The following is a 72,089-nucleotide window of genomic DNA, read 5'->3' as shown; positions in this document are numbered from 1 at the left end:
CTTTAAGGAAGCCATAGCAGGCCCTGAGTCTGCCAAATGGAAAGAGGCCATGGACAGAAAGATTCAGTCCATGTACGACAATCAAGTTTGGAACTTGGTTGACAATGTACCGGGTCATAAGACGGTTGGGTGCAAGTGGATCTTCAAGAAGAAGACCGACATGGATGGAAATGTACACACTTATAAAGCGCAACTGGTTGCGAAGGGCGTTACTCAAACTCTAGGAGTTGACTATGATGAGACCTTCTCATCAGTAGCAAATATTAAGTCTATTAGGGTTATGCTAGCCATTATTGCATTTAATGATTATGAAATATCAAAAATGGATGTCAAAACCGCTTTCTTTAATGGAAAGTTGGCTGAGGATGTTTACATGAATCAACCAGAGGGTTTTGTTGATGCAAAATACCCCAATAGAGTGTGTAAGCTTGAGAAATCCATCTATGGATTGAAACAAGCATCTCGTAGATGGAATCTTTGTTTCGATAAGAAAGTCAAAGAGTTTGGTTTTTCGAGTAGCGAAGATGAGTCTTGTGTATATGTTAAGGCTGGTGGGAGTATGGTTAGCTTTTTGGTACTGTATGTGGATGACATACTACTCATAGGAAATATCATCCCAACCTTGCAGGAGGTTGAATCCTGGCTAGGAAAGTGTTTCGCTATGAAGGAGCTTGGAGAAGCTGTTGTGACATCCCTATTTTCACGGCCAGAAAAGACAGATTTTGTTTATGCTTTATAAAAATTAGAGTACTTCTTTTAATAAAAATGTTGCGGAATTTGTTCCCAAAAAAACATGATAAATACGTTATCAAAGCATTTTCAAAGAAATGTATTTTTATTCATTTAAAACATTTGGGATGTCATCGTCAATATAGAAACATACACATAAAAAGAAATTACATTCATTTACACTAGTGATCTACATCTCTTTTAAATCTCTCAGTGCAAAGTAGCTTCGTATCGACACATGTGATACAAATAAGCTGGAGTGGGTCAGGTTGGGGAACCTGGTGAGTACATAGGGTTTCAACCCACAATAATATAATTATTATATTTAAATATCAAACAATCAACCCGATTACCCATCCCCGTTATCTTCTTTGATATTCCTTAAAGAATTATCTTAAGGGTCATCTCCTATATCATATTTACCTCTCATCTTTTTACCTCACATTTCCTTATATGCTCGTTCCTAAGGCTTGAATACGTAGTTACAACGTCGCCTGAACTCGTAATTTATAGTAAGGGTTAGAGTATCATCACATGAATATACAATCACAACATCACCTGGACTCGTAATTCATCACCTACATGTTATAAGACTGCTGGTGTTTCCACGGGTTGTCTAGAATAGGCTGTGGTCGCCATCTATACTCTAGTAGATGACTACATCTCCAAATTGTCGGACAAGGTTATAGTATCTTTCATCATACATCATCGATTCATCATCACCTATCCATCACCTAATTATCATCACCTTCCTATCATCACCTATCTCTCATCATTTTATTTCATCACACACCACCTATTTCATCTATCCATGTTTTATCCCAACATATTTGTAGATATAAAATAAATATATATTTAAATCATTTAAAACATGTATAAAATCATTCATCCATCGTAGACAGCAAGTATTCAGATAATTGTTGGATTAGTGTCTAAGTCCATAACTATTTTGGTATGTACTTGACCCGATTATGAGCATGGTCCTTTTGGGTTGCCTTCACCATAGCAATATGTAGGATGATTTAAGGAGAGAAAGGTTTAAATATGATTTATTAATATATTATGAGAATAATATATTAAAGGAGAAATCATATTGTTTAATTAATATTGGTCAAGAATTAATTAAGAATTAATTTTGTGGCTAAAAGAGATTAATTAAACTTAGGGGACTGAAGTTGTAATTATAAGATAATTATAATTGGGCTATGGATCACCTAATAATATATAGGTTGGACAAATTCTATGGGAAGCCCATTAGAAATCGTCCAAGGGATATGTTTAAGGAGTCCATGGGCTGCTTAGGGCCTAAGCAGTCAAATTAGGGTTTCCTAGTTGTAAACCCTAATAGCCTACATGTATATAAAGGACCCTTAAGCTCCAAAAACATAAACAACTGATTCTCTAGGGTTTCCAGCCGTTTTTGGTGCCTCCCTTCTCTTCTCCTCTTCATCCAAGTTGTATATGGTGTTTGTGACTCCATTAGAGGTGCAGCACTTGAGGCACTAAGCTTTCTAAGGCCAAATCAAGCAAGGAATTGATTGTTATTGCTATATAACAATCAAAGGTAATTCTATAAACCCTAATTCAGTTTATAATGTGTTAGATCTAAGTTTATTAGTCTTGGATTCAAAGCATGTACAATAGAGAAACCTAGATCCAAGCATTAGGGTTTGTATGAGCACATAGGGTTGTTCTTATGCTTAAAACCCATCAATAATATGCACACATAGCACGTAATTTATATAAAATACTTCATATCTATTTGTAAGATGAACGGGACCATGCACTCACTTGAAAAGGTGGTGATTCCGAACTCAGACAGCGCTTCGCTTCTTAAAAATAATTTCATTCGACGAAACCTAGTATTATTACCACTAGAGTTTAGTCTATTGTTCGCCGAGACTAATTAATAGTCTAGCTATTATTACTATTATATAAGCGTTAAATAATACTTATCTAACCCATAACAATAGCCCAAATACTTATTATAAGTTCCTAATAACGTTACTATAATTAAATAAAAGCTATATTAAAAATAGCGTAGGCGTAGCTCACTTACAACGGATTTTATAGAAAACCAGGCTTTGCTTGTAGCAACGTTCCCAAGCCGAAAAGCTCTTCTTCTCGGAGCTGTCGAGCACTTCGGGGTTTCAGTCTCATGCAAGGGAGGTTCCCTAGGCGTTTTGGGGGGGGGGGGGGGTTTCGGGGCTAGAGAGAGGTTCTAGAGAGAGAGTAAAGAGAAGAAAGAATGAGAAATGTGTGAAGAAAATGAGGGTGGGAGAGGTTCTATTTATAGGGTGAAAAGGGCTGAACTTAGTGCAACATGTCACCATCTAGTGCCAAGACTTGGGGAGAAAGCAATGGCCAAGATTGTGCCACATCACCCATTTTCGTACAGCACACTTCCGACTTCTAAAATTCGTAACTTTCACATACGAGCTCCATTTTTGATGTTCTTTATATCCATGCGTAGGTAAAAATAGGATCTACATCTGTCATTTTGACTCCGTCAGCTAATTCTTGACTGATCTTAAATTTAACAGTACGAGGAGATTATACTGTTAAATGTCCGCGTAAAATTCATAACTTCTACATACATACTTTGTTTTCGTCTGTCTTTTTACCGTTGAGTTCCTATTAATGAGATCTTCAATTCTCATTTAGGCCGCGTAGGCCAAAAACCAATCGAACTAAAATTCGAGTTTCGGGTCGTGCACTGCTATGCCAAATCTTAGAAAATTCATAACTTCCTCATACGAAGTCAGATTTGGGCATTCTTTTTATGTATGTTCTCGATTTAACGTATACTACAACTTTTGTTTAAATTTATAAGGCTAAAAAGTCCTCCATCGCAAATTCAATATTTACCTCTCCCGGTGCCATGCCGGTTTTGACGTAAAACTTCGACGGGCCATAACTTCTTCGTTATAACTCGGATTTCGGCTTTCTTTATATGTACGGAACCCATGAGACATATTCTACAACTTGGTTAAGATTATTTATTCTAAATAATCTTTTGTATTATCTCTAAATTGACTAACCCGGATCTACGGGCGTTGCAGCTGCCTATATCCTAGGGATAAGGATATTGAGAGACAAGAGTAAGAGACTAATTGGACTTAGTAAAAGTACCTACTTGGATAAGGTGCTAAAAAGGTTCAACATGTAGGATTCCAAGAAAGTTGAATTACCAATCTAGAGTAACGCCAAACTGAGTAAGACTCAGAGCCCAAGTACAGAGTCTGAGATAGCTGAGATGAGTCGAATATTGTATGCTTCCGTTGTGGGATCGATCATGTATGTTATCACTTGTACTCGCCCTGATGTGGCTTTCGCTTTGAGCATGGTCAGCAAATATCAAAGGAATCCGGGCAAGGCTCACTGGACTGCGGTGAAGAATATTCTCAAGTACCTACAAAGGACTAGGGACTTGGTCCTTACCCTTGGTGAGAGTGATGACTTGAGAGTAGTGGGGTATAGTGATGCTAGCTTCCAGACTGATATGGATAATTTCTGCTCTCAGTCAGGCTGGGTCTTTACCCTAAATGGAGGAGCAATTACTTGGAAAAGTTCCAAGCAAGAAACAGTAGCCGATTCAACTTGCGAATCAGAGTATATAGCAGCAAGCGAGGCAACAAAGGAGGCAATATGGCTAAAGAACTTCATTGGAGACCTTGGAGTTGTACCATCTATTAAGGAGCCTCTAGAGCTTTTCTGTGATAATGAGGGTGTTGTTGCCTTAGTGAAGGAACCAAGGGATCATGAGAGATCCAGACACGTAGACTTAAAATACCACTTCATTAGACATTGGATAAAAGAAGGACTCCTCGTGGTGAAGAGGGTATCATCGGATGAGAACCCAGCAGATCCCCTCACGAAGGGACTGTGTGGGGTTAAGCATTTGCAGCATGCGAGGCGTATCGGGCTGAAGGATGATATTAGTTTTACAGATTAGATAGTTATTTCTGAAACTTGTAAAATGTAAATTGACATTTGATGATTAAATAAAACTTGTTGTTTATTTATAAGTAAAGTGTTGCTATCTTGTGTCAATTATTTACTATTGTTTCAATTTTGCATGTTTTGACTTCCAGAATAATTACTTTATTCAAACTCTCCATAGCCGGTCATATGTTGGAAGTAAGTATGAATCAAGACTGTCATGAATTGGGTTTGTAGATGTTTAAGATGTTATACGTAGCAAAAGGTTGCTACAACATTCATGAGTGCTCATAAGTTCTGAGTATTGGATTCAACCCATGCTCACTTGTAGCACTTCATGGAATTTATCTCGAGTAATAGTGAGATGGTAATATCATATAAGTCTTCAAACCTAGAGATATGAGTTGTTGATTATGAGTTGGTTGTGCATTGATTGTACGAAAACGCATCGGTAACTCGATGTTATAAAACGTGCTTTTGTGTATGATTCAACAAGTAGTTAGTACAAGCATATGAGTCGAAGTTTATATGTTCCTTCTAGGATTAGAAGTGATATATGGGCCCTTAATTATTTTGTTTTGACCTATGTATCGGGCCCGGTCAGAACCAAATTAATGTGTTCAATTTAGTTCTACGTCAAACAAATCGGAAATCGGGAAACAAACTATTGGACATAAAGTACGACATTGTTCCATGTATTTGTCCGGCTGATATCTAGAACAGATGATTATATGATCACTTATCTTAAATGGCGCATCATTATCTTAGTTCCGCGAGACTTTGAAAGAGCTACGATTGCTGGTTGGTTCCTGAAGTCATACCTGTAACTATAGTTATTAGACTTATCCAAGTGGAAGACTGTTAGATAAGGTGTCTAAGTCCTTAACTATATTTACTATTTACTTGACCCGAGTTGGCATGGTCCGTTTGGGTTGCATCGCATTACAACAATTGGATAGACAAAATGAGAAAAGGACACTTATGGTTTGTTAATATATTATAAGTTCTAATATATTAATAATATTATTTAATTAGTATTGATCAAGAATTAATTTGGAATTAATTTTGTGATAAAAAAGATACTAATTAATTATATGGGGATTGATTATGTTATATAGTGGGCTTATGGTTCATGATTCACTAGATTGGGCTAGGACCCATTGGGTGCTCCATGGAGTTTAAAACCCATGGATCATGGGGGAAATGAAAAGCCATGCACATTAGGGTTTACATGGTGTAACCCTACATGTGGAACACTATATAAAGAGCCCCATGGCTAGCAAAATCAGAACAAAGATAAGACAAGGAGGGCTAGCCAATTTTGTGCTCAAGTGGTCTTCTCTCAAGTTATTCCAAAAGTTATGGTGTCGTGTGAAACATTTGAGGCATAACATTTGGGGTGCTAGGCTCACAAGGTCTTAAGGAATTCACCCTACAAGAAAGGTATGTCATTCTACTTGTTTTATATTACAAGTACCCCATGTCGTGCTAGTTAGGATGTAAACCTTAGAAAAATCAAATTTGCATGAATATTAGAGAAAACATGGATCCAAGGTTTCTAGGGTTGCGTGTACACCATATGAAAGTTAGAATGCTCAAAACCCATCAGAACCTTGGGGTCACGCCTGACGGTTCGAGTAATCTAAAATCATTGGCATAATTGATTATGTTATTTATCAATGTTACCTTTACTCGAACCTCAAGGTCACGCCTGATTGTTCGAGCAATTTAAAATCATCGCCATAATTGTGTACATTATGGCTCGATGTTACCTTTACTCGAACCTCAGGGTACGCCTGACGGTTCGAGCAAGTTAAAATCATCTCAATAATTGATCACATTATGGCTCGATGTTACCTTTACTCGAACCTCAAGGTCACGCCTGACGGTTCGAGTAATTTAAAATCATTGCCATAATTGTTTGCGTTATAGCTCGATGTTATCTTTACTCGAACCTCAGGGTCACGCATGACAGTTCGAGGAATTTAAAATCGTCGCCATAATCGATTGCATTATGGCTTGCTGTTATCTTTTCTCGAACCTCAGGTTCACGCCTGCCGGGTCGATCAATTTAAAATCGTCGCCATAATCGATTGCATTATGGCTCGCTGTTATCTTTACTCGAACCTCAAGGTCATGCTTCCAGATCTAGCAATTTAAAATCATCGCCATATTCGATTACATTATGGCTCGATGTTACCTTTACTCAAACCTCAGGGTCACGCCTTCGAGCAATCTAAAATCATCGCCATAATTGATTACATTATTGCTCGATGTTACCTTTACTCGAACCTTAGGGTCACTCCTGACAGTTCGAGCAATTTAAAATCATCGCCATAATCGATTGCATTATAGCTCGATGTTACCTTTACTCGAACCTCAAGGTGACACTTGACAGTTCGAGCAATTTAAAATCATTGCCATAATCAATTGTATTTTGGCTCGATGTTATCTTTACTCGAACCTCAAGTTCACGCCTGACGGTTCAAGCAATTTAAAATCATCACCATAATCGATTGCATTATGGCTCGATGATATTTTTACTCGAACCTTAGGATTATGCTTGATGGTTCGAGCAGCTTAAGAATCATCGCCATAATCGATTAGGTTATAGCTCGATGTTATTTTTACTCGAACCTCATGGCCATGGTGGAAGGTTAGAGTCATATAAGATCATCGCCATAATCAATTACATTATGGCTTGATGTTGTAGTCGCTTGAGTTTAGGCCTCATACTTGATAATTCAACTAATTACAATATATCCAATCATTCGAGTCTTTGGTCAAAGCTGGATGGATGAGGTTATATGCTAAATATAACATTCAAGACTGGATGTCAGCAACAATCGAAGTTTCAGACAACATTCATAACTTTGCAAACAAAAAAAAGGAGGGGGTTCGAAGGAATAAAGGAAAAACCCATTGTCATTTGGCAAAACACCATTACAGGATAGCAAAACAAGCAAGAAACACCCAAAGGCAAGAGCTAAAAAAAGTAACGATTACATCTTCAACCTACTATTAAAACTAGCATGACCCAACCTCATCCTCCTTGGAACAATCCACAACCTCCAACAACTTTTTCAAACCAACCACATCCATTCCTTTATCGCCTAAAGTAGACAAAAGGGAATACTTGTACGACGTCATCTCAGAGAAACGATCAATGATTTGACATTGTGCATCTGGGTAAGAATACAAGACGCCCTTATCCTTCAATTTGTCAGGGTACTTCGCTTTCATGTCGACACATGCTTGATTGAGACCATGTTGAATAACACATGTCTGCAAGGTAGCGTTAACGGCGCCAAAAGCACTTGAGTTTAATAAAGCACGCACAAAGATAGGAATACCTTCTTTCACAATCCATTGCAGCTCCTCAACCCCCTGTTCCGATTTTTCTTGGAAAGTAGCTACCTTATGTGCCGACAAGAGTTGTGCATCATTCAATGTGGCAACGTGAGCATCTTTCTCCAACATCAGGAGTTTATGTCAACTCCTCCTCTATCAACTTAATGCTAACATCCTTGCTTGAACAGGAAATCTCCAATTAAGAAACTTTATCCATGTACTGAGACTTCAACGGATGGTACTGTTGAGAAATACTATCGAACTCTTTAGCGATTGCATTGCGGCGGCTCAAAGCATCGTCTATCTTTATTTGCAAATATTGATTCAATTTCTTCAATTCCTCTTGCTGACAAACAAAGTGACTCAAATCTGCTACCAAACTCCGGTTCCTCTCTAATAAACCAACCACCTCCTCTTTCTACTCTTTGGCTTCTTTCTCCGTCTGCTCATGAAGCACCCATAACTGTTTCAACCCCTCTAAAGCTTCATCAAAAACAACTTGGCATTTAGAAAGCTCATCCGAGTGTGCTTTCGTACAGAGAGATACTTCATTAAGCAAATACATCCCTTCCATCAAGCAGGATCGAGCCTTATCCAACACTTCCTCATCAGTGGCAACCCCCGTTTGAAAAGGGTGAGGAGGAACACTGGTTACAATAAAGGGACACTGAAATTGGGGATGTGAAGTAGCAAGGGAAACTAATGCTGGCATGGTGGCTTGCTTTCCTGTTATGGTGATCGCTACACAAACAACGAAGCAAACACAATGCATTGGGAACACACAAAATAAAAAACGGAAAGAAGAAGAGCAAGAAGAAAGCAGATATTGATAAAGGAAGAAAACTTATGATCTGACGGGGATGGGGGGATAGAGGTAATCACTTTTGTGCCCACAGGGCTAGTGCTTACGGGATCTTCATTCTCAATCATGGTATCGGAAAGGATAGGAGTGGGCGTAACAGCTGAAGAATCAGTATGTGATGCCACAAAGCAGCCAAACCCAGATCCAAAGAGCTTTTGTTGAAATACAGCGGAAGCAGACAAACTTTTGGGGTTCCCTTTCTCAAAAGAAGGATTTTCGAAGGAATCTTTGGCCACATCCTCATCCCCTGGCTCAGCCAAATGAGACACCTCTGCCTCACTTTCCACGCATCTCATTTCGCTTTCCGGTTCAATAGGACAGTCATGGAAGATGGTGGTTGTAGGACCTTCCGAAAAACACTCAGAACTTGTAACATTAAGATCAGGAGGATCAACAAGATCGTTCAAGTTCCAGCTTCTTGTTTCGTGACCAGAACGTTTCCGCTTGGGATAGGATATTTGAAGGAGTTTGTCATCTTGTACGTTTTCAGAACGCCTCTTCAAGATAAACTCTTTTGAAGAGGCCCTTGTAGGAGGCCTGCCATAGTCAGAATCCAGTTTTGCACCTTTGGATCGAAGAGTAGGAAGAATGGGTTTAGAACTATTTGGTTGAGAAACCTCTAGAGCGGAGTCCATGTTGGATTCGGACCGTGTCGGGGAATCTGGAACACCACTTCCTCTGTGACTAGGGCGGGGTTCACATCACGCTTCCAGTGAAGGTGATCAAGAAGGGTCACATTTTTTCCCTCAAAAATTTCCACAGGTTTCCTACCCATACGACTCCAATGAGGAATCATACCTGTTGGTAATTTATTATCATCAATGTTATTTAAGTGTACTGAGATTACTTTGTTGACTAAAAATGATCTTGATAAATATTAAACAAGTAAGGAAGGTGTGGAGTACACACTTGTTTAAGTTTGATCAAGTATCAAAGTACACTGTCATTTAAGGGCGAAACCCCTGAACGAACGGGGGTCCGGGGGCAGCGCCCCTGGGAGCGGGGTCCAAGGGGCGACAGTTTTGACTGTTGAGAAAAACTGTTATATGACAGTTTTGACAGTTTTCAGACAAGGAATGTATATAACCAATTTTTAGTCAGTTTTCTGGTACTCATGAAAATTACACCATCTCATTCTCTCTTTCTTTCTCTTTGATTTTATCTGAGTCTTATCCAATTGAGGATTTGGGAGTACCACCCAAATACTTCGATTTGAAAGTGATTATCATGATTCTCAAATTTCCAAGTGCCACTAAACCATATTTCTAACAATACCCGCCATACCTAGCATCGCTTCATCAGGATCTGCCCATCGCACAAAGTTGCTTGCCAACCTCTCTGTTATCAACATTTCATCAGGCGGAAAGTTCAGGGGTAGGATCAGCCACCCTGTCAGCGGTTACACCATACACCATAGACCCAGAAAAGGCAGAGGCGTGAACGAAGAAGAATTCTTCCTTCTAGTATTTGATGGAATTGGGAAGACCATCACATAACTCCACTAGGCCATGGTGAAGAGAAAAAGAAACCCAATCTCCATTGGACATAGGAAGATAGAAATAGCGAAATAGGGTAATGGATGGTAACACATCTAGGGCAACATACAACAGCGTAAAGCAAAGAACTTTGCGAAAACCGTTCGGGATTATTTGGGTGATGTGCAAACCATAATAATCCAAAACAGTTTCGACGAAATCAAAATAGGGGAGACGCAACCCAGACTTGAAAAATACCTTATAAACCCCGACGAAGCCTTCAGGAGCATCAATAATGGCGTCGCTGGCCTCCGGCAAGCGATGGTGAAATTTGGTATCAATATGATACTTCTGGACAAGCATACCTATAGTTAGTTCGAACAGTTAGTTTTGATTTCACCGTTCCTATGTGAGAGATCCTGATAGAAGCCATGTTTACAAGAGAAGGAGAAAACGAGAAGAAAGGTTGACAAGAGGAGAAAACCGACTATAACTGAAAAGGCGAATGGTAAAATGGATGGATTAAAGCCAAATATTTATAGCGAGCCCAAAGCATATGAGGAGTAAAAGGCAGACAAAGTGGTTGGTAAATATTGTATCCTTATTCAAGTTTTAGCAGGTGAAGGAACGGTTACAGTCCTCATCATTAGGACTAGTATAACCGTCAGCACGTCACGTCAGAATTAATTCAAGTGTGAGACGCTTTTATCGAACTATAGCGGCTATAGCTCCGCTCCTACTAAAGTTTGCACCCTACTCTGTCTAATACGTAGAGTTGCAAACTGGGGGGACTTAATAGGGTATGGTATGGAAATACCTTTACCCTTTCCTAAACATGCCAAGCCAGCATGATCAAAGAGGCCTGAACCGCTAAGTATCGAACTGGCATAATGGCCTTGGAGGAGAAGGAGGAATAGAGCTAAGGTACGAGGTGACGTCAAGAACAGTAAATGCAGTACCTCGAACCATATAGATACAGCCTGTACGAGGATATGTGGTCAAAAGATCCTAGACACAGTCACACAATAGCTGTGTAACGGTATGCATAGTACTAATGGTTGTACCTTTGGGTATCTTACCATAAATGCGATAAGATGGCTCGAAAAGGTCGATATGGGAAGAGCTTGCCTCTTCCTATACTACTATAAATAGGTATCCCGACACGTCAAGAAGGTATGTACAAAAGAATCTACCCCAAATTCTCGTGTGTAAACTAATCAAGCTTAGCCTCTCTCTAACTTAACCGTCGGAGAATTGACCGGGATCCCCACCCGGCCAGTTGCTTACGGTTTGTTTGTTGTCTTCAGCCCTGAGGAGTTCGGTTCCTTGAGTGAGAGATGGAAGGATGACCTGAGGGTGCATCAGTTCGGTACTTATCGATTGGTATCTATAGACCGACATGTATGGTTCAACAGGCTTCGATTATCTGGATTTAGTGTTTACTGACCGATACCTGTGGTTCGGTATTTTCTATTGATCGATATTTGTGGTCTTGTATATGTTGATCTGCATCCATACTTCAGTCATACACGGACCGACATGCTTCGACCATTATAGTTGAGTACACATGGATCGTTTTCTCTACTTCAACAAAATCAATATTCATGGTTCGGTATGCGTGGGTCGGTACATACAGTTCGGTGCCTGTGGCTCGGTATATAGCCAACATTGGTTCAGTACCTGTGGTTCGACACCTGTGGATTCTCGTCATAACAAGAAGTTGACATTACAGGGATACTACTTGTTCTATTGATATTAATGGAGTCTTCTGCAACAGGTCGGTCACTTTCTTCTTTCTCTACAATGTTTTTATCAGCTTTCCACTTATGATCTTCACTTATTTCAAACTTTTGATGGTATAATTCTCAAAGGCCCCATGTATCATTTATTGAAAATTGTGCTCGTTATACTTGAAGCTTGGTTGTAATTAGCACATGAATTAAACTTCTTTTGTGATTATGAAGAAATAGCAGACATGATGGAGTCTTCTATTTGTTCTATTGATATTAATGGAGTCTTCTGCAACAGATCGGTCATTTTCTTCTTTCTCTACAATGTTTTTATCAGCTTTCCACTTATGATCTTCACCTAATTCAAACTTTCGAATCTTTCAAATAAACGCCATAGCAAAATCCCTATGGGGTCCTCGATTTCTTTTTTAGACGCATGTTTGCTTACCTATTATTCCAACCGACATCATCCCTCACGTTATACTTAACTCCATACAGGGCAGTGTGGGTCAAAGTTTTATTTCAACCAAAAGCATCTTTCTTTTGAGGAATTTGCATATTCTTCCCGAAAATATCCCACTTTATTCATACTAATCACGAATTCACAACCTAAAGCTTCACTGTCTTTCCCTGAGATGGTAGAAGCGAAGTAAACAACTATCAGTCGACCCATATATATGGTCGACTTTCATTTAAGTGCCACATCTTTGTACATCTTTGGCTGCTTCAATTGAAGATGATATCACTAGCAAAGCGTTTATTCTCTTTAGTAAGCTTACGAAGAAATGGAGCAAAGACGGATCTAGTTCATATCCCATGGTTCGAGCATCTTCACCTTGGTCATCTATGGTTCGAGCATCTTCGCTTCGGTAATCCATGGTCCGCTTATCTTCACTTCGGTCATGAACGCTTCGGGTATGTACAGTTCGGTCACATATGGTTGGCGAATCAATGGTTTCATCTACGGTTCACTATGATCACCAAATAACCATCCTAACCCCTTGCTAAGCCACGCTAGACGCAATCAGATGCCCACGATCGATGTAGATGACTCCACCTGCCCAGAAGCGACTTCAAACTCCCAAAAACCATCTGGTTCCTTAAGCTACAACACCTGCAAATGTTAAGCTACTTCTTCCTTCTTCCTTCTATTGTTCGCGTGTCTATGGTTCGGGCATAAACGATTCATGCCCGTTTCGGTTATTTTCAGATCGGGTATCTGTACTTTGGTGATGGTTCCGGTATCTACACTTCGGTCTATTTCGGATCGGCATGCTTCGGTCATTTGTAGTTCGGTATACGTTGATCGGTACTTGTAGCTCGGTATTCGATGATTTGCATCTATGGTTCAGTACACATGGATTTTCTTACCTCGTTACAATTACAAAACCACAGTCAACTCTTGATCCCTTGCCTCTATTTGACAATCGACTTCAGTGGTAATCTCACCTATGTTCTTTGACGATCGATCAAACTAGATAACTGTATACCTGAGCATTACTAAGTTGTACCTAAGCATTGCCAGGCTCAGATCTTCTTCATAAAAAAAATCACAACCAACTATTGGAGTTTCAATTTGCATCGCAGTCACAAGAAGGCTCAATTTTACGTTGTCCTTTTCTCGTTTTCTGGTTAGTAGTTAATCCCATCGACAACAAGTATCACCAGAACCTGAACAAATAACAGCCTAACAGGGGAGTTTTATGCTTACATTGTTCTTGAACATAAAACCCATCTCGATACACTTCCCCTTTTATTTGTTGATTTTAATGTTCAGGAGGAATGTACACGACAATTTTTGGCTATGATACTCCAGTAAAAGTGATGTAACAAAGGGGGGCAGTTGATTCATGCACATATGATGTTCGACAAAATACTACAAAGAAAATCTAGCCTATAACAAAACTATTGACATTATCGAGTACACGAGGATCTGCCTTCCTATATCTTTGCACAAAGACACCTCCATCCAAGTTGCATTTAAAGGCCCAATTATAATTATCAACATAATGATGTACGATTCTTTTCAATTATGGGGTCTTGTATTCCGACTAACGAAACCGTTTTCTTCCTACTCCAACGTCTCCAAGCACGTGACACATCACCTCACCTCTAGTCATCAAAGAGGCCTAAATGTTCTTCTCGTGAAACATTAAGCACTGCAGTCTAGACTACAAGCAAAAATATCGAAAAGTTTGTGACATCAAAAACGCTCCATCTCAACACTACCGTGAATCAGCTCCTTCATATCGAAATAACTTGGCACATGGAAAACCTTTTTACTCATGACTTATGGTGATAAGAGCAGAGTAAATGTTACGCTTTTAAAATGCATTACATGCAGCCGAAGCTTGTCATAACAACATTTATAAGAGAGATATTTTACCATCAATTATACACCTCTGGTCACATCAAGCCGGTTGTCACAATGGTACGTGTAAAATTCACCGTTCTCATCCGATTCACTTGAACCCGTATTCGAGTATAAGATTTCAATTACATCACACATGTGTTTGAGAAGAGCAATATCACCATTGCATCATCACCTTCACATAGTGTTCAAAGCCATTAATTGCTACATCATATTCGATGATTGACTCGTATCCTCAAATAACCAACTTGCTTTTACTACTTTTATATGCAAGTAAATTTCACTTCTTTTTTGGTCCAAGTGGCCATATATATACATCAGAGTTCCTCTGTGAAGAGCTTACAATAACGAAAGCACCACAGCCTGACCCAACACTTGCCTTAAAAGCAATTCGTTTGATATCTTCCCTGACCAGTACAAAAACAACTCCTGGTCTTACCTTTTGCCATACACTCGATCCTATTATTGGTTTCCAACAATAACCATCAACAAGATGCACAAGTATACTTCTGGGAACGGGTCAAGCTCAACATAGTGCTAGAAGTAAAACTTGAGTATGCAAGGCTGATTCAAATATTCATGATGTTACTGCTTCAAGAACGACACATGATACTGATCATTAATCACCTCAAAGGATTATGTGATCGTGCTATCTTATAGGAAGCGGTGATAAGATAGCTGTTTACTCTAATCGCTCGAAAACGAATGATATAATGTCAAAACCAATGCCACGTCCTCCTAAGAGACGAGCAAAGCTACTTTCTAGCAAAAAATCTAATACTACAAACCGTACACCACGTCATATGGATCATAAGGTACATTTTATATATTTTTAGTATGTCTCTAATATAAGTGGATACGAATGCACATGGATAACGTGCAAAGTGCGCCTCATACTCGCCACTTTAGTATGATCTGACAACTCACTCTATCATTCAAATGTGAAATTTTGTTATGTCTTGATCGGTCACAAATCTGGATTGACTTGACAAAATCTTTCCTAAGTAAATAATGCAAATCATCACATGAATCACAACTTTGGATTGGCTTGACCGGCCATCTTTAAGTTTAAAATGGATGATACGGTTCATTAAACACGGGTTACATATTTTAGACCATTCCACCGGCCTCCGAGGTTGATCAAATTCGATATCACCTCTCATAAAGCCTAAGTCAAAACTTAGCACTACGAACCATAAGCCAAAGTCGTATTATTGAAACGAAATTTACCGAGATGGCAATTATCGAAACGACTAGTACCGCAACTAGTCGAAAAATAATCGAATAACAATTATCAAAATGACTAGTATCACAACTAGTTGAGAAAGCTATCGAATAATATCAGGCTACACCCGATGTCATACAATTGTCGAAACGGCACCTATCGAAATGGAAATTATTGAAATGACACATGAAGAATATCGACGAATTATACATGTATAAACGAACACCGTGCTTCATAAAATCCATGGAAACTGAATGTTGATGTTATGTGTAAACCAACATCAACTTATTGCTTTGCAACATTCATAAAAAACGCGAAAACGATGTTTATCGAAATAAAAGCTTTCGAAGCGAAATTTGTCGAAATAACACTTATCGGATCGACAGTAAACGACACTTATCAAAACGAGGCCCATCCTAAAACGGATAAGTGTAAACACTGAATGGGTTGATATACAATACAAACATAAGGTGCAAATCGTACCACATACATGTCACAAACATAAAGAAATATGTTTTATCGTTTGAATTCCATATTTTATTGTTTATCAATAAATCATAACTCTCTATTCTAGTTTGACCACCGAAGTCGTCCAACTCTCGGTAGCCAAATACATCGGTCTATACCAAAGCCACCATGGTTCAGCATCATTAAGTGTCTCCATCAATCGAACCCATGGTCTGACCTATAAAGCCACCATGGCTAATCACCTTGGTTTGGCATAACGAATCACATTCGGCTCGGTGCCATGGTTCGATATAATAAAGTCACCATGGTTCGGCATAACGAATCACCATCGGCTCAGTGCCATAGTAAGATATAGTAAGCCCACCATGGCTAATCACCATGGTTTGGCATAACAAATCACCCTCGACTCAATGCCATGGTTTGATATAATAAAGCCACCACGGCTAATCACCATGGTTTGGCATAACGAATCACCATCGGCTCAATGCCATGGTTCGATATAATAAAGCCATCATGGTTAATCACCATGGTTTGGCATAACGAATCATTATCGGCTCAGTGTCATGGTTCGATATAATAAAGTCACCATGGCTAATCACCATGATTTGGCTAAGTGCAAGTCACCATGTTTTTCATACCAAGGGTCGGCTAAATATAGGTCACTTAGGTTAATACACCATTTGTGTTGTAAATAAGCATACTATAAGTCCGAAGCAGGACCAAACATCGACTCACTCCTACTTCATACTTGGGGGACTTATTGGACATATCCCTTTTTAAGAAAATTCGATCAACGTTAGTTTCTTGATATATCGATTATATACGATACCTGTGATTCACTAAAAGCTTTACGTTCATGCAAAATCATTTTGAATATGTTACAACTTGAATGAAGTATATTGCAACTCCAATCTCGTTCACATACCTATGCTAGTTAAATGAAGAAGTTCGGTTATGTATGTGTGTTGCTATAAGTCCGAAGTAGGACCGGACATTGACTCGCTCCTACTTCACACATGGGAGACTTGTTGATATATATCTATCTCATCGACCTTTTAGATATGGTTCGGCAATTTCTGGATGGTTCGGTCATTTCCGTATTGTTCGGCCAGTTCTAGCATGTTCGGTCAGTTCTTGACACTTTGTCTAGTTCTAGCATGTTCGGCCAGTTCTAGGAAGTTTGGCCATTTTCGGCTTCCTCCTTCCCAAGGCGAAAAATACATCAGTCACCTCAACCTTCTCATGTCCAACTGTTAAGCTTTCTGTAACATCTCAAAATTCAAGACCAAAAATTTCATTTTTAATTAAGTAATTATAAAACCGATAGTTTGAAAACATTCATAGTGTCATCCCATATCAAAACCAATATGTCAATAATCAGAACATGTCATAATAAAACAACATTAGAGTATAACTCCTAAAGATCTCATGTGTGGAAATCATGGTGTGATGCGCTGCGATCATGCCAACTTCTTTCCTTTCGAAGAAGAAGTACCTGAAACCAAAACTGAAAACCGTAAGCACGAAGCTTAGTGAGTTCCCCCATCATACCACATATCATACAATACACATATTGTCAAGCATATTCGGGTGTTGGCCTACCCCTTCGGTCACTTTCAACTGGTAACCGCCTAGCATATATAGGTACTGGCCTACCCCTCCGGTCTCTTTCAACCGGTAACCGCCTAGCATATCTAGGTACTGGCCTACCCCTTCAGTCACTTTCAAAAGGTAACCGCCTAACATATCTAGGTATTGGCCTACCCCTACGGTCTCTTTCAATCAGTAACCGCCTATCATATCTAGGTGCTGGCCTACCCCTTCATTCTCTTTGAACCGGTAACCGCCTAGCATATATGGGTGCTGTCCTACCCCTTCAGTTTCTTTCAACCAGTAACTGCATAGCATATATGTGTGCTGGTCTACCCTTCGGTCTTTTCGACCGGTTACGGGGTCTATTTCACCCCTACCACTACCACGCAATAACATAGCATACAAGCACATAAATCTCAACATATAGTGGCATACCAGACAATTATCACAAAGACAATCATCTTTACTATAAACAACTACTAGTGGGTCGGCATTGGTGCATTCGACCCACTTATACCGGGAAGGTAACTCACCTCGGATACTAGAAAGTAGCTGAAGATCCTCGGCTCCGAATATCAAGCCAACTCAAGCTACTAAACATAAAAGATTTCCTTTAAGTACCCTTTCATATTCATAACCCCTCATGGGTCAACTTTGGTCAAAGTCAAAGTCAAAGTCAACACCTCGGTCAAAGTCAAAGTCAACATTCCGAGTTGACTCAACTCGCTGAGCTACTCTTCAACTCGTCGAGTTTCCATAAATCACATAATCATGATATAACGATCTAACTCGTCGAGTTTCTCCTACAACTCGTCGAGTCCCTCTTTTTCCAATAGAGTCGGGACACTTCTAGAACAACTCGTCGACTTCTCTTATGAACTCGTCGAGTTCTTTAGTCTGTCAACTTTCTTAATGCATTAAGTCCTTATACTTCAAATCAAGGCCCTATCTTCTAGATCCAAGTTGGAAATATGTCTAGAAGGGTAAAGTTTCCAACTTTACCCATTAAGAACCTCTCCCAACGCATAAAACTCAAGCCCTAACCCAAAAGGGCTCAGATCCAACTCTAAAAGCCATCAAAATTTCAAGATAGACCATGAGGTCATAGATCTGGACTCAAGGGAAAATTTGGTCACGTAAAGATCCCATCTTTACTCGCATGCATGACCTAATAGGGCTTAAAAGACCAAAATGATGGTCTAAAGGTTGCATGGGACTTCCAAGTCCATAAAGTTGGCACCTTTATGCCATGAAGTCGCCTCAAGACCCTATCTCTGAAGGGTTTGCGCAAATGGGACGTCCAAATCCCAACTATCAATATATTTGGACCAAAACATGAAGCAAAACATCCTAAAACTATATCTAAGCATGTCATGGACAAGATTGAAGCTTTATACCCCAGATAAATCAGAAATGAAACCCAACTTCTGGATCTACTCTCCTCCCACACGTTCTTGCTCCTTCTTCAAGCTTCTTCTTCTTCAAACCCACCAAGAATGCACAAGATTAGCTCACAATCACCAAAAATGGCTTAGGGTTGAGGTTAGGGTTTTGGGAAGTAGAGGTTGGAGATGAGGCCAACACCTTGGGGTTAAGGTGTTTAAATAGGGTGCAAAGTCCCGGAATTAGGGTTTCATTTCTGCCCACCTACTCGTCGAGTTGAGGTCTCCAAACTCGTCGAGTAGGTTTCCATACCCGTGGTCCAATTCATCTCTACTCGACGAGTTTGAGGCCTCCAACTCGTCGAGTTTCTATATAAAAGTGAATAATTATAATTTAAATATATACCAGGAACCAGGCGTTACACTTTCTCCCCCAAGAAATAAGGTACATCTGATTATACTATATATACACCTCTCAAGACCCTTCAAAAAAGGGTTACAACTCTCTCTCTCTCTCTCTCTCTCTCACTCTCTGTCTCTCTCTCTACATATAATCGGGTCCCTTCCACTAGAAGGACCCGACCTCCTTTCGTATCGATACTAACTTGACCGTCGGAGGCCGCTCCCGGGACGCAAGTTCTTGGGCAACTCTAACGATCTCGTTTATGAGTATAACAGGAATAAAATCGGGGCTTGCTAGTGGCAACGAAGCACACATCCAAGATCTCAACTCAATCAGCCTCGTGACGATTTCTCGGTTACATCAATATGTATGGTGGAATATGTGGTATATTGGGGAACTTCCTAAGCTTTATGCTTACATTGTTAAGTTAAAAAAAAATTGGGTTGCTTAAAGGAAGTGAATGGTGTGACTATACATTCGTATCAAAGTTATATTGTTATTAGACTTTCGCTATTTTTTTATAAATTGATTCTATTTAAATCTTATGCTTTTGAAATTAGTAAATATTATGATAGGTTTTCAGAAATAAGTTTTGAATGTTTAATCTTGTTTTAAATAAAATTGTGGTTTGAAATTTAAGACGTTACAACTACCACACCGACCACCATTTTAAAGTCACACATATAGATATACATACAACATGTATCATTAATAGCTCCCAATCATAAAGGGACAAAGAAGTTATTCATTCAAAATTTTCATTCCATTAACATTTGTAGTGTTAATGACCCTAACAACGTTTTGGTATGCATGATCGACCGGGGAAAACCGGTCATTTATCCACCTTTATCAATCCATCAATTAACCACATCTTTCTATCACAACAAGCGATCCTCCAGGGGTATAAATGTTCATTCTCTAGATCATTCATTCCAGATTTATTCCAGTAATATAACTGATATTAGGGGCATGAATGTCTTTATTCCCCTAACTTGCACAATCTATCACCTATGAGCAAAAGACTGTAGAGCATTAGCCTTACCAATACTTATGAAGTATTTTTTAACGAGGAAAAAACGAACAAAAGAAAAGAAAAACTCACACCAAGATATCCCCAATACTTACACCACACCACGAAAAAAAAAATCCAAAATCAAAGAAAGTACTGCCAAACACTGACAATAACATATTTTATTTCTACCCTTGAGAATAAAATAAAACTCACACCAAACAAACCGTGTGTTTTCTATGTATGCGGTACCACACCAAGAGAAACACCATAGAAATTTGTAGCTTAAGCACCCTTTTTATTTTCCTCCCCAAGGAAATAAAGACTAAGCCATAACATGATTCAATCACAAGTCGCCAATAAAGAGGATATCCACCGTAACAAATCCAAAATTCTTAATCTTTCCCTTATGCTCCACACATGAGAATAAAGATAATTATATATGAGTCATTAATTTCTCCTTTAAAATCCTTACTTTTCTAAAAATGTAATCATTTCTCATCTTCCATATATCCCGAAAAGTTGTTCCGATAAGTGAAAATAAAATGCATTCTTCCTCTTATCGTGTCTCGCGTTTCTATTCACATTTGAAACCAATTCCACTAAATATGTACTAGACCTCAAATTCGTCCCATCCAAGTTATCAACCCATTACAAAATTTCATGCACAAATTGCATTTCGATAACAAATGTGTAGTCTCGATCTTCATCGGCCAGATTGCACAAGGGGCATGTAGTGGAAGTGACTTGAACTCTCATTTGTGCCAATAATGTGGATACCAAAATTCTATTTAGTATTACCCTCCATATGAAAAAAAAAAGATCTTTATTGGGGTCCAGCTTATCCATGGAATTAAGGAAGGTTGTGGTTCAGTTGAAGCTACATCTATGAACGATCTAAAAGAATTAACTTAAAATTCGTTAGTATCATCTCCTAACCATTCACATGTATCAACATTAGGGATATGCATTAATCCAATCAAGATTGTTGTAAGGTCAGAAAACTCCCTCTATTCAACTACACTCCTTATATGTGTTCCATTCCATTTCCATTTGAAGAGAGCATTTTCCATAACTTCTTGTTTGTCTGGAATGAGGCAATTTTTTTCGCGTGAAATAGTCAAGGAAACTTATGTTGTAAAGTCATGCTTCCCATCCACACATCTTTTTAAAACATTGTGCAAGATCCATTATTCACTTTCCTTTAAAATATTCGAAAATTGACTCTAAATTCCACCATATCTTCAACAATGTTGCAAATGTTAAGCCATGCTCTAGGGTTTGATTTTTTTTGCCATACGACTATTATCATGATCATTGAAATTATGAATGACCTGAATAACCTTAGATCAAAAACACACTTTATTTACTTTTATCCTCTACCGCCATTTTGCAATCAATTCAAGATTCATTTTCCTTAACACCTCGTTCCCGAGTTCAACTTAAGGAGAAAAAGGAAAGGAAATGGGTGGAAATGAGAAGAAAATAAAAGAAATTGGTGTTCCTGAGTTTCATTAAAGGAGGGAATTGGAAGAGAGTGGAGGGAAATGGGAGGATCACTTTCCCTCCTAACTTTCCTTCCAATTTGGGAGGATTTGGAAAGAAAGAACAAAATGATTCATTTTCCTTCTACTTCTCTCCAACTCGGGAACACAAAAGAAATTTTTTTTCCTTTCCTTTCTCTTCTTTTCTCTCGTGACTTTCTTTTCTCCTCTCTTCTTTTCTTTTGTTAAACTCGGAACGAGGCGTAAGCATCTAATGTCGAGCCCTCCTATATCTTTTGGAGATAAAACTTTTTAGCATGCCACCAAACCAATCTTCTTTGTATTATCCCCATCCCACATGAAAATTTGTGTTTAATGCTTTCCAAAATCCAATGATCTTATTGGGTGCCTTATAGATGGAGAAGTAATAAATATGTATGCTACCAAGGACCGATTTAACTAATGTTAATTTTTCCCCAAAAGATAAGTTTTTTCCTTCAATGTGCTAAGTGTTGATTTGAAATGATCAACTATAGGGTTTTAGATTCCAAAAATATTATTTTTCCAGATAGGAATTTCAAGATATGTAAATGGAAGTGTGCCAAATTCACAATTTAAGAGATTCACCATTCTAGCCAATTCTTCATTACTTACTCGAACCAAAAAGTTAGATTTTATTGAAATGTACCTTGAGACAAGAAGCAAGGTAGAAGCATATGAGCATCTATTTGAGGTTGATGACATGTGTCACCGTCCATTCACCAATAAACATTACATCGTATACGTACATAAAATTTAATAACGTGGGACCCCCATTTGGCAATGTAATGCCAAAAAAATATGTTTTTCCATGGCTACCTTCACAACTACATGTAGACCCTCCATTGCTAGAATGTATAGGAATGGTGACAACGGGCTCCCTTGCTCAACACCCTTTGAAATAGTAAATTCCTTAGTTAGAGAGCCATTAACAAGAACCGATACGCGTTCAAATTTAAGAAGTCTCATCCAAAATATTACGAACCTCAATATATCTTAATCTAGAAATTCACATGAAAAGGAATCAAATGCTTTATTGAGATCCACTTAAAATTACATCATCTTTTTCTTGGACCATGAGCAAGTCTCTTAATATTAGAAGTCTCATCCAAAATATTACGAACAAAGATATATGTCATCTTCTCAATACTAATGATCGATGAAATAATTTTTTTGAGCAGAAACAAAATAAGTTTTGATAGAGTCTTTGAGAAGCATCTAATCAAACATATAGGGTGTAGTCCGAAAGTGATAAGGGATCCTGATTTTTTAGGAAAAAGGAGATGAAAGAAGCATTGTCCCCTCTCGAGATTCGACCTGTCGAATCAAAGTGTTTAAGAGCAAACGTGACTTCCGGTTGAAGAATATCCCAGAATTCCTTGAACAAATTGAAAGTGAATATGTTTGGCTCTGATGTTTTTCCTTTAGCACAACTCCATACATGTTTTTTTATTATTAATGGGCTGAATTCAACTTCTAAGAATAAGTCATCATCTTCAATGAACATTTTAAAGTGGTTGATTCTAAGTTTCGTCCTACGCTCGATATCGTCATTGAATTTTGTTGAGAAAAGTCTCATACCTCTTTTTTGATGCTATAGGGTTTCAGATCCCAACACCATTAATGGAGAGGTCGTTTATTCTAGTCCTCTTATTATTTTTGGATCTGACCCTATGAAAAAAGGATGAGTTCTCATCCCTATAAGTCTTCCATTTAAGTCTGACCTTTTGTTTTTTAGATCCAAATTTATGGAGTACTCAAAATCCTTTATCAACTTCTTTCGCTCCTTTTGATTTTCATTTTCAGAAGTGGAAATAGAATGAGTTTCAACTATCATACCAATATATTTCCACCTTTTTCTAATTCCTTTACTTCTTTGAGCTCTTTTCTTGTGGTCTCTTTCCTCTAATTTTTATAGCCCCTTTGACAACTCTTGATTATTAAGAAGAACAAGATCCCGAGGGCCATGAAACATTTTTCCAACCACGGCTTTAATATCTCTGATCCTATTAGTAAAAAGCCACAGGTTATAAAATTTAAAAGATGCAGGACCAAAATCCTGATATTCTCCAAGGATGACAATAGGAGAATGATCAGAATACTCTCTTGGAAGAGCTATAATGGAAACCAAGGGCCATCTTCCAAGAAAGGTATTAAAAAGCAAAGAACTTGTCCAGATTACTTAGTCTTCTATGATCATCACTCATCCATGTGAACTTACGACCTCCCATGTTATATTCAAGAATTTTAGTTACGTAGATACAATTATCAAATTCTTTACAGCTCAATTAAAAAAAAATCTATCATCCACATCTCTAACTTCATTAAAGTGGCCCATCAATAATTGCATATTGATACCAAGAAATTTGTTTTTAAAGAGATTATCGAATTCTTATGGGGCGGGGACGACAGCAAAAGAAAAATCCATTGGGTGTCTTGGGACAAAGTTGTTGCTCCCAAATCTGAAGGCGGACTAGGAGTGGGAACTATTAGTACCTTGAATACTAGCTTGCTAGTAAAATGGTGGTGGCGACTAAAAACTGAGAAGAACTCACTTTGGGTTAATGTTGTTAAAGGTTTTCATAATCTTCAAAACAAGCCTCATGATTATCTTTCAAATCTGAAAATCAAAGGCGTATGGAATAACATTGCAGCATGCAAGAATGATCTCAAAAAAGTTGGTTTGGACACTATGGATATTTTTCAGTTATACATCAAATCCGGTGATAATACACTTTTTTGGTATGACAAATGGTTAAGCCCAGTTACACTTGGAGAAAAATACCCATTTCTTTTTGAACTGGAATCTAGGAAGAAATGTTTGGTGTCCGACAGATATATTGAGAATCAGTTTGTAGCCCATTGGAAATCCAACGTGATTGAAAACAACGAAATAAGGAATATCAATAATCTCAAAAACGATTTATCATGGGTGCATTTGGAACCGGGCGAAGATTAGTGGGTTTGTGCATTAGATAATGGCAATCAATTCACAGTAAGTTTACTAAGGAAAAAACTCGAACACTTACAATACCCTAATCGAGTTCTACCAACTTTTAAATGGAATAAGATATCACCGATTAAAGTTAACTGTTTTATATGGAGAGCAATGCAACAGAAGATCCCATCCGCAGTGGCTCTGATATGCAAAGGGGTTGATATAGAAAATGATAATTGGTGCGCTTGTGTTAACGGATTAGAATGCTCTGATCACATCATGGTAAAATGTCCCTTCGCATGTGAAGTCCGAAAGATTATCTTCAATTGGTGTGGCATACAACAAAAGATTATCTTCAATTGGTGTGGCATACAACAGGAAGATTTCTCATCAGTTAGTGAATTAATCACTTTCGCATAATATTGGGGCGCCAACCCAAGGAAGGCGATAAGTTTCCTCAGCATTTGTCACGGCTTAATCTGGATACTATGGAAACTTAGGAATGACCGGGTGTTCAATGGAATATTTCATAGTCCCACTTATGGTGCAGGGGCAATTAAGTCATTGGTGTTCTTATGGATAAAATGTAGGGGCAAAGAAGGAATCGGTAATTGGGAAAATTGGAATGATTCTCCCTTTATATTTTAAGTCCACTTCAATGTATCTCATTCCATGAAGGTTTCTATTTCGTCTCTGTACTTGCATTCCCTGCTAGTCTCTTGCTAGTAGTGGTTCGTTTTTTTATTAATAATATTCGTCGGTTCCAATAAAAAAGCTCCTCCCATAATCTTCTCATATTATATATTTTTTTATTGGACATAAATACATCTTTCACTTGATTATTTTTTCCTTTTTTCTCTTTTTTGTGTTCTTTTTCTTTCTTTTTGTTGTATTTTTGTTATTATAAATACATTATTATTATTATTATTATTATTATTATTATTATTATTATATAACTATTATTATTTTCTTTTTCTAATCACTCTAGGGATCATTTGTATAAATTACTTACAAAATAATCAAACGACACATCTTACCATTATTGTTTTTAACAACTAAATTTTATTTAAAAAAAGAACACATGCAAGAAGCTAGAAAGAAAAAGCACTTACACAGAGTTATACATGAGTGGATTTTTCATCCACCGACTACAATCTTCACTTTGTGGGGAGCCCATAGGAGATAACATAGAAAACAGGAGGCCCGTCCACTTAAGAACCTTACCCCATATCTGATTGACTACTTCACACTTCATAAACACATGACTACAATCTTCACTCTGTGGGGAGCCCATAGTACATAACATAGAATGAATACTGATGCCAAATTTTCTTTAGTCGGAATCCTATCGCGAAGAACTCACCAAAGAATCATATTAAGCTTTATAGGAACCAATCTACACCATCTAGTTTGGATTGCTAACTTTAAAATTCCCATCTGCGCCAATTACCCACTCCCATTTATCTGGACGATTACTAATATTCACTTGATTCAGTACATCCATAAGAATCGCCAATGGAGAATCCATACATCCTCCTTCATGAAAAGGAAGATGAAAAGAAGAAGACCACCTCCTATCAATCCACTTATCTACAACACAACACTCCTTATTCAAATCTGAGGCATGTATCCTAGGAAGCCTAACTATAACATCCAAAAAATCAAGGTAAAATGTTTTCATTGGTCAATCAACAAAATCATTCCAAAGACCATAATTGTTTACAAAACATTGTTCCAAAAGTAATAATCATAATCCAAAGTATCCGAAAGTTTAATAACATAAAAATATGAAGTATGTGCACACTCATAGCTTTGATTTCCCCCGATCATCTGAAGTACCTGAAACAATAAAATGAAATTGTAAGCCAAATCTTAGTGAGTTCTCCCAATGTACCATACACAACCATACCACAAATAACAACATGTATACATGAGCCTTCATCCTGACTGGACCGCTGCACCAGGCCTACAGATTATCTGGGCCGCTCTCAGAACCTTCAACATGACTGGACCGCCGCATTGGGCCTACAACTTATCTGGACCACTCTCCAGGCCTTCGCCTGACTGGACCGCTTAGCAGGCCTTCAATCTATCCAGACCGCCCTGGTATCTTGGCCTTCAACACAAAACAAGACTGCCTCAACCCAACCAACCATATCACATCAACATGTACCATAACAATCAATAACCAATAAGTACATGTAGTGATACAGATCTACAAATCACTACCGCATAACAACATCCTATATACCAAGATACAAATCTAACAAATCACTACAACATAGCAACATCCTATATACCAAGATACAAATCTAACATATCACTACAACATAGTAACATCCTATATAAAAGGATACAGATCAAACATATCGCTACAGCATAGCAACATCCTGTATACCAGGATACAAAAGCCAGTAAGCCAGCCTTGGTTCCTTTGACCCACAAGTACAATGAGGATAAATCACCTGAAACGAAGAACCTAGAACACTGTTGATTGCTCCCACGATCCCTCTATCACCAAATCATGGAAGAATCTTAATCAATAGCCCAAAACCTCTAAGTTTGACCGGAAGTCAAACGGATCAAAAAGTCAACAGACAATGGTCAACAAAAAGTCAACAGTCAAACTGCCCCTCACGATGTGACCAACTATGGTTCACATCGTGATCCATTAAGGGACAAAATAGCAGAGGCTCATGATCCTCACAACGTGACATACAAAGCCTCACGTCGTGAGATCAGTCTAAATGACATTTTGATCGATAAACTTCTTAATACATTAAGCCACTAATCCAACTTTTCCAGAAGGCTTCCTAACACCCCAAGGATAATAAAAAATCAATGATTTAAGGTATTGCATGTCCAATACAAGACTTGAGCTCAAACTATGGAATTCATGAAGAAAAGGGGATCAATTCTCAAGTATGAACTCAAACATCATCCAAACTTTAGATCCATTACATATAATCACCAAGGGACTCTAAGATCCATAAAGTTGCTAACTTTATGGAGTCCCAACACTCTAACCCTTATATTCATGGATAAATATGCATAAAACCTTAGATCTAGCAACAAGGAAACAAAAATCTTGAATCTTAGTAACTCATAATGGTCCAGAGATGTTGCTACAGTTTGCAAATGGAACTTACAAGTTGAACCTATTCTCTAATGGTGTTCTCTTCTTCTTCAATCCATCAAAACTCCACCAAAATCTCAAGAATCACAAGGAGTGGCTAGGGTTAGCGGGTTTTTTTTGTGCTTAGGGGAGAATGAGGTTAGGGTATTTCTATGCTTAGGGGATAATGACGTTAGGGTTTTTCTATGCTTAGGGGAGAATAAGGCTATTAAGGAACCCTAAAATAAAGTTTACTAGGATTAAATATGAAGGAAACCCTAAAAGATCATGGGATTGGGCTGCAACGCATCTCACATCGTGAGCTCCTATTTCTCATGTTGTGTGCTCAGTCTAAATCAGCTTTCTTATTTAATATATTGTCATGTCGTGACCTCTTTATGGTCACATTGTGAGACATGGTTTTACCTAAAAGCAAAGCCTTTGACCCCTTGAAGCCTTAAACCAATCCGCTCCAGAAACTAGGTGTTACACTAACCACATGCATATCTTCTCCTAACCAAAACTCATCCCAAAACAATTGTAGTTCCCCATTATCAATGCATCTTTGAAATAAAAAATTGGGAATAATTTGCATATCATTGATTCTATTAAATAATTGAACCATAGAACCCAAATTCCATCACCTTTTGGTTTAGTAGAGGTTGAGCCCATCTTACATGCACTCCATGAATATTTTGAATCACCCTCACCCAAATTGCATCGGCTTCATTATAAAAATGACACCTCCATTATATAAAAAGAGCAATGTTAAAAGCCTCTAAACTAACACTACCCAACCATCCTTTATCTTTAGAGTTTCACACCAATATCCATTTTACCCAAGTAATTTTTCTATTTGAGTGATTCCCAACCCAAAAGAAACGACACCTGAAAGAATCTTGTGACATCCTTAATTGTTTTTGGCCAAATAAAACTTTTTATATATGCTTATTTAAAACAAAGTATTCTTTTGAAGAATACATTATCACGGAATTTATCAGAAAACATTCTTCTTTCAAACTAAGTCGGAGTTAAAACATTTTTAAAGAAAAGTTTTAATATTAAAAACACCAGATGTCATAACTGATAGAGAAAACATAAGCAGAAGTAATCATTACAGGCCTCACAACTTTTTATTATACTAATGACCTTAATCTCCTTTATCACTTGGCAGATACACTCATTCATTCCACAACCTTCTTTCTGCTACTCGTGATACAAATAAACTGAGTGAGTCAAGCTTGGGAGCCTAGTGAGTACACATGGGTTTTAACCCATGATAATATAATTAAATCATTTAAATATATTTAACATCAAATAATTAACACAATTACCCATTCCCGTTATTCTCGCTCTTTGATCCTAAGATGATGATCTCAAGGGACCTATCCTAAAGGATCACTATAAGCAACGAGTAGACAATATCACTTAATGGATTCCTTAGCAATATATGTCAATAAAGAGACCATGTGGAGGATAGAGTACATCGAATGAATATACGATTCATTAACACCTACATGTAATGAGTATGTCAGTAATCCACAAGACTGTCGAGAATAGTCGGTGGTCATCATTTATAATCTATTGGATGACTAGTTCATCGCTACAGTAGTACTACAATGGTTATGACCTCACATTATTATTATTTCCTTCTCATCCCTTATCTACCCAATAATTATGGTAAAATAAATCATTTATTCCATCAACCACTTAAACAACAAAAGCTTGTCATGCTATTTTATCTAACATATTTTGAAAATACGGATAAATAGCACACATAGCATTTAAGCGTTTAAAATACTTTATATCTATGTGTAAGCTAAAGTAACTCTATACTCCCTTGTTAAAAGTGGATGATGTGTGGTTAGGTCAGTGCTTCGCCCAACACCTTAGCTTTTCCTTTCAGAAGACATAGATGTATATATCACTAAGCGTTAGTCTTTGTTTTGAAACTATAATAACAATAGTTTAGATTCATCAACAATCCTAATGAATTCTTTAAGTTCTAGCTGATAAGAAATAACCAGGTAAGATCATATCGGAGGTAAGATCCATTTGTTATATAGAGATCCACTTTAAACACCTCACTAGATATAGCGTAGATATCACCCCCCCATAAGTAGATCAATCAATATTATGACTGGAATTACAAATAAATCATACTTATAGGTCCATAATAACGACTATGGATATAAATATAAATTACACTTAAATCATAGTAAGTGCAGCTTAACTTACAGATTTTTCTGACAAAAGCTCGGAGAGTTTGTAGGCAGAACTTCGACTCTGAAGGCTTCTTTTGTCGGATTTCTCGTGACTTGGAGCTTTTCTAAAATACTCTAAATAACTAGGGAGATTCAGACTCAAGGGGTGGGAGGTTTAGAGAGGATTGTGGTTTGAAGTGTGAGGAAAAAGAGTGAGCTTCACTTCTTATTTACATGATGAGAAACAGCTCGTTGTGTTATGATTTAGAGCTCATCGTGTCGCGGTCCAGCGTAGGCAGCACGAATTTATCTCCTGTCACGTGGCACACTCTGATTGGTCAACGTCACATTTATCAGGTAAAAATTTCAATCTTCTAAAAACCGTATACTTCTCATAAGAGCTCCGTTTTTGACATTCTTATATCCCACTTCCGTATTGATGAGTATTATAACTTTCATTTAGACTCTGTTGGCTAATCTCAGATTACACTGTAAAAGACCTTGCGAAATTCATAATTTCTTTATACGAACTCCGTTCTCCACGTTCTCTATATCAACAGTTTCATATTTAAGAGAAATCTAACTTTTGTTTAGATTGTTTTGGTTGACAATCAACTGATTTTCATTTTGATTTCTATGTCGCACACTGATGACTGTGCCGTGCCGAAACTTCGAAAAATCATAACTTCTTCATACAAAGTCAGGTTTAAGCGTTCTTTATATCCACATGCTCGTGATCATGATATGTATGAATTTCGTTTATATTATTTATCCTACATAATATTTTAATTTGTATCATTTATTTAGATTTAAAATAAGTTTTTACACACAAATATTATATACATATAATATCATATACGAATCACTTTTATACAAGCATATACATGATTTAATGATTCTATTTCATTTATTTACAAAAAGTTTACAATTGTTGAACAACGTAAATATATATTTTTATAATAAATGTCTACCGAGAAACGCAGACGTTACAACTCTAAAGCAACCAACACCAGCTTATGCATTTTAAATAAGGACATATAGAAAATACCCAAGTTGTTAAGTGGAGATTTGATCCGAGGAGATTTGATCAGAATTAAACTACCGCCCACAGAAAGAAGGTTAGCTTTCCAATCCAAAAATCTTTTCTTGAATTTCGAAACCACCATATCCCATTTATCAGTTTGGTTCATTTTTACTGCAATTTATAAGGCATGATAATGAAAAGGAACCGAGGTAGCTAAACACCATGTACCCATAACCATAACCTCCACTTGAGCATCATTAACACCAATACCATATAAATTGGACTTTTGTAAATTAAGTCTAATCCCAGAAACCATGTAGAAATAGTTCAAAATCGAAACCAACTTTGTAATGTTTTGATGATCTCGTTGCTCCATAAACAGAGCATCATATGCATAAAATAATTGAGATAGTGAAAAACGTTCTTCTCCATAAACAGAGCATCATATGCAATGTTTTGATGCTTACAACATCCACAATTGCCAAGTGTAAACCTTTCATAACAATAATAAATAAGAAATTGGATACCATGTCACCTTGTCGAAGGCCTTTGTATAAAGAAAATTCATGAGTAGGGCATGCATTAACAACGATGGTGTCACGAGAAGACATCGGACATGCATTAATCCAACCATTCCACTTCTAATCAAACCCATAAACAAAAAAATTTGCTACAAATAACTCCAACTTACAGAGTCGTACGACTTATAAAAATCAACCTTCAAAATCATCATTTTTTCTTTTCTTTTTATACCAATTAATAATCTCATTTACTATCAAATTGTCATCTAAGATTTGTCTGCCTTTGACAAATGATGATTGTTGTGGTATATTCTTAATCGAACATCGTATTTCGTAAGAGGCAAAGAGTCTCATTGAGAATCGTCACTTCATTCATTTATCTTGAATCAGGCACAACAATGTGGCATTCATGATATTCTCTTTACCAGCCAATAATCTCGTTTACCATCAAAGGGTCATCTAAGATTTGTCTACCTTTGAAAAATGTTGATTGTTGCGATGCATTTTTAATCGAGCATCGTATGTTGTAAGAGGCAAAAAGACTCATTGAGAATCACCACTTCATTCATTTATCTTAAATTAGGCACAACAACATGGCACTCTTGATATTGTTTTTATGATCTTATGTATCCTCCCTAATAAGTAAAGATCTTTTTGTCACATGTCATATTCTCATTTATGTTGTCACATGTAATTTTGTGGTTATTTTAAATTAATTTTTATTCCACATGTCATATTATGGTTTTTTCATTTTATTAAATTGTAGATAGTATTTATATTCAATAATAAATGCATATCAATTTCATTAATGAATTTTCATTCAAATTTCAAAATTACCAAATTAAAAATTCATTAATTTTCTTTATTTATTTATCTAAATTATTTGCTTAAATTTAAAATAGAAAAAAAAATTTAATTTTTATAATTCAATATTTTCTCACTTTTCTTATAAATTCATACTTTTCAAATGTTTAGAATTTTGTAATTAGTTTTTTTAAATAAACTCATTTAAGACATGAGTTTCACACCCAGTTTAATTGTATATGATCATCATTATCTTGTTTCCTTTTCTATTTTTGATTTTTTCTTCCTAATTTTTACGGTTTATAGCAATAAAAATTATATTTCATATTTAAAAAGTTGAAGTTAATTTCATCATTGATGTTTTAATCAATATCATTTTTATGAGTACTGCACACATAAGACACTGCAAACATATTTGATGACTATTTAGAATCTCTCCATTGGAATATTACAAAGTGTAAATTAAAATTAGGTAACATCCCGATCTAGGGGTGTTGATCGGGTAAAATTTTCGGGTTTCGGGTAATTCGGTTTTTTCATATAAAAAAATTTACCCGTTACCCTACCCAAATTAAATTCGGGTAATTCGAGTATGAATAATTCGGGTATTACCCAATTTTTAAATTTTTTTTTTTACTTTTTAATGGCACCTAAAAATAAATGTAATGAAATAATTATGTTGTACTAAACTTTGAACATTGAGATTTTTTACTTAATACTATTTGAGATGTCAAGTATTCTTTCCAAACTTTCGATCTTGGGTTGAATTCTTTATTTTTTTTTTCTCTTTTTCTTATGGAACTTGATCATTGGTTGGGTTGTCAACTTCAATCGTCTCATTTTCTACTTCAATATAGTCATCCATTGGTGACGAATACCAACGAAGAGCGGACGAGGTACGTTTTTTGACGTAGGGAAAATAGAACGAGCCTCAACGAGAGAAATTGGGATTTGGGAATTGGGAGGGTTAGATAAACTCACAAAGGGACATTATTTCTTATATATATATATATATATATATATATATATATATATATATATATATATATATATATATATATATTCGGGTAATCGGGTATACCCGAAACCCAAATAACTTCCCTTTTATCCGACCCGAAAAAAAATTCGGGTTACCCACTTACCCGAAAAAATTTACCCGATACCAAAAAAAATCGGATGGTTAATTCGGGTAACGGGTATTTTTAACAGGGCTATCCCGATCTTAACGGTCTTTTAATTAATAATTTTGGTATTGTAATATAGTAACGATAAGATAATTTTTGGTTGACAGTTTCCTATCAACTTCTAATTTTGATGTGTAATTAGTAAATAAATACTTTTATTTTAAGATACGTATAAAACCAAATTGAATTTCGAAAAGCCAAAGTCAAAATGTAAAACAGTAGAAGTCTAAAGTCTTGCCTTGTGTGTCTTACAAGACCATACTCTTGTCGTCACATCCATTCGTGTGCATTAACTACTTGCAAGTGGGCGTACAAGTCGCCGTTCTTTTCTCGTTGAATAAACGAAAAATAAATATTCCATTACTATTTTCTAATTATTAAATTTAAGACAAAATTACATATTTTAGTTCTTATAGTTTGCAAAAGGAAAATTGTCAAAAAAATCTTAATATTTTTGGAAAAATTTCATTCGTCTTAAAAAAAAATTGAATATAAAAGTTACGATTATTTCATTTTGACTCAAATTAATAAAAAAATCATTTTTTTTATTTTAACAGAAAATGATATATTATCGTGTAAAATCAAATAATCGGAACTAGGAACTTTTCTATTCAAAAAATAAAATTTGGGATTAAAGTGAAAAAAATTTTAAAAATATTAAGACTTTTATAACAATTTCCAGTTTGCAAAAGATAAATATGTTAAAGAAGTTCGAATATAATCATTTTAAGGTTTCAAATGAATACAATTGTCATTTTGACTAACACCTTTAAAAATTGGCGTCGACCAAAATATCATCTACGAAAAGAGCCATAATGATATATTTTACCAACAACATAATCACTTAATTAAAATTTTGTCTTAATTTTTAATATTTTCATTGTTTTAGTCTATTTTGTTTTTTTTTCATTTATTGTTATTACTATCGTTATTATTATTATATTATTTATTTTTTTATATTTTTTCGTTTTTATTTATTTATTTTATTATATTTTTTATGATTTAGATGTTTTTTTATGTTTTGTTAGAATAATTTTTTCTATTTTTTGATGTTTTGTTTGAATACATTTTTAATGTTTTTTTATTTTTATTTTTGAAATATTTCATGAACAATATAATCATAACTCGTAACATACTCGCTTCCAAACTTTTACAACAATCATGCATCTGAAAAAAAATATTTTTTGTTTTTGTTTAGTTAATATAGATAAACATTCTTTTTGCAAAATAAAAAAGTGAAAAAATTTTGTTAAATACGAATATGATTAATATAGACTAGGTATATAATTATTTATTTTAATAGAATTAATATATATGGTAACCGGAATTCGAAACATGTATTAAGTTTTACATAGGTTAAATAGAAGTTGTATAACTCGAAAACGTACAAATTTTATAAAAATAAAATAATAAACTCGAAAACATTGATACTCGTTTTCGAGTTATATGAATTTTGGACATATGTATAATTTGACACTCATTTTAGATTCCAATTAGTTTATATATTAATCATATTAAAATAAATAACTTTATATTTAATTTATATTAGTCATATTTAAGTTTACCAAACCTTTTTATATTTTTTTTTAAAAAAAAAGTATTTATAAAAAGCGTTACAAAAATAATAATTGTATAACCTTATTTATGCTATATAGTTAGATATTTTAAGTAAAAATAGTAATTATATATATATATATATATATATATATATATATATATATATATATATATATATATTATTTGGTTAAATATTTAAATAAAAAATAATAGTTATATAAACTTATCTATATTAAAAGAAAGAAATACGATTTAAGTAAACTATATGTTAAATTATTATTATAGTTGTCTTGAAATATTTAACAAATATAAACCAATAAAAAGGATAAAAAATATTAATAAATATATTCTAGCATAACATTACAAAAAGATATAAGCAAATAAAATAAAATATAAAAAATATATTACAAAAAGATATAAGCAAAAAATTACAAAAAGATATTAATAAATATAAAAGATATAATAAATATTACAAAAAGATATAATAAATATTACAAAAAGATATTAATAAATATATTCTAGCATAACATTACAAAAAGATATAAGCAAATAAAATATAAAAAATATTTTAAACAATATATTCCAACAAATAATTAAAAAAAAAAAAAAAAAAAAAAAAAAAAAAAAAAAAACTAAATCATAAAAAATATACAAAAAACAATAATAAATAATAAATAAATGGTTTGCGGCAACAACAAATTATATAACTAGTTCTATGGTAGGAAGGGAAAACATGTTATTTTAGAGTAAATTATACGAATTATCCATGTGGTTTGGGATAATTTATGTGTTTCGTCCCTAACATTTTTTTTTCTAACTTGGAAGGTTCCTAAAATCTATTTTTGTTGCGCATTTGGTCCCTGTCAGACTTAAAAAGACTATATTGTCATTTTTATTTTATGTTATTTATTTATAATTAATCTAATAATAAAATAGTTTGATTACACATATAGAACCCACCACCTACATTCATCACCCCATACTTCACTTTCTCCATTGACCATCGACACCACCACTTGCGTATTTCCGGCGAACACCAAAACTCTGGCGACTCCTCTAAAATCTTTCCCACTCTGTTTCTTCTTCTTTCTCATTTAATCCCTTCCCCCTTCTCTTTCCCTTCACCTTTTGTCTTCTTCTCGTGTGACCCATAAACAAAATACTTAAAGTATATCTAAACTGAAAACGCCCTAAAAAATTAAGCTCTTGCAGAAATCAAAATCTCAAATTAACCCCAAAATCAGATGAAAACAAAACTCAAAATCAAAATTAAAGCCGAATATAAAATCAGATTTTGAAATCAAACCCTGAAATCATTGTTAACTGATTTCTTTTTCGACTAAAATCAAATTCATGGCTTTCAACAGAGTGTAATAAAAATTAGCACAAAATCGTGGATGAAACTAAAATGAATGGATAAATCAAATTTGGAAATAGTTAGGCCTTTAAATTGGATGTCTTGCTACCAAATTTGTTCCCACTGGCGATGCTTCGCCTAACTACACCACCGACCCGAGAAATATCAGATGCAATTAATGGATGAAGGTCATGACTTGTAAGGAACTGAACAAAAGAGACGGGGTGGTGGTTAATCGTGAGGTTCCACAACTTGCATTACCACTCTGGAACCTCGAGGTGCGGATGTGATGACGACAGTGGGTGATTGTTTCATCGATTTAGGGTTTACAACTTAAACTACATGAGAGAAGGGCATCAACGAAGTTGAAGGGGGTCGATGAGGTTAAAGGGCGGCAAATATGGGTAGTTATTTCATCGAAACCCATTGCTTCATGTTCGGTGGCCTCTGGTTGTTTTCAGGCAACAATTTCAATGCCCTAGAATCTGCCTTCACCTCCTCTGTTGTTACATTTTAGTTGAGTTAACAAATGGCTTGGAGACATGGGAAAGAGCGAATATCGACTGGTCACCGTCGATGTGACATCCCCATTTTTCACGGCCAGAAAAGACCGATTTTGTTTATGCTTTATAAAAATCAGAGTACTTCTTTTAATAAAAATGTTGCGGAATTTGTTCCCAGAAAAACATGATAAATACATTATTAAAACATTTTCGAAGAAACGTATTTTATTCATTTTAAAACGTTTGGGATGTCATCGTTAATATAGAAACATAAGCATAAACAGAACTTACATTTATTTACACTAGTGATCTACATCTCTTTAAATCTCTCAGTGTAATGTGACTTCATATCAACATCTGTGATATAAATAAACTGAGTGAGTCAGGTTGGGAAACCTGGTAAGTACGTAGGGTTTTCAACCCACAATAATATAATTATTATGTTTAAACAATCAAACAATCAACCCAATTACCCATCTCCATTATCTTTCTTACTCTTAAGGATTTATCATAAGAGTCATCTATCCTGCGTTCGTTTATTCTAAAGTCCCTTATTTCCAGGGTTATAGGACTGGCACTAAGTCCATAGCTGCCAATGTTCGTTCGTAAAGCACTAATTCCATAGCTGCTATAGTCTATTCATCGGGTACTAAATCCATAGCTACCAGTGTTTATCTAATAGGTACTAAGTCCATAGCTACCAATTCCTAACAGGTACTAAATCCATAGCTACCGGTGTTTGTCCAATAGGCACTAAGTCCATAGCTCCCAACGTTTATTAGGCACTAAGTCCATAGCTGTCAATGTTTACTCACATCATCTTTTATCTCTCATCATTCATCTACCCATATCATACCCAACATATTCGTATATATAAAATACGTATATAGTTTAAATCATTTAAAACATGTATAAAACGTTCATCCAGCATAGACAACAAGTATTCAGATAATATGCACACATAGCACGTAGTTTATATAAAATACTTCATATCTATGTGTGAGATGAAAGGGACTATGCACTCACTTGAAAGGTGGTGACTCAGCACTCGGACAGCGCTCTGATACTCTCAAAACAATTTCCTTCGATAAAACCTAGTACCAATACCACTAGGGTTTAGTCTAACGATAACTGCGACAAATTAATTAGTCTGACTATTATTATTATTATTATTATTATATAAGCGTTAATAACACTCAATATAACTCATAATAATAGCCCAAATAATTATTTTAAGGGCCTAATAACATTCCTATAATTATTTGAAAGCTATATTAAAAAATGTGTAAGCATAGCTCACTTACAGCGGATTTTAACGAAAACCGGAACTTTATTTGGAGCAGCGTTTCGAAACCGAAAGACTCTTTTTCTCGGGACTCTGGGAGCCTCGGGGCTTCCCTCGGGAGCTAGGGGTTTTATCTAGGGTTTTGGGGGCTCAAAATAGGCTAGAGAGAGAAAGGAAATGGTGTGAAAAACTCGGAAATCTTCGCAGCCTTTTATAGGCGCACAGCAGCTCGGACTACACTGCGCGTTCAGCAGCTACGATGGGCGTAGTTCAGATAGGGTTGCCAGCTCGCACCAGCTGGCTTGCACTTCAGACTTGGATGGATAAGAACCGAGGTATGCTGGGCGTACCAACCTCAGACGCGGGGCGTACTGCGAAGGTGACGTGTCACTCATCCGAAGCGGGTACCGGGTCAGCGATGGAGGGTCTAGATTGTGCCACGTCGTCGATCCTTCATCAAGTCTCGCAATTTCATGCTTCAACTTTAAAAATTCGTAACTTTCGTGTACAAGCTTCGTTTTTTACGTTCTTTATATCCACGCGAAGGCGGGAACGTACTCTACAACTTTCGTTTAGACTTCGTCGGCTAATTTAGACTCGATTTTAAATTTTATATTACTAACAGGCCGAGACAGGATTGGTCCGTTAAACTCTCATAACTTCTTCATCTGACGTCTGTTTTCGCCTATCTTTTTCTCGTTACGCTAATCTTAACGAGATCTTCGATTCTCGTTTAGGTCGTGTCGGCTAAAACCGCTCGGTCTATTATTCGAATTTCGGGTTGTACACTGCTAATCCGAAACTTCGAAAAATCATAACTTCCTCATACGAAGTCAGATTTGGGCATTCTTTTTATCGATTTTCTTATTTTAACGTATTCTACGACTTTTGTTTATATTACTAAGGCTAAAAAAGTCTTCTCTCATAAATTCACTTTTTACGCTTCCCGGTGTCGTGCCGGTTCTGTCGTAAAACTTCGACGGGCCATAACTTTTTCGTTATAACTCGGATTTCGGCGTTCTTTATATGTACGAAAACCTTAAGACATATTCTAAAACTTGGTTAAAATTATTTATTCTAAATAATCTTTTGTCGAAAAGTCGTTTTCGATCCATATTGCCTCTAAATTGACTAGCATGGATCTACGGACGTTACAGTCGATCTATGTTATAGTTTCGCCATTGATTTGGACCTCTCTTGAAGATGAACAAATTAATTTGCATAAATTTTCACTTTATTTAATTTGGCTTTTCTTTTAGAACAAGAAAGGGACATATGTTTTTGGTGGAGGTGGCCCTATAAATTTTATTATTATTTTAATATTTTAAATTATAAATAATAATTAGTTTATTGGAAAACAAAATAGTGAAGAGAGAAATAGTCTTTTTATACGAGACATGGACTAAATGCACAACGAAAACAAACAATATGGATGGTCCGTGTTAAAAACAAAAGGAAAAAAAAAAGTTAGGGACGAAACATGCAAATTACCCCAGATCATAGGGACCATCCGTATAATTTGCTTGTTATTTTATATGAGAGACTTAGAGGGTGTTTGGGATTATTTTCAAAATGATTTTTTGAACTTTTAGCTTTTCTAAAAAGTTAAAAGTTTGAAAAGGTGTTTGCCAATTCTAAAAGTCCTTTTAGAATAACTTTTTGGCAAGAAGAAAAATGAGTGATTTTAAAAGCTAAAAATTCTGATTTTTTTATGAATTTTGGCTTTTTAGCCTTTGCTCCCTCAAAAGATAATCCAAACACATTTTAAAACCTTCTTTTGCAAAAAGTTATAAGGCAAAAAGTCATTTTATTAAAAATGAGTTTTTGGGTTAAAAATAATCCCAAACACCCCCTTAACTGAAAAAGTTAACACGCGACTAGCCAAAATGACCTTCTGTGTTCATTTGAAACTAGAAAACTAAAATGGACCCTTGTATCCAAAATTCCTGAAACGGACATACAATGGTCTTTCGTTGTAAACCATAGGTACCAGAAATGTAATTTTATCTAAATGAAATCATATCTTGCGTCACCTTCTAGAAACCCTGTATGTATCTCTTCAAATTTACGCAACATATATTTATGAATATATTTTAATGCTAACAAAAATATCTTTTAAATATTTGATGGATCTCAACAATGTTTTTATATGTTTGAGTTGCTTTCCTGTCTAATTTCATTGTTTTGATCAATATTATCATATGACCTTTTGCCAAAAGAACATCATGTTTAATAAATGGTAAAATGGATAATGCGAAATCATTCTTATTTTAATATTCTAATTGTAACTCAATAAATACGAATTCGATCAAACTTGAATCACTCAAAATTGTTTTGAAATATTAACAATTACAAGCATAATAATAATAATGCTAAATGATTCTTATAAAGAACTAGGTTATAACCCGTGGGCAGCACGGGTTAGAAATTAAAAAAAAAATTAATTAATTAAAATGAAACTTATTTATTGAGGATTAATAATAAAATATTTAGTAATTCAAAAGTTTATATGTTTTGCAATATTATGATAACATAATTATTGGTTGAAATTACGAACTGATAGTTGTTTGAATATGCAATTGGGATTCTTTATTTGTAGATATGCAAAAAAATTATAATACTATAAAATGAAAATTAAATATAAGTAAAACAAATACTCAAATTTAGATAAATAATAAAATTGTAGAAAGTTTTAGTTACAAATTTCTAAAAACTTTTTTATACACAACATTGGATGTTTTATTTGTTAGTCTACCATCGTTATCTACAATCAACAATTTTAATCCTTTTCTGCTTTAAACTCTAGATAAAGCAACATATAATTGACCATGTGTGAAAACAGGCTCTTTGAGAAACAAACCAACCTTCGATAAAGACTGTCCTTGGCTCTTATTAATTGTCATTGCAAAACACACAACCAATGAAAATTGGCTTCTTTGGAATTTGAATGGGATCTTGTCTTCAGAAGGAGTTAAAGACATTCTTGGAATAAAAGTCCGGTTTCCAATATTAGTTCTAGATAAGATAACTGCCTCAATAACACGTTTGGCTAAAGATTTAACCTGTAGTCTTGTCCCATTACATAAACCATTTTTTTATCAATGTTTCTCAATAACATAACTGGAACACCGACTTTTAAAATGAGCTTATGGTTTGGAAGACCTGAGACTTTAAGACCATTTAAAACATCAGGTGAGTATAAATTTGCATCAAACCCATCATGAACAAACTCGGATTGGCATAGGCTATCTGAACTTAAGTATTCTTTTTTTTTTCTCCTGGAAACAATGACAGCAAACGATCGTTTATTTCTTGGACAACTTCATTCTTGGGAGCTAGTATTGCTCTTTCTTGAAAATAATCAGCAATGTTGAAGTTATCCAGTAAAGAAGGATATACAAAACTGATTAATGAACCTATAGGATCATGTGGATTAGTAATAACAATATCTCGTGGAATATCAACAATCGCTTCACCGTCATTCGGACCACCAAGATTACCTTCTCCTATGTCTAAAAGCCAATCTGCAAAATCCCTTATTTTTTCAATAGCAGACGGATCGCTTCCAACAGTTAACCTCATGTTTTTTGTTAATTTATGAACTTTGCATTGTTGCCATAAATAGGAAGAACTTAAGGAGGCATTAACAATGTTTTGTCTACTGCCACCCGAAACAACAGGTAGAATTTGTCTGAAATCACCTCCAAAAACAATCACTTTCCCTCCGAATGGAATATTTGAATTCGTAGGATTGACACACTTTAATATATCCTTCAGAGTTCGATCTAAAGCTTCAAATGCATGTTTGTGTACCATGGGTGCTTCATCCCAAATGATCAATGAGGTTTTTCTTACTAAACTTGCAAGATCACTTTTTGGATTTATTCTACAATAAGAATCCTCAGTAAGATTTATGGGAATTATAAACTGGGAGTGTCTTGTCCTGCCTCCAGTCAATAATAATGAAGCTATCCCGCTTGAAGCAACATTTAAAACAATCTGACCTTGAGCTCTAATTGCTGTAGAAATTGTCTTCCAAAGAAATGTCTTACCAGTTCCACCATAACCATAAACAAAGAATACACCTCCCTTATTATGTTTAACTGTATCCATGATATCTAGAAAAATGTCCCGTTGCTCATTTGTTAATTTAACAAACAGCCGATCAAATTCATTCTTTAAAGTTGGTATATCATAATCTAGCTCCTCGGTAATAAGACGATTGTTTGAAGATGAAACAGACTCAACATCTGGGTAAGGCATCTTTCCATATCTTTAAGGCTAGAATTGTTACGAAGTAAAATTTGTTCTATCTCAAACAAAGTCAAGTTTTTAATTTGATCGTTTAATGATAAACCTAAGGTAAAATAATATACGAATCAGAACGTATGAAAAACAAATTGATTAAAATGTAAAATGTAATTGAAATTATGCTAAAATTTTGTATTATAGTCTTTTAATAATAATGAGAAAAATTTGGATTACCTGGAGACTTTAATCTTTGTTGTTGATAGTACAGAATTCCATCTGACAGATATTCCCATGTGTTTTGCCAAACAATCTCTGGATTACACAAACTGTTGGAAAATAGCATGGTAGCAAATAAGAACCGTAGATAAAAACCAGATCCAGAAAGACTTGCTTCCTTAATTGCATCAATAAATTCTTTGTCATCATCTAAAAGGCCAAGATTATAACACACATCTTTAAAAGATGAACATAGTTGACCATTGACTGTGCGAATTTCATCAAATGATTTAGGACCTTTCACTTTATTTAAAAGAATTCTTAAGAAATATGCTTCTCCAAGTTTAGGTGAAACCAAGTGAATTCTACCAATCGCATATTCAACTTTCCTTGGCTTCCAAAACAGACCTTTACGTTTCCAAACAAACTTTGTAGGAAATTCAACATATGTAAGTTTTCGTGCTTCTTTATTGATTTCATTACACTTCATCCAAGATGTGAACATTGAAGAAGCATTTGAAGTGCGATCAAGAACATCTTCAATGTCATCGTCTGCCTCATATACAACGTGTTGTTGATCAGGAAAATGAAAAGGTAGTCTAATCACAGCAGGATGCCTATAATGAACATCGAATTGAAAAATCTGCCATGATGCTTCACATGCAGAAATATATCTACAATCATAGTATTCTTTGATTTCATCCGCTACATCGTTTTTATCAGAATCATTATTGGTTCGCTCCATAGAAACAATAGCTCTATCAGGACTCTTATTTATATATTTAAACAAATACTTTATGGAAGATCCTTGATTGCACCATTCAACATTAATGTGTGCTTGATATCTTTTCAATAGATATTTGTTGTATGGAACAACATTTCTGTTATCTAATTGAACACCAGATTTTTCAACAAAATGTCCATCGTCTCTTCTCCTATATAAGGGAAAACCATTTGAATCAACTGAAGTGTGATTAAAAAATAGCTTTGGAAAGTTTTTAGAACACTTTCTGTCAACCATGCATGGGCAATTCAAATTTTCAGCTCCACATGGACCGTGAATCATGAACTCCTTGACAAGTGAATACAATTCTGGATCATCATTGATATTTGGAATCTCAGCAGAAATAATAGGATCGATATATTCAACTATAGGAACCTTGCAGTCAGCATGCATAAACAGACATATATGACTATGAGGCAAACCTCTTTTTTGAAATTCAATCGTATCAACGAATGAAAACCCAAATTCAGATCCAGAAAAATCGTTACACTCCGTAACAACAGTTTGTTGGACTAATGTCAGTTTTTGATAATGAGGAGTTAACTTAAAACTACCGCTCTTCAGTGTTGCAAAGTTTGGACCCTTGATGTAAAATGACATCCCATCCTTTAATACATTCTTGAATCGATATATGTTCCTTTTAGAGATGGTAGCTTGGATTTTGTTCCCCTAAAAATATTTAATACAAAGAGTAAAACTTCAAAAGTAATTAAAATTATTGAAATATGTGTAAGAAATATATTAATTTAATTTTTGTAGGATACATCTTCATCCATCAAGATTAACTCAATTGAAAAAATTTCATCTTTGTTGTAGAAAGACATTTGATGCCAAAGGTTTATGACACGGAGTTTGAAATTCAAGTCATCCCTAGTTACATCCACATCAGCTATCAAGGTAAGATTTGGTGGTGCCATTTATCTGCCAAAAAAAGTAGGTTGCCCTAATTGTTATTAGTATATATCAAATATAATATAATAATATAATAAAAGGGTATATTGATCATTTTAATAGTATCAAGAAAGAATATCAATTGTTTTTTCTGCACATAAGGTCAAAATCGTCATTTAGTAAAAATAAACTGGGAACTTTTAATTTTTATAAAAAAAAAATTGTGAAGATAATCAATAGTAGATAATTTATGTTAAAATATTTGTTAGTATAACACATAAACAGAAAACTAAAAGATGAAAACATATACATATGCAAAAGATAAACATAAAAGTAAAAGGGCATATTGATCATTATTAAAATAAACATTTCTAAAAAAAGGGATATAAATCCTTTTATAGTAATCATAAAATATGTTAGTTGTTTTTCCTGCACGAAATGGCATAATCGTCCTTTAATATAACACATAATCAGAATAGTAACACATAAACAGAAAAGTAAAAGATGAAAACATATACATATGCAAAAGATAAACAGAAAAGTAAAAGGGCATATTGATTGTTATCAAAATATGGTTTATTATTCTGCAAAATTATGAATTTTTAGTTTGCAATATACTCCAATTTTGTAGACATACTTTTCAGAAAATAACTTTTAAAAAAGGAATTTAATAAGATTTGGTGGTGCCATTTATCTGCAAAAAAAAAAGTAGGTTTCCTTAATTGTTATTAGTATATATCAAATATAATATGATAATATAATAAAAAGGTATATTGAACATTTTAATAGTATTAAGAAAGAATATCAGTTATTTATTGGCTTACATTATTGACGAAAGTAAAAGATGAAAACATATACATATGCAAAATTATGAATTTTTAGTTTGCAATATACTCCAATTTTGTAGACATACTTTTCAGAAAATAACTTTTAATAAAGGAATCTAATATGGTATTTTTTCTGTTAAAAAAAAGTTCAAAAAATAATATAGTTTTTTTTCCTGCAACTTTGTGAAGATGATGAATAGTGTTTAGCAAAGGAAATCAATTTTTTTTAAGAGCGAAGAAAGGAATAGAAGGAGAAGAATTTATCATTAAAAATCAAACTAACAATAAACAATTTATCATATTTGCAGAAAAAAGAAAAATGGGATGAATTACCTGCAATGCAGACTCTTTTAGGGTTTAGAGGCTTTAGAATTGAGACAGACGGCAAAGATTGGAAAGTATATTAGGTGTATCGTATGGTATTTATAAGTGAAAATATTAATTTTATTAAAAAATAATCGATTTCATCTCCTATTATGCAGCATATATATATGGAAAAAGATAAGGAATTGAATTTCAAATTAAGATGTTCGATATAAAAATCTAATTTATTTGAATTGATTTTCAATCTTCAGATCAATTTGAATTTCAAATCCAATGCAGGAATTATTAATTTTATTAATTATTAATTATATTAATGATTGAATGCAGGAATACAAGGAAAGTTATCATAAAAAGCTCCTAAATTTTAGGAATCGTGGCAGATTTCTTGTTTATTCATTTTGATATTGAAAATTGACGGGAGAAATTGGTTAAAAAGCGGGAGAGAATGACACGTGGCAGAGTTCTAGTTTATAAGGAGGACATGTGACATGTAAGGAAGGTTTTTATTAAGCATGGAGATGGAGATGTCCGTGAATTAAGGAAAATTAGTTGGATTTTGTATGAATAAAAAATAATAAATTTGTCATTTATGCACAAAAAACAGCCATTTACACGCGATAAAATAATAAATTAAAAAAAAAAGTGATCCACATTCCATAGTCACAGTCAGCATCCATCATCAACTGCTAACTATTTGTCCTCTTTGGCGATCGATATTCCAGTGAGCTCGCCGGCGAAGTTGCTTTCCGTTTTGAGGTTATTCGTACCGGCTCCGGCTCACCAGAATTAATTCTGAGTGGGAAATTTAGTAAAGCACGAGAACCACGCATCTTATACGCCGCCCTGTCATATGCAAACGCCGCATCTTCCGCCGTCTCAAACGTCCCTAGCCACACCCGAGCACCATTCTTCGCCGGATCCCGAATTTCAGCCGCGAATTTACCCCAAGGCCGTCGTCGCACACCCCTGTAATGTTTCCCCTTCTGTTGCGTCACATCATCAACTCCCACCGTCTGCGGCGGCGATCCATTTTCATAACTTGAAATCTCCGGCGATCCCACAAAAACCTCCGGCTCAGATTTAACAGTGGCGATGTTTGGTATCATTGTCTTTCCCGGCGACAGCAGGCTCTCGAAATCCAACGTTTCGTGAAGAAACCGAGCTATTAACATGTCATCAGAATCGTTCTGTTTTAAGGGTAATTCACCCCAGGTGTCCGACAAGCAAGGAAACAAGGTGTTGGTCCGGCAATTCATCGGTGGAGCTCCACTGATGGAATTCATGGTGGAATCATCTAACAGATGACGGCGAATAGACTCAAGAAGAGCAAAATCGGAATCAAATCCATCATTTCCCATAACTCTTTTTCAAAATTGAATCAAATGTTTTCAAGTCTGATAGTTTATATTTGGAACAAAATCCGGTACTGTTTTCGGTTGATGATTAATGATAGGGAGAGGTATATATAGGTGGAAGAATTGGGAAAGGTTCATTCACCTGGTTTGGATTATTAATCTATTTTCCCTACTTTGGTTGACATGAGGAAAACGGTGGTTTCTGGGAAGGTGGTTTATGATAGTGGGATTTTACGCACATGATTTTATGTTTTATGTTGCAAGTTGCAACGTAGGTGAGGACGGCTTATGTCAACAATTTTAACGTTCTTGTTGGATAGGGCTTGGGATTGGAATTTAGTTAACTATAAGAAATCATTTGGACTTGGAATCTAGAACGGAATAGTAGTATTAAAATTAAAAGACAAAATTGTAAAAATTGTCCCCGTGGTTGGCAAAATTATACGACTTTGGTCCAAAACGATACTTTGGTGCACCACCGATCCAAAATTGTATATTTCTATTGACTTTGGTCCCTCACACTAACCTTCGTCCATATATTCCATTACCTACAATATAGACGAGGATATTTTCGTCTTTCCACCTCTATGTCATCGATTACCGCCATATTGAAGGATATACATAGTTAATGACATTTCACTCTCTACCCACTAAACCCACTTTGTTGATCAAACGCCCTAATCGTTCCTTGAAATCTTGCATTTGATCATCAACTTCAATCGTAAGTTCGAATCCACAAGTATGCTCCAAATGTGGGAAATCAGGCCAAGAAATCAGTGTTTTGATGCAATCCGGATTTACGGTAACGTACTCTGTTTCTTACATATTTCTTTAAAACAAAAAAATCTTTTACAATCCGTATAAAGTAATGTTTTTTTGGTTTGGTTCATGATTTTTATAGAAGGATATCCCACGATGTTCACTATTGAGCTCCATCATGGAGGGAGGTTCATAAAATTCCCAGGGATAAGCTACATTGAAGGAAAATTAGACCACATCGACTTGGTAGACATGGATGAGTTCTCTGTGCATGAGTTGGACGAGGTGATGATAAAGTTTGGTTATGAGGTACCGCCAGTCATTTACTACCACTAGGGGTGCAAACGAGTCGAGCCGAGCCCGAGCTTGGCTAGGCTCGGCTCGGGCTCGTTTAAGTTATACGAGGCTCGAGCTCGAGCTCGGCTCGATTTGAGCTTTCTTTTACTAAGCTCGGCTCGAGCTCGTAAATAATTATACAAGCTCGACTCGGGCTCGGGCTCGACTCATTTTTCGTTTGATGTGCCTAAATAAACTTAAGCTCGGCTTAAGCTCGTTAAGAAGCTCGTTTATTAATACCCAAAATCCATAATTTCCCAAATATGCTTTTATTTTAATATATGAAAATAATAAGAAATTATATTATATAAAGGCTCGTTTAGGCTCGCGAGCCTAATCGAGCTTAGTGACATAGACTCGAGATCGTTTATTAAACGAGCTTAATATTAAGCTCGAGCTCGAGCTCGGGCTCGTTTAAAACCGGTTTCGAGTCGAGCTTTTAACGAGCCGATCCCAAGTAGCTCGCGAGTAGCTTTGCTCGTTTGCAACCCTAACTACCACTATCAACTGCCAAATGGAGATTTGGAGTTTGGTCTTAGAGCTCTATGGAATGACGTTGATGTACTTAGTATTGCACAGTACATTGATGATTGAACATCATAAGATCATCAAGGTATACACTGAACATAACGAAACTAAGTTACTTACATACTTTATGTCTCTGTGATAACCCGATATTTCAACTCTTTGTAATGACCTAAAAAGTCAAGTATTGTAACCACTTTTGAGTTAATAAAATTAACTTTGATAATAAATTGTCCAAAAAGTTCTATTTAAATTCCCTCTATGTTTAAATGTCATTAAACAATGATCGTACGTAAAAAGAACGCCCAAATCCGACTTCGTATATTGAAGTTAAGATTTTTCCAAGTTCGGCTTAGCAACAGACAGCTAAAAACTCAAATCGGAGATCGAGCGACTTTTGGCCGAAATTACCTAAACGAGAATCGAAGGTCTCGACAATGGTATTTCAGCGGTAAAAAGTCTGGCAAAAACCGACGTCAGATAAAGACGTTATGAATTTTTAAAGAAATTCCTTAATCATGTCATTTTATAATTAAATAATAAAAATAATTTCGGAATTTGCCAACGGAGTCTAAACGAAAGTTGTAGAGCGTAGTCTCACCTTCGCGTGGATATAAAGACCATCGAAAACGGAGTTCGTATGAAGGAGATATGATTTTTTGAAGTTTATTAAATAATTTATATATATATTTAAATCAAAAATCCGGTAATATCCGAAGGAAGAGTCAGCGTCCTCATCCGAGTTACGCGCTGCGTAACCTCGTACGCCCCGCGTACCCGAGGGCCTTGGTCTCGATCCATCCACGTCGCCCCTATGCGAAGCTACCGACCTGCCCCATCCGACCCGTCCCATCCGATCCGTCCCATCCGAAGCCGAGGCAGTCGAGGACTCGCTCATGCATGACGTACGCGTACGCGCTGCGTACGAGCGTACGCCCCACGTACCGAGGCTTCTCAGACCCCCTATAAATAGAAATGCGAGGGTTCCGGAAAAATCACCCCATTTCTCTCCTTTCTCTCACGATCTTGCCTCAATTTCCGTGCCCGTTCAAACCCGAAGCTCTGGTCTTTTTGCTCAAGTCCCGAGGGTCGATTTTACTCCCGAGATTCCCGAGAATCCCGAGAAAAATCCGTTTCTCAAGACGAAACTCTGCCCGGTTTTCCATCTCGCTATCTTCAAACTTTCAAGTGAGTTTCATACCCCCTTAATTAACCTTTTTAAGATATTCTAAATGCTTTTATATGCTTTCAAGGGGGGGAATACAAGTAAAACACACAAGTATTATCGTGTGTTACATAAAGAATTATTTTATATGCTTTTATATATCCAAATCACATGTGATTTATAAACTTTATAGGAAACTTTCGTATATAAAATATGTTACAATAGAACTCTATCTTTTGAAATATAAATTCTTGTAATGCATGTATAAACTAAACATTTTCTTAGATTTTATGTATACTTGTCTATCTTAGGCTCTACAAAAATCTATACTTTCATAACAAGTGATTCCTTTTCTAGGTATTTCTAAACAAACGAGACACACTTTTAGAAAACTATAATAGGTATAGTTTTACAAGGATATTGCTAACTTTTACATACTAGAAACTTGATTTTCAAGAAGTCACTTTCATATACAAGAACAAACGAACATTTTAACACGTAAATCTATTTTTATACCACGGTTTTGTGAGACATAAACTTCACGTACGTTCGAGTACACATTTCAAGTCCTGTATTATATACCAGAATCCCTTGGAGGGGGAGCATGGTGTTTGTGTATAGATCTATACGGGCTTGACAACCCGCGTGCTGACTGTTAGCTACAGTCCACCGTTTGGGGTAACAAACGTCATAACATTCCAACGCCTGAAGAACGTTGTGTATAGGCATTCCGAGTCAATAGTATGGTTATAAAACTCACATGGGATATTAAAAATGCATTGATTTACAAGGTTTTCAAACACATTGGTTATTTCACACTTACATACATTTTAGAAACAGACATTTGTCTTGAGAGAAGGCTACTTTTATACTAGTAGGAAATATAGGATTTTCTAAACACAAACAAACAAGGACAAAACATTTCATTTCATACAAACATTGTCATTTAAATACTTATGAAACTCACCAGCTTAAATGCTGATCTACTCTTTCAAAATTACTTGTATGTCCCAGGAAATCAGTAATTTCAGGTATCATTATGCTTTTGATGAAGGGATGCTGCGGCGCCAGTTTAATCTCATATTTCGACATCATATTGTAATTGGTTTTGAACATGTAACTTTTTGACAAATGTAAACTTTCAATTATATATATGATGGTTGTATTGCTTTCTTTACTATGTATTCTATTGTTACGCTACCACATGAAGTCATCCGCCCCCGAACGTTTCCGCCGTTCAGGTTTGGGGGTGTGACAGATTGGTATCAGAGCAATGTTTATAGTGAACTAAGTATATCGAACCACATAAGATATATAAAATATAAATGCTTATAGGACTAACACTCTCTGACAAAACATTTTTTTTCGCTTAAGCAGCGTTACGTTTAACTTAAATTGATAGTTCATTTAAGTACAATTACATGCATACAACAAATTATTTTCATGATATCTAACTATACAACAAGTATTTAGACAAGTTGTCACTACGATTAAGCCTCGATATATGTAATCAGATTTTGGACAAATATAGCGTGATCAACTATATTTGCCCGAGATTGGACCAACGTATATCGAGGAATGATCGTAGTAACTAACAAGTCAAAACTTACCAAACCGTTACTAGAATCAAACACAAGAATTTAAATACTATAGGAGTATTTGCTACCTAAACTAGTTTAACTTACATGTTTTGCAAGTTTCAACTTTATTCAACTCCTATAACCCTATTTCTCGTACAGTCAAATGGCTGGATTTCACCACCCCGGCGACCCCTACTTTCCCAACCAAGGCAACGGAGGATGGGTCGAAGATGATCCCGAAGAGGACGAGGAACCCATAGAAGTGGATGATGACTCCGGTACCGAATTAGAACCGGAAGTGATCGATCCACCACCAGTTCAACCTCCCGTCTTCGTAAGGAACTTTCAAGGACCGACTCCCGTCTGGGGAAGTCACCTCCATCATTGGAGCCAACAACAGAACTTACGTCCTCCATACGGCATGTGCCGGGACTTCTATGATGTCCGCGACGGAGGTTCGGCTGATCGGGCACTCCCGGTAATGGTGGGTAAGCTAGCCAATCAGTCCTATCAGTCCGGAGTTCAAGCTAGCCGACTCCAGGATGTCAACGTGGAAGTGCAGGTTCACACTTCTGACATCCGTAGGCTGGAAAAGATACAAGACAATGCTCAACTCCAAACCGAGGCATCCCAAGCGCAAATGATTGCAGCCCTCGCTGAACTAAGGGAACAACAAGCCACTTTTGATAGGCGTCTAATGGAGTCGAAGCAATCAGATGCAGAGTCAAGCTCCAAGCGCAACCTACGTCGCAAGTAGTGCTTGTCAAAGACTCAAATTTTGTTATAGCTTAGGACCTCGGCTAAAAGTCTTTAAATTTCTTGAACTTTGTAATCGGAGACCCTAATAGGGGTCAAATTTTCATGCTCGTTGTATCAACTTTTATATTAATATAAGTGACACTATTATTACTACGTTGAGTATTTTGTTCAAACCTTGAAAAGTCTTTGAGAAACCAAATACTTGTTTCATACTTTCAGTCTTACAAATAACTTTCATTCTTCTATTTTAAGACTTATACTAGCATCTGTTGTTGAACTATAGCAATTTAGTTCGTGAGACACATAAATTCTCTATTCTATGGAATTCTTATCTTTACCTTTTCAACCTATAGTTGAAGGATACCTCCGCGTAGGAATCCAAGGCGAAACAACGGTGGGTACCACCACCACCTCCACCACCTCAATTTGATGCTGTTATGTTCCAAGCAGCAGTCACTGCAACGATAGCAGCTGCCATGTCACAGATCAATAACTCGAGTACTAATGGCTCGGGATCTGGCACACACCCATCCAACCATGGCGAGAGTCATGGACCACCCCGAGAATGCACCTATAAGGACTTTACTAATGCCAAGCCCCGGATGTTTTATGGATCTGGTGGTATGTTAGCCCTGAGACAGTGGATTGAAAGGACAAAGTCAGTCTTTGAAATCTGCTCCTGTCCCGAGCACAGCAAAGTCAAATTTGCAACTTTCACCCTTATTGATAGAGCTTTAACTTGGTGGAATGGCCACGTTAAAGTACTTACCCTGATAGTGGCAAACTCTATAAGCTGGGAGAGCCTAAAAGCCATGATGATGAGAGAATATTGCCCACGGGGAGAGATTCAAAAGCTCGAACACGAACTATGGACTCTCGGAATGGTTGGTACTGACATCGCAACTTATACCAACAGATTCTGCGATATGGCAATCCTTTGCCCAGATATGATTGCTCCCGAGAGCAAGAAAATAGAAAGATACATCTGGGGACTGACGCCCCAATTACGATCAAGCGTGTTAGCTTCCAAACCTGACACCTTTGAAAGTGCTAAGGAACTGGCACAATCTCTGATTGACTACAGAGGTCATCAGAACTCAACCGTTTCTGCACCAGAACCACAAAAAGGGAACAACAACAACAACAACAATAACAAAACAACAACAACAACAGGAAGAGAGTATGGAATAAAGGGAAGGGTGGGTCTTCCCAAGAATCCGCAAAGAAACAACTGGTTTCAGTGAATGCTGCCACTGTACCTACTACAGCTCCTACAAATCCCTACCCCACAAAGCCTTATGTGGGTAACCTTCCAAAGTGCACCAAATGCACTTACCACCACCATGGACCTTGCCGGGAAATGCAGTGCGCCAACTGCAACAGAAAGGGACACACAGCCCGTTTCTGCAAGGACCCCGCAAAACCGATCACTCAAGTTCCCAGTACGGGTGTAGGCCAGACTTGCTACGGTTGTGGCGAGGTGGGCCACTACAAGAGGAACTGCCCTAAGGCAGCAGGCACCGACGGTATGGGATGAGTTTTGGCGATAGGCCACGACGAAGCTGTAGCTGATCCAACTGTAGTTGCTGGTATGTTCCTTCTCGATAATTCATATGCATGCATATTATTCGATAGTGGAGCGGAGAGAAGCTTCATAAGTCAAAACTTTATTCATTTACTTAAACCTAAACCTAGCAAGTTAGAAAAATCATTCACTGTAGAGATGGCCAATGGAAAAACCGAAAACACTAACTGCATATACATGGGCTGTACGTTAACTTTAGACGGCCATTCCTTTCCAATCAATCTCATGCCGGTCCAAATTAAAAGTTTCGACGTCATAGTCGGCATGGATTGGTTGAGTCTTCTTCGAGCCGACATCATGTGCTTTGAGAAAGTAGTCCGTCTTAATCTCCCTAACAACGAAACATTAGTTATCTACGGCGACAAATCAAATACAAACCTTCGCATCATTTCGTGCATCCAAGCTCGAAAGTGATTGCGGAAGGATTGTCGATCATTCCTAGCGCACATCGTTGATACAAGTCAAGAACTGAAGGACATCAAGAACATTTCGGTAGTACGCGACTTTCCCGATATCTTTCCAGAAGAACTACCAGGATTACCACCACAACGCCAAGTCGAATTCAAAATCGACTTAGTTCCAGGGGCTACCCCAGTAGCGAAGTCACCTTATCGTCTCGCACCAACAGAGATGCAGGAACTTTCCAGTCAACTTAATGAACTCCTTCAAAAAGGATTTATAAGACCAAGTTTCTCACCATGGGGAGCACCGGTCCTGTTTGTAAAGAAGAAAGATGGATCGTTCCGTATGTGCACCGACTACAGAGAGCTGAACAAACTTACTGTCAAGAACCGTTATCCTCTACCCCGTATTGACGACCTATTCGACCAACTTCAAGGAGCAAACTACTTCTCAAAGATAGATCTACGATCCGGATATCACCAATTACGAGTTCTAGAAGGGGATATTCCAAAGACAGCTTTCCGAACTCGTTATGGGCACTACGAATTTGTAGTGATGCCGTTCGGATTAACCAATGCACCAGCATTATTTATGGACCTAATGAATAGGGTATGCCGTCCTTACTTGGATCAGTTCGTCATCATCTTTATCGATGATATACTTGTCTACTTCCGAAGTGAGGAAGAGCATAGTCAGCACCTACGAAAAGTCCTAGAAACACTGCGAACGGAGAAACTCTATGCGAAGTTCTCTAAATGCGAATTTTGGATTCGAAGAGTCGAATTTTTAGGCCACGTTGTTAGCGAGAAAGGTATACACGTGGACCCCTCCAAAATTAAGGCCATTGAGAACTGGTCGACACCAAAGACACCTACAGAAATTCGTCAATTTCTAGGTCTCGCTGGCTACTATCGCAGATTCATAAAGAACTTCTCTAGCATTGCGAAACCTCTTACTACCTTAACCCAGAAAGGCGTGGCCTTTGGCTGGGAAGCGAAACAAGAGAAGGCATTCCAGACGCTAAAACAGGCCTTGTGCACCACACCGATACTATCCCACCCCGAGGGGATAGAAGACTTCATAATGTATTGCGATGCGTCAAATCAAGGACTAGGTTGTGTTCTTATGCAGAGAGGGAGGGTTATTTCTTATGCCTCCCGGCAGCTTAAGACACACGAAGTGAACTATACGACACACGATCTTGAGTTAGGAGCAGTGGTATTTGCTCTGAAGATCTGGAGACACTACTTATACGGAACAAAGAGTATTATTTTCACCGATCACAAGAGCCTTCAACACATTTTCGATCAGAAGGAACTCAACATGCGACAACGACGATGGGTTGAGTTACTAAATGACTACGAATGCGAAATTCATTATCATCCTAGCAAGGCCAACGTGGTAGCTGACGCCCTCAGTCGAAAGGAATACACTGGTCGGAGGGTCAAATCTCTGACTATGACTATCCATTCCCACTTATCCACACAAATTAAGGCGGCACAAATGGAAGGTTTGCAACCTGAAAATGCGGCGAGTGAATCCCTGCGAGGAATGGAAAAGAATCTAGAAGTCAAGGGTGGCAGAGCCTACTATCTCATGGACCGAATCTGGACCCCGAAACATGGTGGTTTTAGAAACGTAGTCATGACCGAAGCACACAACTCAAGATATTCCGTTCACCCAGGTTCGGATAAAATGTATCTGGATCTTAAGAAACTGTACTGGTGGCCTAACATGAAAGCAGAAATTGCTACCTTCGTAAGTAAATGCCTTACTTGCGCTAAGGTTAAGGTTGAGTATCAGAAACCGTCAGGATTACTACAACAACCGGAGATACCAGAATGGAAATGGGAGCGAATTACTATGGACTTCATAACCAAGTTACCCAAGACGATGAGTGGACTCGATACCATATGGGTCATCGTCGACAGATTAACCAAATCCTCACATTTCCTACCCATCAAGGAGACTGACAAAATGGAAAAGCTTACAAGAACTTACTTAAGGGAAGTAGTGCGACTGCATGGTGTTCCGATATCCATTATCTCCGATAGAGATAGTAGATTCACTTCAAGAATCTGGCAATCACTACAAAATTCCCTGGGGACTAGGCTAGACATGAGTACAGCCTACCACCCACAAACATATGGGAAAAGTGAGAGAACGATACAAACTTTAGAAGATATGCTAAGAGCCTGTGTGATTGACTTTGGAAAGGCATGGGATATCCATTTACCCCTTGTCGAATTTTCATACAACAATAGTTATCATATAAGCATAAAGGCTGCTCCGTTCGGAGCCCTCTATGGTCGAAAGTGCAGATCCCCTCTGTGCTGGACTGAAGTTGGCGATACCCAGTTAGCTAAAGGAAGAGTTCCTGAAAGCACTCTTACCGGTCCGGAAATCATACGAGAAACGACAGAGAAGATCGTTCAGATTCGTGAGCGATTGAAAGCCTCTACAGACCGACAGAAAAGCTACGCTGACCAAAGGAGGAAACCTTTGGGATTCCAGGTAGGAGACCACGTTTTATTAAAGGTCTCACCGTGGAAGGGTTTAATACGCTTTGGAAAGCATGGGAAACTAAATCCAAGATACATAGGGCCTTTCGAGATTCTTGCCAGAATCGGCCCTGTGGATTACAAGCTTAACCTACCGCGTGAACTTAGTAACATACATCCAACATTCCACGTCTCGAACTTGAAAAAGTGTCTGTCCGATGAGACTCTTGTTATTCCACTCGACGAGATCGAGATCTCAACTTTGTGGAAGAACCAGTAGAAATCATGGACCGAGAGGTCAAGCAAACAAAACAAAGTCGCATACCCATCGTGAAGGTTCGCTGGAACGCCAAGCGGGGACCTGAATTCACATGGGAACGCGAAGATCAGATGAAACAAAAGTACCCTCATCTCTTTCATGTTCACTAGTATCTTTACTACTTTAAATTCCGGGACGAAATTCCCTCTAACGGGGGGATGATGTGACAACCCGATATTTCAACTCTTTGTAATGACCTAAAAAGTCAAGTATTGTAACCACTTTTGAGTTAATAAAATTAACTTTGATGTGCCTAAATAAACTTAAGCTCGGCTTAAGCTCGTTAAGAAGCTCGTTTATTAATACCCAAAATCCATAATTTCCCAAATATGCTTTTATTTTAATATATGAAAATAATAAGAAATTATATTATATAAAGGCTCGTTTAGGCTCGCGAGCCTAATCGAGCTTAGTGACATAGGCTCGAGATCGTTTATTAAACGAGCTTAATATTAAGCTCGAGCTCGGGCTCATTTAAAACCGGTTTCGAGTCGAGCTTTTAACGAGCCGATCGCGAGTAGCTTTGCTCGTTTGCAACCCTAACTACCACTATCAACTGCCAAATGGAGATTTGGAGTTTGGTCTTAGAGCTCTATGGAATGACGTTGATGTACTTAGTATTGCACAGTACATTGATGATTGAACATCATAAGATCATCAAGGTATACACTGAACATAACGAAACTAAGTTACTTACATACTTTATGTCTCTGTGATAACCCGATATTTCAACTCTTTGTAATGACCTAAAAAATCAAGTATTGTAACCACTTTTGAGTTAATAAAATTAACTTTGATAATAAATTGTCCAAAAAGTTCTATTTAAATTCCCTATATGTTTAAATGTCATTAAACAATGATCGTACGTAAAAAGAACGCCCAAATCCGACTTCGTATATTGAAGTTAAGATTTTTCCAAGTTCGGCTTAGCAACAGACAGCTAAAAACTCAAATCGGAGATCGAGCGACTTTTGGCCGAAATTACCTAAACGAGAATCGAAGGTCTCGACAATGGTATTTCAGCGGTAAAAAGTCTGGCAAAAACCGACGTCAGATAAAGACGTTATGAATTTTTAAAGAAATTCCTTAATCACGTCATTTTATAATTAAATAATAAAAATAATTTCGGAATTTGCCAACGGAGTCTAAACGAAAGTTGTAGAGCGTAGTCTCACCTTCGCGTGGATATAAAGACCATCGAAAACGGAGTTCGTATGAAGGAGATATGATTTTTTGAAGTTTATTAAATAATTTATATATATATTTAAATCAAAAATCCGGTAATATCCGAAGGAAGAGTCAGCGTCCTCATCCGAGTTACGCGTTGCGTAACCTCGTACGCCCCGCGTACCCGAGGGCCTTGGTCTCGATCCGTCCACGTCGCCCCTATGCGAAGCTACCGACCTGCCCCATCCGACCCGTCCCATCCGATCCGTCCCATCCGAAGCCGAGGCAGTCGAGGACTCGCTCATGCATGACGTACGCGTACGCGCTGCGTACGAGCGTACGCCCCACGTACCGAGGCTTCTCAGACCCCCTATAAATAGAAATGCGAGGGTTCCGGAAAAATCACCCCATTTCTCTCCTTTCTCTCACGATCTTGCCTCAATTTCCGTGCCCGTTCAAACCCGAAGCTCTGGTCTTTTTGCTCAAGTCCCGAGGGTCGATTTTACTCCCGAGATTCCCGAGAATCCCGAGAAAAATCCGTTTCTCAAGACGAAACTCTGCCCGGTTTTCCATCTCGCTATCTTCAAACTTTCAAGTGAGTTTCATACCCCCTTAATTAACCTTTTTAAGATATTCTAAATGCTTTTATATGCTTTCAAGGGGGGGAATACAAGTAAAACACACAAGTATTATCGTGTGTTACATAAAGAATTATTTTATATGCTTTTATATATCCAAATCACATGTGATTTATAAACTTTATAGGAAACTTTCGTACATAAAATATGTTACAACAGAACTCTATCTTTTGAAATATAAATTCTTGTAATGCATGTATAAACTAAACATTTTCTTAGATTTTATGTATACTTGTCTATCTTAGGCTCTACAAAAATCTATACTTTCATAACAAGTGATTCCTTTTCTAGGTATTTCTAAACAAACGAGACACACTTTTAGAAAACTATAATAGATATAGTTTTACAAGGATATTGCTAACTTTTACATACTAGAAACTTGATTTTCAAGAAGTCACTTTCATATACAAGAACAAACGAACATTTTAACACGTAAATCTATTTTTATACCACGGTTTTGTGAGACATAAACTTCACGTACGTTCGAGTACACATTTCAAGTCCTGTATTATATACCAGAATCCCTTGGAGGGGGAGCATGGTGTTTGTGTATAGATCTATACGGGCTTGACAACCTGCGCCCTGACTGTTAGCTACAGTCCACCGTTTGGGGTAACAAACGTCATAACATTCCAACGCCTGAAGAACGTTGTGTATAGGCATTCTGAGTCAATAGTATGCTTATAAAACTCACATGGGGTATTAAAAATGCATTGATTTACAAGGTTTTCAAACACAATTGTTATTTCACACTTACATACATTTTAGAAACAAACATTTGTCTTGAGAGAAGGCTACTTTTATACTAGTAGGAAATATAGGATTTTCTAAACACAAACAAACAAGGACAAAACATTTCATTACATACAAACATTGTCATTTAAATACTTATGAAACTCACCAGCTTAAATGTTGATCTACTCTTTCAAAATTACTTGTATGTCCCAGGAAATCAGTAATTTCAGGTATCATTATGCTTTTGATGAAGGGATGTTGCGGCGCCAGTTTAATCTCATATTTCGACATCATATTGTAATTGGTTTTGAACATGTAACTTTTTGACAAATGTAAACTTTCAATTATATATATGATGGTTGTATTGCTTTCTTTACTATGTATTCTATTGTTACGCTACCACATGAAGTCATCCGCCCCCGAACGTTTCCGCCGTTCAGGTTTGGGGGTGTGACAGTCTCCAAGAGTTAAACCTAGGGTCATAATTGAGGAAATAGCAGATGATGTGCCCTTACCAAAATCAAATTCAGCAGTGGTTGATTTGCATCTAGTAAACCAAAACCAGGAAGATGTCCCAAATCTTGAATTGTGTTTGGTAAGGTATAAGACACCAGAATACAATAAGAATATGAGATTGAGGTTAGTTGAAGGGAGTCAATCATGTAGTAAGAAATTGTGTTTCAACTTGGAACACACTGCAACTGTTGGTGATCAAGATGCACATGTTGAAATTGGTAATGAAGGTGCAACTATTGGTGATCAAGGTACATAAATTCATGATCAAGGTGCACTTGTTGGTGATCAAGATACAAAAGTTCATGATGAAGGTGCAAATCTTAGTGAACAATAATTAAATACAGAAGTGTTTGATACCTTTGATACCCAGGTATTTCAATTTGAAGACTTTGATCCTTTGTTTGATCAATATACTTTTAATGAACGTAATGATCAGAGTATGGGAGTTGGTGCAGAACTTGGTGCAGGACTTGGTGAAGTTCAATTTGAAAGTGATGGAGTTTGTGAAGGGCTTGGTGAAGGGTGTAGTAAAGTGTGTAGTGAAGGGTGTAGTGAAGGAGGTAGTGAAGGAGTAGTGAAGGGAGTGAGGAAGATAGTGACTTTCTTGAAGATAAAGAAAATTATGTAAGTGATATTGAGGTGGACATGAGTGATTTCTATATGAATGTTGATCTAGATGTTGAGTATGTTGACAGAGGAAAGGGTGTTGAGACTGAAAATGAAGATGTTGATACTGAAGATATTGAAGATGTTGAAGTAATTGATTATGATGAATGGGACTCCTTAGGTGAAGATACCGATGATGAGAGGAGGAAAGCAATATTTACAAATGGTGAAGGAGAAGAAGTGCTCTCTTGGTGAAGTCCATGCAGTTACTTTTCAAGTGGGTCAAAAGTATAAAAGTAAAAAGGAAATTAAGGACAAGGTCAACAAACTTGCCATTGAGACTAAAAGGAATCTTGGGTTCAAGAAAAATGAAAAAAAGGCTTAGGGTTATATGTAAAGGTAATGTACCTAATGTAAATGCAAGTGGGGTAGGTAAGGGTAATAAAGTGAATTGATCTTGGTCAATGCAGACTTCAAGGTCAAAAGATAGTGATTATTGGTATGTGAAAACTTTATTGGACAAACATACTTCTTTTCAAACTAGAAAACTTAGGGCTTGCACTGCGAAGTATATATCCACATAAATCTTATACATGGTCGAGTCTAACCCTACAGTACCCCTTCGAAGCATTCAAGACCAAGTTCAGAAAAGGCTTCAAGTTGGTGAGTCCGTACACAAAGTACAGAGGGCAAAAGCAATAGCTACAAAGCAAGTGACCGATGACTACACAAAGCAATACGAGGTGTTAAGAGATTATCTTACGGAACTACAACCAACTAATGTGGATACAACTGTGAAGCTTGAGGTTGTTAATGAGCCTAACAGTGCTAGAGAAACAAGGCAGTTTAAAAGGGTGTATATTTTCTTAGGGGCATTAAAGAAAGGGTTTAAAGCAGGCTTAAGAGATATTCTCGGACTAGATGGTGCTTTTATGAAAATACCATTTCCAGGCCAAGTACTCACTGCAGTTGGATTGGATTCAAACAATGGCATATACCCACTTGCATATGCCATTGTTGAGACTGAAAATATGAGTAGCTGGAAATGGTTTCTAGAATGCTTAGGAGATGAGTTAGAGTTGTACTCAAATTCTAAATTTACTTTCATGAGTGATAGACAAAAGGTACTATTTTCTTCTTTTTGTATAACTATTAGTTCATTTGTATATGAATGTTGGAATGATTATGTGGGATAATCTTTTACAGGGACTCTTACCTGCTATTGCACAACTGTACCCACAAGCTGAGCATCGTTTCTGTCTAAGGCATATTTATGAGAAAATGAGGAAAAATGGAAAACAAAAGAGTATAAAGATCACTTATGGAAGTGTGCAACAACAACCACAATACCAAAATTTGAACACTACATGAATGACCTTAGCAAGTTTGATAAGGATGCTTTTGAGTGGTTGAAGAAAATACCCCCTCACCATTGGGCCATAAGCCACTTTTCAGGTTATATTCCTTGCCTTAGGTGAAGCTTTACTAGTGCTATTGTATTTGACTTATTTGATTTAATGTTCTTGTTTAATACAGGCAGAGCAGGATCAGATATATTGCTCAACAATTTGTGTGAGGTTTTCAACATTAAGCTTATTCATGGTAGGAATAAGCCTATCATAAGTTGTCTTGAGTACATCAGGCAGTACCTTATGAAGAGGATCTGCAATGTGAAGAAAGTGATGTCTAAAGCTCCAGGTCCACTCACTCCAACAACATCAAAGTTACTTGAGAGAAATAGGGAAGCTTCAGTCCAATATAGGGCTAGATGGAATGGGACTGCAAAGTATGAAGTTTATGGTCCTTGGCATGACCATCATGTGGTTAACATGACAAATATGTCATGTACATGCAGAAAGTGGGAGTTGAATGGGATTCCATGCAAACATGTCATAGCTACAATACATGAAATGGTTGATAGTGGAGACAAACTTGGGGAGCTTTACACTTATGTCAACAAAGTGTATTGGCTTCAAACTTGGAATGAGGCTTACTCTTACACTATGGAACCTATAAAGGGTAGAGCCATGTGGCCAAAAAGTACCAGTCCATTTCAATTAACACCATCACGACAACACATTCAACCTAGAAGACCAAAGAGTGAGAGAAAGAGAAGTGCATATGAAAAATATGATAGTCAGATGCATAAGCATGGTGGAAGTGAACCTGAAAATCTCACCAGAAAGTTTGTTAGTGTCAAGTGTGGGAAATGCAACAATAGGGGTCATAACTCCAGGACTTACAAGGGTGATGGAGGGATTGCATGAAGCAATCAAGGAGGGAATTCAGGAAGTAGTCAAGGAGGGAATACATGAAGCAGTCAAGGAGGGAATGGAGGTGGCAATCAATGCATGAATTAGTGTATTTTGTTTAAAAACTTATCTTTTAGTTTAGCTCCACTTTTGTGCATTTGGATGTAATGGTTTAGAAGTAGTTTGTTGTCATGGTTTTATTTTGGTCTTTTAGCCCTTTTGGTCAAGAAACTGTTGTCAACTTTTTGTGATTGTTAAAGAATGATGTTTATGGTTTATAAAAACTTTGTGATTATTAAAGAATGATGTTTATGGTTTATAACAACTTTGTTGTCATGTTTATGGAACACATTTATGGTTATAACAACTTTGTTCTGAAACAACAAATAAACATTAACATTAGGTGATAACTGCATTAAATTTTCATTACAACCATGAAAAGGGTACCCATTTCTGAAGTTGGACCAAAATAACCCTAAATTGATATTACAATATCAAATAGCAAAAAACTACCACATTCCCCTGTTACAATTTCATAAGACAAAAACACCCAAACTTACATGCAACTACAGGGGTCCCTAATTCCTTAATCCTAAATGAAAAACACCCAAACCACCACGAATAGTAACCAACTTGCAAACAAACACATATTCAAACTTTCCACTTAATAGTTTGCATTGTTGATATTCCTCAATAATCTGGGTATTATCAACATAGATCTTGCACACATCGGATGATCAATCCATCCAAAGAATCTGCATTTGAAACCTTCACATAAAAATCTCCAAAACATGAGGGTGATTTTCCAAAATGAGGGTAAAATAGCAAAATGGAACACTTACCTATTGAGGGCAAGAAAGAAACCCCCGACCAGGGTTTACTGATGTCCAGGAGGTGCAAACCATCGCTTCCCTACCACAGAAACTGTAAGTCCCTAATTTGCCTGTGTATCAATCAGATCCGTTTGATGGTACGGAATCCCAATCAAACGGATGATGCCAGATCACAATAAGAAGATAAGGAGAAGAAGAATATTAAGAATATTGATTGTATTGATGATATGAATGAAATTCCTTACCATAGATTCTCTCACACAATATGCTCTCTCTTCCTCTCTCTTGGCCGTACAATCTCTAGGATTCATCAATCTCTACTCCTCACCCTAACACCTATATATACTAGGGAACATGGGCCGGATAACATGGGCCGTAAATGGGTTTACGGCCGTAAACTCAACCGTAAACATGACCGTAAACTCTAAAATTATTACAGAAAAATACAATTGCCCAGAAAAGCTAAGTATAAACCATATTTTGACCCAACAATCTCCCCTTTGGTTTATAGCTTTCTTTTCTTAATTGACCCAACAAACTCTCCCTAAAAAGTAGCTGGCTCTTCTTGTCAATCTTCAATGGGAGCTTGGCTTCAGCTTTAACCTTTGATTTCTTCACAACATCAGGATGAACATATGAATCTTCAATGAATGACTTCATCTTGAGCACTTGAGCTTTTCTTCAAGATTTGACATTGAACGCACATTGGATGAGGAGGCTTCTTGTACTGATTCTTGAAAGATAACACTTTCAGCTTGAGAATCTTCAGAGAGAACATCAGAGAGAACAAATCTTCTGGATCACTTCAGCAGGTACAATGATAGCAGCAGACTGATTAAGGAGGCTTCAATGCAATCCGTCACATAATCTTCAATTTCTGCTTCACCTTGCTTCTGGGGTTGAAGGATTGAATGTTGAAAGAATAATCTTCATTTCTTACTCCTTCGAATGAGAATTCTTCGATGCTCACAGATGAAGCCTTAGCTCAGAAATCTTCAACACAAACTCCATGAGTCTTATCTATACCTGAAATCACTTTTCAAGACAAAACAAAACTAAAAGAAAACATAGCACACAAATTAAAACAAAAACAAAAATATTTTTTAATTTTTTTATATTTTCTGAAAAAGAAATAAAACAGAAATAACACTATTTTGAATTTGAATTTTTTTAATTTTTATTTTTTAATTTTTTTTAAAATTTAATTCTCCCCCAATATTTAAATTAGAAGAACACTATGAACAAACTTAACAAAAACAAAAATAATAGCTAGCTTTAAGAGTGATTTGGGATCAAAGTTTTTAGACAGCCTTTATCCGCTTGTCGGTACCCTTATCTTCACATCTTCGTCTGATCGATCGTCAGTATTGTGGTCCACTTAAACACGAAACATTTGTGACAATTTTGGACAATTTACCAATGACATGATACATGCATATATCTTAATTGTAACTTTATCATCATTATTGGCTCTAATCCTTAAATAAATTTTTCTTAAGACCATTTAACTGACTACAACCAGGGATATTGTTCTCCACCTAAATCGAGCAGCGAGATCTACAGACAATCTGTATGTGTTCAATTTTAAGTGTACTAGAACATGTTTCCTGCTTCCTGATATGCCCCAACCATCAAGAACTTCCAGAGTACTCCTTACACCGGGAGCAGACAACCATTCAGAGAGAGGATAGATTCATAATTCTATTACTTATTGTTTCAGAGGGGTTAAGAAGTAGAAGGTTGCATATGCTGTGTACCAGGTCGGATTAGAAGTCACGCAAAGGAGACAGCATATGGCTAACAGATGAGAGGAATTTCATATATATAGCCTGCAGAGAAATAGAGTTGCATATGTTGTGTACCAGGTCAGATTGGAAGTCACGCAAAGGAGACAACATATGACTAACAAACAGAAAGAAAGAAAACGATATTCTACAGACCTAATTTATCGGAATTTACCAGTCGCCCCATCCAACCGGAATTAAGGACAGAATCCGCACATCGAGGAAAAGTGAATCCACAGTTCTAGATACGGGTTATTTAATGTGATCGGTAGATTCCCATGTATATCTCCCTGCTCAACCTATCTGAGCGTTGTGAAATCAAGTTAAACGGATCTAACTAGGCAAAGTTTGGCAGGCCCTTAAATTCATTAGGTTCAATTTTCCCTAGTCAAGTCCATTTAAAATCTTTCGTGCCTTCCAGTGCATCGAACACAGAGCGTAGACGATTCAACTTAGGTACGTTACGCCGATTCAGATTGCCCATTATCACTTGCTAATTTCATTTCCCAAAACATCTTCTGCAAGCACATTCCATTAACATTATATATATATATATATATATATATATATATATATATATATATATATATATATATATATATATATATATATATATATGATTTTGTAATGTTTTTGGATTTTTTTAAATTTTTTAATTTTTGTTTTGTTTTTATTTCTCCCCCTAAATTTGTGCATAGGAGAGAAACAAAAATAAATGCGCAAATTTAAACTATCCTAAAACAAAATTAGTCTTTAAAGCGAATCAGCTTAAGAAAAATTCAGGAGTATAGAGAAGAAAACGCAAACCGTAATTCACCGATTGAATCTGCATTCAGAAGGTCTGAGAACAGCAAGCATAATCTCAGAACAGATCCGAAAATTCTTCATATCATTAAGCACTAACCCTATTTGTGATCTCTTCCTTTCTTCCTTTCCCGCAAAAGGACACATACTCTCAAATAAAATTCCGAGTGTTGTATAGTTGAGAGATGTCTCCTATCATGTTCTAGGAACAGCCACTACCAACAAACCGAAGTATGATGATATGCCTCCATAGCTGCTCCGACACAGAGCGGGATTAATAGGTCTTTGGAACCCAATCCATTTGGAAACTAGGTCGACCTTTGTCATCCTTGCACAGTACTCTCTCCCATGACATATCCTGCTTATCACAAACAGAAGATGTAGAAACGTTAGAAGCATTAGGAGATTTGGGAGTTTTAACCTTTGGTACCCATCTATATTCGGGTTTAACCCATTTCTTGTTCGATCCGATGGGTGCCTCGACACTTGCTTTGGAACTTGAAGCCATCTGCCTAGATGACTTTGACCTAACCGGTCTTGGCTTCACAAGAGCATCTCTTGAACTAGACTTTTGGGCCATCATTCCCTTCTTGTTCTTGAGAGTTGGATGCTTGGCCTTGGGATTTGGATGCTTGGCCTTGTGGGTTTGATTCTTGGCCTTCTGTGTGTTCCAGTCACCATTGTCTGAACGTGACCTGGAAGGGTTTATTTTGAAGTATCTCCCACTTGGCGCGTTTTTCCATCCTTGTGCATAGTAGGGAACGTATGCACGATTAGGACAATTTCTGGCAATGTGTCCAGGTGTTCCACAGTGAAAGCATGTCTTTTTCTTCACTGTAAAGTTATTTCTTCCTGCCCCTGGTGGCGTATCCTGGCCTTGTCTCTTATTGATCCCAGATGCACACTTGCAATAGGCACTCTTTTGCGCTGGAATTGGAGGCCTATATTTCTTAATGGCAGGTTTGTTAGGAGCAACAGATTCTGAGTTCAAAGAGTCATTGGTTTGTTCAGTAGTGCTCTCCTTGTTCTCATCTTCTGCTACTTTACCTGCACATGAAGTAGAAACATTAGTATTTTCAACATTAATAACTCCTCCTGACACAAATCCAGCTGGTTTTCCATATTTAAGATGTGCCTCCCTGTCAATTTCTTCCTGTGTCATAGGAATGGATGTGTAGTTATGATTGAAAGGTGGAGGAACACTATCATACCCTAGACCCTTTTTTTGATTTTCTTTGAATTTTAATTGTGTTTCATATAAGGACTCGACTGTCTGACTTGACGCATTATAATTTTTAAAACTAACGCCTGTTTTTCCACACTTAATTTTTAAAGCGTCAAGTTCTTCAGTTATAGTAGCAAGTTGTCTCTTAATATAGTCATAATTTTCACACTTGTTGCTATACTCTTCCTGAAGTTTCCTAAAGTCCTTGGTTTTTGCTTCTAATTCAGCCTTTAGGGGTTTCTGTCCTTTCCTGAGTTGATATCCTTCATATCTCAGGTCCTCAACTTCTCTTTTAAATAAATCAATTTGTTCCCGAAGAAATTTAATTGTGGCTTCACAAGTTGGAGTACATGTAACTTCAGTGACTGGAATGTTTTTAGAACTCATTATTTCTCTACACTTCAAAGCATCAAGTTCTTGAATTACATCAGCAAGACTAAGATGATTGAGATCTTTTGTCTTCTTGATGATAGCCACGTTCATATCCCACTATTTCGGAAGTGAATTTAGCATCTTTTTGTTTATCTCGGACTTAGTCAAGAAGATCCCAACTATATTCATCTCAGTAGTGAGTGTGGTAAATCGCTGCAACTGAGTTTCGAGGGTTTCTCCAGGGATATATTCAAAAATGTTGAAATTTTGTCTTAACATATCCTGACGACTCTCTTTCATGTTTTCAACTCCCTCGTAGACTTTGAAATCAATTAAAAAGCACAACTAGAAGCCAAAATCAAACTTAAAAGTCAAACCCTTTGATTATAAACTTCAAAAGTCAACCTTAAAAGTCAAATTTAAAAAGTTAAACTCAAAAGTCAAACTTGAAAAGTCAAACTAAAAAGCTAAATTTGAAAATTTAAAAGTTAAACGAAAAAGTCAATGTTTAAAGTCAAAGGTCAAACTTGGAAGTCAAAGTCAAAATAAAAAATCAAAAATAAAAGTCAAAAAATAATTTTTTTTATTATTTTTTATTATTATATTATTATTATTATTATTATTATTATTATTATTAATTTTAATTTTTTTTAAAAGATGAAAAAGGAATTTAAAATTAAAAAGGAATTGAATTTTGGGTTAAAAGTGTCAAAATAGGAAAACTTGCTGCGAGAAAGACGGGTTATGAATTAAATGGGGAAGAAAAGTATCAACTTGTGGCCTAGAGGAGTTGGTAAGGCGCTGGACTTCTATGGTGGGAGACCCGAGTTCGAATCCTGGCAAACCCCAAAAACGCTTCGCGCCCCTTTTTTTCAAGTGTGTGCGTGCGAACTTCGGACCCTAATCGAAGTTTCGCACACGCTGCTGATCGAGGCTAACCGTGAAACTTGGGCCGCAAACTCCGGGCCGTGAACTCTTCGGAACCCAAGCCGCCGGCCGCAAACTCCTCCCATAAACACCGACTTTTCGACTTTTTTGCTCCAAAACTCGATCAAAAACCATTTTTTATGAAAAACACGAAGAACAAACCCTGCTTATTTTTGCGAGATCTATCCAAAAACGCAAAAATATTTCGAAAAAAAGATCAAATAATGCCCCAAATCTGACAAAATTGACTAATACAACTTGGCTCTGATACCAATTGTAAGTCCTTAATTTGCCTGTGTATCAATCAGATCCGTTTGATGGTGCAGAATCCCAATCAAACGGATGATGTCAGATCACAATAAGAAGAGAAGGAGAAGAAGAATATTAAGAATCTTGATTGTATTGATGATATGAATGAAATTCCTTACAATAGATTCTCTCACACAATATGCTCTCTCTTCCTCTCTCTCTTGGCCGTACAATCTCTAAGGTTCATCATTCTCTACTCCTCACCCTAACACCTATATATATACTAGGGAACATGGTCCGGATAACACAGGCCGTAAATGGGTTTACGGCCGTAAACTCAACCGTAAACATGACCGTAAACTCCAAAAATATTACAGAAAAATACAATTGCCCAGAAAAGCAAAGTATAAACCATATTTTGACCCAACAGAAACACATCACCATTTGAATTTTTGATGTCTAAGAAGTTGTGAACATAGAGTAGGAAGAATATGAAGCTTGAGAAGGTTGAAGATGGAAGATTGATGTAGCTACTGCTTTTATTTTGAATAAGGTTGCAAAAAAGTCCCTATAGGTGGAAATATGAAAATACCCTCGTCTTTATTGCAGCTAACAACACAAATGGATGGAATTTAGTGTGAGGGACCAAAATCAATAGAAATATCCAATTTTGGACCAATGGTGCACCAAGGTATCATTTTGGACCAAAGTCGCATAATTTTGCCAACCACATGGACCATTTTTGCAATTTTGTCAAATTAAAATGATGGAAACCATAATTCAAAAGTGTGTGTGTGTATATATATATATATATATATATATATATATATATATATATATATATATATATATATATATATATATATATATAGAGAGAGAGAGAGAGAGAGAGAGAGAGAGAGTTAGGTTATTCTATTCTAACTAATTATTGTGTGGTTGTAGAAATGATTGTGGGCCATTCATTTTACTTATTTTAAGAAAGTGAATTATACATATTATTAAATTAAAGATAATTAGAAAATACTAGTGCTGGCAAATTATACCATGGAAAACCAGCCAACATGTTACCAACCGAATCAATAAACTTGGTAGCCAATATATTTGGTAGTCAACATGTTTGGTTGGTAGTACCGTACCAATTGATCAATGTTGATATGGTAATGGTACAAAAATTTTAATACCATGGTAATACCGTACCAACCAATTTATTATATATATATATATATATATATATATATATATATATATATATATATATATATATATGAAATCGTATATTTCAACTATTAATCGTGTTTAGCGTTTACAGTTTTAATAACATTATATTAGTCATTTGATTGTATTAATCGATAGTTATTGCCACGTTAAAACACAAAATTAAAACGTTACTTTAGTATAATTCTTTTGTAAACTAAAAGAACTACGTAACTAATTTCTATACTAAACATTAAAATCCCGATGTCTTTATTTTAGTAGAGTTCTTTTATAAACTAAAAGAACTATTTAACTAATTTCTATACTAAACATCAAAATCTCGATGTCTTTGCTTATTCTTAAATATTACAATAGAAAATTAAAAAAAAAAGTTGGTATATACCATTACCGATTTGTACCAACCAAACATGTTGGTAGCCAAATAAATTGGTACCAAGTATACTTGGTACGGTACCGGTAGAAATTTTTTTATACCAATTATAGTTGTTAAGGTATATTGTTTAGAGAAAAATGAATTGGTACCGTACCATTTCCACCCCTAGAAAATACCAACTAATTTTATTTTAAGGGTATTTTAGTCAGTTAACATAAATTTAAAAAAGGGAAATTCCATATTTTAAGAGATAATATATTCTATTAATTCTAAAAATGTGATTGTAGAGATGATAATTCTCGAATATTTTGTTAGAATATGTGTATCAATAATAAAAATATTCTTGAACCATAAAATAATAAAAATATTCTTGAACATATTTCTTGATCATGACTTTAAAAACTTTTTGTAGAATAACAAATTCTTGAACTATCAATTTAAGAATAAAAACAAAAAGTACATTAATTTTTATAGAATACAGGTAACAATTTCTAAGAATTACATTTATTGTTAAAGAATAAAACTAAAAAAACTTTCAAATCGAAAAAAAAACATCAAAATCTAACAAAGACACTAATACATTCTAAAAGAATAATGTTGCTAAGAATCACTTTCAATTTCGTGGTCAGTTCTCCAAGCATCAGCTTCTGTGGAAATAAATCCAATGCATAAATCAGTGAGAACATATCCATATTCCATTCCAACAGAATTGGAATTCGCGATTCCATTCTGATAGAATTGGAATTCAAGATTCAGTTACGGTATGCATTATGTTGGAAAAATATCTAAGTAACATAACACATCCAAGAGAACCTGAAACCACATATCATTTCTTCATGAAACTCTTTATAGCATTTTACTAACAAAAAATGATAGTGGAAAGGGGATGTTGATTTAATGAATTCACCTGGAAAAAGAGACCATAATGTTCTTCTTCTTGAGAATTATATGTGGACATAAGTGTCATCTTCATGTGTTTTCTACACCATATGTTTGCCTTATATAAATTCAAGAAGCAACTTAGTCTACACTGTAAACTGATCAAATGGTCTAAAAGTTGAGTACAGAAGTAAAGGACAATGCACCTTGATTCCTAAAGCAAGCAATTGACTGAGACATTTGGAGGTATCTGATTCTAGGTACGTTGTAGCCAATTTTAAAATGTTTTAGTTTAACATGCATTGGGATACATCAAGACATGTAAAGTCTTCCGAGAATGTCTAGACCAAAAAGTTATGGTCACAATTTAGAAAGATAGA

General features: G+C 36.2%; 3 protein-coding genes and 1 pseudogene across 3 annotated transcripts; 1 reads left to right on the top strand and 3 right to left on the bottom strand.

Annotated features, from left to right (window-relative positions):
• Positions 1 to 41,810: 41,810 nt before the first annotated feature.
• Positions 41,811 to 42,818, bottom strand: LOC145060332 (uncharacterized). The gene has a single exon (XM_079008020.1). It carries the CDS (start codon positions 42,816 to 42,818, stop codon positions 41,811 to 41,813), a length of 1,008 nt encoding a protein of 335 aa, XP_078864146.1.
• A 193-nt stretch (positions 42,819 to 43,011) lies between these two features.
• LOC145060331 (uncharacterized) lies at positions 43,012 to 44,723 on the bottom strand. The gene is made up of 2 exons (XM_079008019.1): positions 44,571 to 44,723; positions 43,012 to 44,475 (listed from the first exon to the last, which is right to left on the bottom strand). Exons 1-2 carry the CDS (start codon positions 44,721 to 44,723, stop codon positions 43,012 to 43,014), a joined length of 1,617 nt encoding a protein of 538 aa, XP_078864145.1.
• Positions 44,724 to 46,402: 1,679 nt separating this feature from the next.
• Positions 46,403 to 47,337, bottom strand: LOC145057196 (ethylene-responsive transcription factor 1A pseudogene; annotated as a pseudogene).
• Positions 47,338 to 61,389: 14,052 nt separating this feature from the next.
• Positions 61,390 to 63,063, top strand: LOC145060330 (uncharacterized). The gene is made up of 3 exons (XM_079008018.1): positions 61,390 to 61,920; positions 62,003 to 62,102; positions 62,333 to 63,063. The coding sequence occupies exons 1-3, from the start codon at positions 61,390 to 61,392 to the stop codon at positions 63,061 to 63,063; spliced, it is 1,362 nt and encodes a 453-aa protein (XP_078864144.1).
• Positions 63,064 to 72,089: the final 9,026 nt, after the last annotated feature.

Source organism: Lactuca serriola, chromosome 6 (assembly GCF_051521515.1).
Source record: "Lactuca serriola cultivar US96UC23 chromosome 6, Lser_US96UC23_V15, whole genome shotgun sequence".
Taxonomy (NCBI): Eukaryota; Viridiplantae; Streptophyta; class Magnoliopsida; order Asterales; family Asteraceae; genus Lactuca; species Lactuca serriola.
This window is presented reverse-complemented; position numbering and strand designations above follow the sequence as displayed.

Bases quoted from the DNA above. Each gene is read 5' to 3' on its own strand.
- LOC145060332 (XM_079008020.1), bottom strand. From the start codon at position 42,818: ATGCCTTACCCAGATGTTGAGTCTGTTTCATCTTCAAACAATCGTCTT.
- LOC145060331 (XM_079008019.1), bottom strand. From the start codon at position 44,723: ATGGCACCACCAAATCTTACCTTGATAGCTGATGTGGATGTAACTAGG. The intron at 44,476-44,570 runs GTATCCTACAAA...AAATATTTTTAG, and splicing joins TAATCTTGATGGATGAAGAT to GGGAACAAAATCCAAGCTAC.
- LOC145060330 (XM_079008018.1), top strand. From the start codon at position 61,390: ATGGTCGAGTCTAACCCTACAGTACCCCTTCGAAGCATTCAAGACCAA. The intron at 61,921-62,002 runs GTACTATTTTCT...AATCTTTTACAG, and splicing joins TCATGAGTGATAGACAAAAG to GGACTCTTACCTGCTATTGC. The intron at 62,103-62,332 runs GTATAAAGATCA...TGTTTAATACAG, and splicing joins GAAAAATGGAAAACAAAAGA to GCAGAGCAGGATCAGATATA.